General features: G+C 37.3%; 3 protein-coding genes and 1 pseudogene across 3 annotated transcripts; 1 reads left to right on the top strand and 3 right to left on the bottom strand.

Moving 5' to 3' along the window:
• Positions 1–8,303: 8,303 nt before the first annotated feature.
• On the bottom strand, positions 8,304–9,230 carry LOC116554394 (annotated as a pseudogene).
• A 13,396-nt stretch (positions 9,231–22,626) lies between these two features.
• On the bottom strand, positions 22,627–35,408 carry LOC116554528 (olfactory receptor 5A1-like). The gene is made up of 2 exons (XM_032282458.1): positions 35,313–35,408; positions 22,627–23,589 (listed from the first exon to the last, which is right to left on the bottom strand). The coding sequence occupies exons 1-2, from the start codon at positions 35,406–35,408 to the stop codon at positions 22,627–22,629; spliced, it is 1,059 nt and encodes a 352-aa protein (XP_032138349.1).
• A 16,981-nt stretch (positions 35,409–52,389) lies between these two features.
• LOC116554393 (olfactory receptor 5A2) lies at positions 52,390–53,409 on the bottom strand. Its single transcript, XM_032282372.1, has one exon. The coding sequence runs from the start codon at positions 53,392–53,394 to the stop codon at positions 52,420–52,422; it is 975 nt and encodes a 324-aa protein (XP_032138263.1). The 5' UTR covers positions 53,395–53,409; the 3' UTR covers positions 52,390–52,419.
• A 15,270-nt stretch (positions 53,410–68,679) lies between these two features.
• LOC116554392 (olfactory receptor 5A1) lies at positions 68,680–69,974 on the top strand. The gene has a single exon (XM_032282371.1). It carries the CDS (start codon positions 68,690–68,692, stop codon positions 69,644–69,646), a length of 957 nt encoding a protein of 318 aa, XP_032138262.1. The 5' UTR covers positions 68,680–68,689; the 3' UTR covers positions 69,647–69,974.
• Positions 69,975–72,089: the final 2,115 nt, after the last annotated feature.

The following is a 72,089-nucleotide window of genomic DNA, read 5'->3' as shown; positions in this document are numbered from 1 at the left end:
CACCTCAACTAGCTTGCAGGAATGCAGTCACAAAGGGTGGCAGAAAGCGCCAGCCTGGTGTGAGAAGGAGTATTCATGCCCCTTTGTGTTTGAGTCAGAAAGCTTGAGTTACCCAGATAGGATCAAAAAGCAACTTCTAAAGAATTGATGAAATATATTATAGAAACTGGTATATAAATTTGCATTTGATGTCTTTGTCATGAAATCTTTGACCATTTTTATGTCCAAGATGGTATATCCTAGGTCATCTTCCAGGGATTTAATTCAAGGTATGTTCTGTCAATACATAGTTTATTGAAAGTTTTTAACATGAATGTATGTTGAATTTTATTAAAAGACTTTTCTGCATCTGTTGAGATAATCATATGGCTTTTTTTAGTTCTGTTCATGTGATGAATCACATTTATTGATTTGCAAATGTTGAATCAATCTTGCATCCCAGGGATGAAATCTACTTGATCATAGTGGATAAGCTTTTTGATGTGCTGCTGGATTTGGTTTGCTAGCATTTTGTTGGGGATTTTTGCAACAATATTCATGAATGTTATTGACCTGAAGTTTTTGTTGTTGTTGTTGTGTCTCTGCCAGGTTTTGGTATCAAGATGAAGGTCGCCTCATAGAATGAGTTGGGGAGAAGTACCTTCTCCTCAAATTTTTGGAATAGTATCCGTAGGAGAATGGTATCAGCTCTTCTTTCTACATCTGGTAGAATTTGGCTGTGAATCCATCAGATCCTTGACTTTTTTTGGTTGTTAAGGTGTTTTTTACTGATTTAATTTTGAAGCTCATTATTTGTTGGTATGGGAATCAATTTCTTCCTTGTTCAGTCTTGGGAGGGTGTATACTACCAGGAATTTATCTGTCTTTTCTAGGTTTTCTATTTGTGTGCATAGAGGTGCTTATAGTAGTTTCTGAATTTTTACCCCACCCTCATGGGGTCAAGACTAACATTCCCTTCATTTCTAATATTGTTTATTGAGACCTTCTCTCTTTTCTTCTTAATTAATTTAGCTAGCGGCCTATGTATTTTATTACCAAAAAAAAAAAAAAAACTCCTCAATTCATTGATCTTTCTGATTTTTTGGGGGGCGGTGTCTTGATTTCCTTCAGTGAAGCTATGATTTTTGTTATTTCCCATTTTCTGCCAGCTTTGGGATTGATTTGTTCCTGCTTCTCTAATTTCAGTTGTGAAGTTAGGTTGTTAATTTGAGATATATTTGACTTTTTGATGTGGGCACTTAGTGCTATGAATTTCCTGCTTTAGCTGTGTCCCAGATATTCTGGTACATTGTATCTTTTTCTCATTATTTTCAAAGAACTTCTTGATTTCTGCCTTAATGTCATTATTAAGACTCAAAAGTCATTGAGGAGCATGTTGTTTAATTTTCATGTAATTCTATGGTTTTGAGTTATTTCTTTAGTCTTGACATTCATTTTAATTTATTTTTAATTTATTTTATTTTTGAAATGGAGTCTTGCTCTGTTGCCCAGACTGGAGTAGAGTAGTGTGATCTTGGCTCACCATAACCTTCAGCTCTCGAGTTCAAGTGATTCTTCTGCCTCAGCCTCTTGAGTAGTTGGGATTACAGGTGCCCACCACCATGCCAGGCTGATTTTTGTATCTTTAGTAGAGACAGGGTTTCACCATGTTAGCCACGCTGGTCTCAAACTCCTGACTTGAAGTGATCCACTCACCTTGGCCTCCCAAAGTGCTGGGATTACAGGCATGAGCTGCTGCACCCAGACTTGACTTTCATTTTTATTGCACTGTTGTCCAAGAGTGTGTTTGGTATGATTTTCATTCTTTTGCATTTGTTGAAGATTGTTTTATGTCCAATTATGTATTAAATTTAAGACTATGTGTCATGTGGCAATGAGAAGAATGTATATTCTGTTGATTTTTAGGCGGCAACTTCTGTAAAGGTCTATCAGATTCATCTGGTCATGTGCTGAGTTTAGGTCTTGAATATCTTTGTAAATTTTCTGCCTCAATGATCTGTCTGAGACTGTCAGTGGACTGTTGGAAGACTTCCACTATTATTGTGTGGGCATATATATCTATTGGTATGTCTCTAAGAACTTGCTTTATGAATTTTGGGCGCTTCTGTGTTGAGTGGATATGTATTTAGAATAGTCTTCTTATTGAATTAAACTTTACCATGATGTAATGCCCTTCCTTGTCTTTTCTGATCGTTGTTAGTTTGAAATCTACTTTGTCTGAAGTTAGGAATAAAAACAAACTAAACTAAATTTGCAGGATTACTGTATTTTAATGCAGTTGGCTACTAGAGTTATTATCATTGGGCCAATTAAAAAACATGAGTACTTTGGTTAAAAAAGATGTATTTGTTTCTTTTCAGTATTTAAAGATATAACCATTCTCCACTGTGTATTTAAGGGTGACTTTGAATTAGTCCAACTAATAACTAAAAAAGCTAACTATATAAAATTGTGTATGCTAACAAAGCTTTGATTTTAAAAAATAGTCTTATAGTAAAATGTGAGATATTTACTGAATAGGTAATGAAATGAGTATCTGTAGTTGATACTTAAACAATTATGAGGACACTTGAGACCTGACAAGGTTATCCAAGGTCACCCAGTGTGCAGTAAAGCTGAGCTTCAATCCCAGGCCATCTAATGGCAGGTCTAGTTCTTTTTCCACTTCTAGGTGATGTTTCCGGTAATATATCTACTTATTCCCAACACCCAGTTATCCTTTATGATAATTAATGTAGAATCCCAAGACTTCAATTTGTTTTTCAATTAAAATCACTTAAAATCAGTGTCTTGGACTACTGTTTCTATATTGAATGGAGGATCCTGCTGTCACTACTCATTTCTAGAAGCCTTCATTTGTCCACTGTGTGACTTGTAGTAGCAATTTTTGTGATTGGATGTTGGCCAGCAAAGCAGGGGTCACCCTCATGGGTGGGACTGTAGCTCTCCTCCTGCTCCAGTGTTGACCACTGTGTTTGATCAGGTTTGTATATTAGATTTTCATTCTTTTGATAAAAGGGCCTATTGCTATGAAGTTTGAAAATCTTTGCTGTAGGGAACTCCCAACATTTTCTCTACCAGTCCTTAATGCTTCCTTCTGACAAAGGATCTGTTTTACTAGTTGTATGCGTATATATGTCTAGCTTTTCATCCTCCTCCGAGGAAAGAATGCCCTCTTTTCTAAAACACAACCTTTTACTGGTATCTTGATCCCAATCTCTTCCTGGTTTCTTATGGATGTGTCCTTATAGCAGTTTTCTTCTTCCAGTATGTCTCAAGCAAGTACCCTAGAGGCAAGTTTCTTCAGCTTAATCTTTGTTTAAAAATCAAGACATTTTACTTAGGCACGTAAATCTCAATTTATACTTTCTTTTAAAAATTGAAAGGATCTTTTAGCCGTGGGTTCAACATTCCTGCAAGATAATTGTCCACCGGTGATATAAGCCAGTTGTTCTTTAGATAGGATCTCTCCTGTAAAATTAGTTGCAGCCCCTCTCCAGTCACACAGTAGCCCATATGCCCTTTTACTAGGCCCTCTTCACTCACTTGGGTAACAGCCTTAACACCAGAGGACATTTGAATTTGCAAGCTCTATTAGCATTTTGGATGTCAGGTCCTTGCAGCATAATAAGAGATATATTCTACTTCATTGGCAAGGCATTGTAGAGCACTTCCAAGACACATAGGACATTTAATCACTTAGATTCCCCTCATATTCAGAAAAATATGTTTCTTCTAGTATGATATGTTTACACTTTGTAAACCTTCTTCATTGATTCTGCCTTTGCCTCAAAAGGAAACATATAAATATTAACACTAAAAACAGTACAAACTCAGGACGTAGAAAAACTGCAAAAATACACGTGCACAGTGAATTTTTCTTTGTCTTCTTTCCTTGTCTCCTGAAGTAACCATCCTCTTAGTTGCTAATATTATCATTTAATTTTTACTTCTCTGAAAAGAGCACTGTGAGATAAAGGGCATATTTAAGTCAGATATAGAAGAATATAGTTGCAAATTGTAAGAGGAACATTTGCAGCCCCAGTGCCCAGTGGCAGATTGCTGTGGACCAGGGGCTATTCTCCTTGACTGGCTTGCATGGATGCAGTCATAAGGGGTGCCAGAAAGCAACAACACAGTGTGAGAGGGAGTGTTCATGCCCCTTTGTGTTTGATTCAGAAAGCTTGAATTTCACAGACAGGATCAAAAAGCAAATCCTAAAGAATTGACAAAAATTTATTATAGAAACTGGCATAAAAATTTGCAGGCCCTGAGACCTGGTTTTTTCAGAATGCTCAGAGGGCATGGGCCTTTCTAGGGTGAACGTGCATGAAACCAAATTCCTGCCAATTCACAGGCTGATTAACAGCATTTAATGCCCACTTTTAGTTTCCATTTTTCAAATGTTGCTTTGCTTAGATCTGTAGTGCAGGTTTCTGTTGACAGATGATCATGGGAAGCCAAAATAAAACCCAAAGTTTCAGCCATGGGTATGCAATCTCTACCCAGAGGGTCTAAATGGTCAAATGCATCAACTGAAGAGAATCTAGAGCCTCCATTTCTATGACAGGAGCAGCCATGCTGGAAGACCTCACCATTTGGTATCTCTGGCTAACTTTCCCAGCCTGTGCATGGGGGAACATTCCCAGGAGTTGCCTCAGAGACTCATTTATTCCTACTTCCTGATGGCTACAGCACTCCTCTGTCTTTCATCAATACTCTGCTTCTTTATATATTTTACTACCTACATCCTGACTCTCTTTATAGCTCTTGTAGGCCTGGAAGTGACCAAAGGGAGTATTTTTTCTTTTACAATTACAAAAATACTACTTGCTTTCTGAAATTAATCAACGAATTAATTCAAACCTTACAGAACTGTAATAAGTAAAAGGTGATTTCCTTTGCTCCTGTACCCACTCTTTTAAACATACATACTCTTTTCTTACCTTTCTATTTCTAGAAATTTACCATGGAGAAACAGAGAACTGCACAAAGAGTTATATGCCGGATATTTACCACAGTACTCTTTACACTAGTGAGAAAGTGTGTAACTAAATGTCTGCCTGTGACTTTCTCTTCCATTACCCTCCTTGAGCAGAGACAGGGCATGGGCCCAACCCTCCATGGAGATAATAAGAGCTCCCAGATGCTCTGTGTCCTAGACCATCTTATACACAAGGCAGTGGTCAGATAGTCTTTCCTGACCAAGATACAGATGGTTAGACCTGTAGCTGCATGTTTTATCACCTGTCTTGACCATTGTCACTGGGATAAAATAGGTGACCATGGCCCACAAATACTCTTGAAGGCTTTGGCTCAGAATTGCTCTTTAATATACTGCTCAAATTATTTCCTTTATGACTTCATACCCTTATCTGTTGCCTATGGTATAGTTTTTTCCAAATTCGTCCCTGGACCTTTCCTCAATGTGGGCTTAACTAGACTACATGTGGCCTTGCCTTGTATTATGATTTATTTTACATCCTTTATTTGTGGGTTGTTGTTGCTGTTGTTACTGCTCTTTTATGATAATGTCTCTGGCATAGAGAGGAGTTCTGGAAGCTGGGGCATAGATGCAGGGTAGCCTTAGCTGCACCAGTAACTCCTCCTGCACAAATTGTGCTTTTAGCTTTGGTGGTAACAAACATAAACATTCTGTTGTTTTCCAATCCTTATTTTGTCTTTTTTTCCATAAAGTGGTCCACTGTAAAGGTTCCTCTGAATTCTCCACCTTCACATATTCTGTTTCTTCTACCTTGCCATAACACAATCTTTCTCTCCAAATCAGCAAATTCTTCCTTTGGTTTCTGCACTCACACTGTTTGTGAGTACTGATTAAATAAATATAACACAGCTACTCTAAGTAATATTAAGCAGAAACACTATGCAAACATTAAAAATGTTTATGTACTGACATGGAAAGTTATCTTTAGTGGAAAAAAACAAGTTGCAGAATAGTATATTCAGAGAAAGTCTAGTCTTACCTCTGTTTAAAAGAAAAAAAAGAATACTCCGCATACACACAAATATTAAAACAAAATAACAAAATTGTGTGTAGATAACACAAATATATGCATGGAAAAAAAAGCCTACAAGATAACAGCCTCGACCTATCACAATGGTTATCTCACAGTCCTTGTTGTGAATCCAAATGACGTAAAACATTCATCAAAAAATATGTATGTATACAGACTATTTTTCCAACAATTTTAAGGAGTTCATGAACTCCTCTATGTATCCACTTAGTTTTATTTCTCTGGAGAGCTCTAACACATTCATTCTCTTTTCTTCACTGTGTTGCTGCAGCTTCTTAACTGGACTCCACAGCCCTCCAGGAGCAATTTCCATTCACAGATAGCTGTCCAATTGTTTTCCATGGGTGATAAGGGCTGAGATATCTGTCTCCGCATCTTGCTTATGTCACTTATACAGCTTCTTAATACTTTGACATTTGTAAAGGCAAGAATATCTTGGATATACTTTGCTGTTTTTAGCATTAATTTTATAACCATCTTTTGGTTTCCACAAGCAAATATGTTGTGATTTTGATGGATAGTTCACATAATTCATACATTAATTGGTTAGAATAGAAATTTTTACAGTTTTGATACTTTCGATCTGTGGCATTTTGCAGCAACAATAACAAATCAGCCTTGGTAAATAAAAACTTGTGATGTTGGGCACATGAATAGCCTCCACCTCACCTGCCATGGTCTTTATTATCGTGAACCCATCATGTGGCCAATGACCAAGGCCGGCTGATGTCAACTAGTTGAGTCAGTCTGTCTGCTTGGTTGCTGAGTTTCTCTGCTGTGGCAAATCATCTTCATAGGCAGCAACATAAGACACAAAGATTTTTTCATGCTCATATCTACTTCCACATGTTTATCCACATTTCTCTGCCCCAGGCCTCCTTGTCTCCAATTTTCCAGTTTTTCTCTTTCCACATCCCTCACCAGCCATCCAGGCCAATCAATATTGCTCATGTGTCAGTACATATAGTTCAATCTTGGGCCACTTCTTTCACACAATGTGGATGACCAGGTCCACTGCTCCATGCTCCACCCATTGAGCAGGATTTCTTTCTTTAAAAATTAATTCTAGGATTAATTTGGCTTATTGGGCTAGCTGGATGGGTGTTTCCCTTACTCTCTAATATCTTTTTGTCTGTTTCTCAGAAAGGATAATATTCCTGGATAGAAAAACATTAAAGTTCAATCATTCTAGTTATTGTACAACCCATACAAACATAAAACTCTAGGACACAAACAAAAAAAAGAATGTATACTATTTTTCTATATTTGTTCTTAGTCTCTGATGATTGAACTTCCAGTGACTCTCTTATTGCAATTAATTCACACTGTCTTCTCATAGGAAACATGAACAGATGCTTGAAATATCTGAAAAACTTTGATAGGGTGAGTCCATTGACTATGTCAAACAAGCTGAATTATCTGAATATAATCTGAGAGAAAGAAAGATCTGAGTCCACAATAGCAGATATTGCTACTGGCTGTAATATGAACTTTGAACATCATCTCTCATCATAAATCTTCACTAGACCTTAGATGCAAAAAAAAAAAAAAAAAAAAAAAGTAAATCATCAGACTCCTAGGTAAATGGCACTGGAGGGACAATATCTTTCTTTCTATCCCTCTTTATGACTAACATCACCTCCTACTTCCTTAGGCTCCAGGTTGTGGAGGCAAGGAAATGACAAAAAACTTACTATCAGTACTAACTAGTTGATCAGAGAGGCTTTAGACAAACTTTAGCTATCTCAGGTCACTCTAAGAGGCCAATATGTTGTTTTTTTCTTTCCAATGGTAGATCCCCTCTCTCTGTTTATTCCCACATATCCAGAAACACAAAATAATCAATGGTCACCACTGTGTCTTTATTATGCTACATCAGAATATTTGAAAGGCAAGGTTTCTGTACTCCTTGGGGCCTCTGCCAGATATCTCTTCTCTAAGTGCAGAGCCCTAACACTGAGCAGTCATTGTTCTCAGATGCCAAAATTATCAAAAAGTTTTTATATCTTGCTGTTTCACTGACACCTGTAGATAGATTAACCAATAATGTGTCCACCTCTGATGTAGGGTGAAAATAATGAACTTTCAGGACGTAAAATTACTGTGTTTCTGTGTCATTGAATAAGCTATTAGTCCATGTTGGCATAGGGTCAAATTAAGGTTTGTCCACAAACAGTATAAATTTTTATAATCCATTTATGTGCTTATTATTATAGGTAAAGGTAATTCTGGCAGCCATATCTATCAGAAATCTGAGAATCTGTGACCTCAGCAGCACCTTCTCTTTTGCACCCTCTTCAGGGCATCTTTAGTTTCCTTGTTCCTCAAACTGTAAATTGAGAGAGTCAGCATGGGAATCACCACAGTGTAGAAAACTGATGCAAATCTGTTGAATCTGGAGGAGCCACTAGAACTGGAACTCAAGTAGACAAAAATACTTGATGTATACAAGACGGAAACAGTTGTCAGAGGAGAACCACGGGTGTTAGACGCCTTGGACTTGCCTTTACCTGAAGTGTTCTTCATGAGAAAGGTGCAAATATAGCCATAGGATAACATAATAATTAAAACATTTGCTATTCCAAAGATTATTGTTAATATAGCAGTCATATCTTGTACAAAGAAAGAGTCAGTGCAGGACAGGATTAACTGTTGGGGCATGTCACAGAAGAAACATCTGATGACATTAGGCCCACAGCAGGGGAGTTGAAGCAAAGCACACACTGGAATAAAGTGAACCTGCCCATGTAGGCTCCCAGCACAATGCAAACACAGAAAGTGGCTGACATAATGGATGAATAAACTAGTGGGTTACAAATGGCAGCATACCAGTCATAAGCCATGGCCATGATGAGACAAGACTCACTCAGCCCCATAGCTGAAAAGATAATGTGCTGAATAATACAAACAACAGGTAATAGTTTGCTGTTCCTGGAAGAAGTGGGAGAGCATCCTGGGGACTGTGGAGCTGACATAGCAAACATCAGTGAAGGAGAGATTACAATAAGGTAGAATTACATCAGTGTATGGAGGTGGGAATCCATCCTTATTAAAACAATGAGGAATAGGTTCCATCAGAGATGTAATGTAGATTACTTGGAATATAATGAAGAGTACTTATATGATTCTGGGAAAATCTGAGACTACCAACAGGATGAAATGGGTGATTTCTGTAATATTTCCTCCCCTAGTCATTGACTAGGTGCTCCTAGTATCAGAAAAGAGACAAGAGAATGGATTGCTAACTCAGTTGAAGTAATAACATTACCATTTTTATATGTCTACATCTTTTCCTCCAACAAGCACTGGAAAAAGAAAAATTCTTTACTGTCCTTCTGGTGAAAAGACTCGGCTTTTCTTCTTGAATTGTCAACATATGTTTGCTCAGTGCTTCAGATTTTCAATTAATTCATGGAGACTCATGAGAATTTTAAAAGGTACTTAAAAAGTTGACTGGCAACTCTTGCAAAGGTGCCATAGAAATGCTGAGATTATTATATATAAGGTAGGGATCATCAATTAAAATAATAGGTTTTAGAAATGGCTCTAATAAATAGTTATGTAACTTGCTTTAAATCATGAAAGCCTAAGTGGCATCTTTCCAAAATAAATTTGAAACAGTCCTTCTGGTCTCAATTGTCATCCAAACATAAAGTTTCTTCTTTTATTCTTAAGAAAAATGATTGATCCTACTTATAATCATTTTTAAATTATTTTTAAAATATATGCAATACAACTCCACACTGGCCTGGCAAATAATAACATAAATTCTAATAATATTTTGGTGGAGCAGGCGGAGCATGTGTGCCCAATAAAGTTATGGAATACATCTTCTTAGGGAAGCCTTTACACAAAGCATTCCAAAAGGAGACTAGTACGGCTCAATCTTGGCCTCAACTATTGTCACAATTTTAGGGTGTTTTTGATACTTTTGAAAGAGCAAAATAATGTGGCTAATGGTTCAGACTGTGGAATTTTGGTTCCAATATCCTCTTGATCTATTAACTTGTAATAGATACTCTTGATCTATTAACTTGCAGCAATGCCATAAACACATTAAACTTGATTTATTTATAACAAAGTGAAGACAATAAAAGCCCTGAACTATAAGGTTACTCAGAAGATTATGAATAGAAACTCATGCAAATTCTCAGCACACAATTAGATACATATTGTTATTGTGGATTGCTTAGAAATAACCATAAATGACAAGTATACTTGTGACTAGAAATATGAACTGTGCTAGATATTTATAGGGTGACTTGAGGAAACTTTTGAGACATTATTGGCCCTATAGACAGTCAAGCATCATTGCCTTTAGACAGGTGTAGATTCAGACCTAGTGTCCATGCAGGTCACACCACCTAGGGCCATGAAAATATAAGCCACATACACCATTTTTTCTTCAGTTTGCTTTGGATACAGAGTATCAGTGGAAAACCCACATCAAACTGTGATGGATCTCAATACAGGGAAAAATTCCAAGTAAATATTTCAATTCTCCAATACTACGGAAGTAAAATACTCTTTTTGTAAATACAATCAACAAGTTAGAGCTCACTAACAGATTCGTAGTAGATAATACATATAGGATACATTTTATACCTCAAATGTTCTTCCTTGAGAAGAGAGAGTAAACCAATGAAAGCAAACCAAAAAATATCTGAAAAAGATGAATAATTAAAAAAGACTTGAACTACAAGATAGTAAAAAGTATTATAGACATTCATTTTTATTGTAATAACAGACGTGTGTCAAAAGAACAAATAGAAATTTTCTTTAAAAATTTAACTATCCTGCTTAATAGGTACACAGTGGCAAGCTGGGTGAATAAAACAAGACCCATTGGTCTGCTATCTTCAAGAGACCCATCTCACATGTAACACCCATAGGCTCAAAGTAAAGGGTTGGAAAAAGATCTACCATGCAAACAGAAGACAAAAAGGAGGAGGAGTTGCTATCCTTATCATATAAAACAGAATTTAAACCAAAATGGTAAAAAAAAAAAAAAAAAAGATAAGGTTAGAAGGTCATTATATAATGACAAAGAGTTCAACAGGAAGACTTAACTCTCCTAAGTATATATACACCAAACATCAGGGCCCCCATATTCATAAAACAAGTACTTCTAGACCTATAGAAAGACTTAGACCACAGTACAATGATAGTGGGGGACTTCAACACCCTATTGACAGCATTTGAGAGATTATTGAGGCAGAAAATTAATAAAGAAGTTGTGGACTTAAACTCCATACTTGACCAGTTGGACCTGCTAGACATCTACAGAGTACTCCACCATCAACCAATATACATTCTTCTCATCTGCACACAGAACATACTCCAAGACTGAACACATGCTTAGCCATAAAATGTCTCAATAAATACAAAAAAAAATCAAAGTCATACCAACCATACTCTAGACCACAGTGAAATAAAAATAGAAATAAATATCAAGGTTTTCAAAACTACAAAATTACATGGAAATTAAACAATTTGCTCCTGAATGACTTTTGAGTAAAAAAAAATGGCAAAAATTTTAAAAATTATTTGAAATAAATAGAAACAGAAAAACAGAATACCAAAATCTCTTGGATGCAATAAAAGCAGTCTTATGAAGAAAGTTTATAATGTTAAATGCATACTTCAAACAGCTAGAAAGAGCTTAAATTAATAACCTAACATCATATCTAGAGAAACCAGAAATACAAAAACAAACCCCTAAGCTAACAGAAGAAAAGAAATGACTAAAATCTGAGTGAAATTGAAGCCCAAAAAACCATACACACAATAAAAATCAATGAAACCAAACGTTTCTTTTTTGAAAGGTTAAACAAGATTGATTAGACTGCTATCTAGATTAACAAAGAAAAAATATCCAAATAAGCACAATCAGAAATGACAATGGTGACATTACAACTCGTCCCACAGAAATACAAAACATCCTCAAAGACTATTATGAACGCCCCTATGCACACAAACTACAAAGTCTGGAAAAAGTGGATAAGTTCCTGGAAACACACAAACTCCCAAATTTGAATTAGGAAAAATTTCAAACCCTGAACAGATTAATACTGAGTTCTAAAATTGAATCAGAATAAAAAACCTACCAACCAAAAAAAGCCCCAGATCAGATGAAGTCACGGCAGAATTCTATCAGATAAACAAGGAAGAACTGGTACCAATTCTACTGAAACTATTACAAAGTACTGAAGGGGAGGGGCTCCTCCCTAATTCATTCTACAAAGCCAGAATCACCCTGATACCAAACCCTGGAAAACATGCAATTAGAAAACAGAACTATAGTCCAATATCCCTGATGAACATCAATGCAGGAATCTTCAACAAAATGCAAGTAAACTGAGTTCAACAGCATATCAAAAAGTTAACTCCCCATGATCAAGCATCAGTTCTGGAAAGAAAGGTTGGTTCAACAAATGCAAATCAATAAATGTGATTTGCCACATAAACAGAATTAAAAACAAAAACCATAAGGTTGTCTAAATAGATGCAGAAAACAGCTTTCAGTAAAATCCAACATTCCTTCATGATAAAAATTCTCAAGAAACTAGACATTGAAGGAACATATCTCAAAATAGTAAGCTCCATCTATGACAAACCCACAGCTAAAATAATACTAAGCAGACAAAAACTGAAAGAATTCTCCTTGATAACTGGAACAAAACAAGGTTGCCTACTCTTAGCATTCTTATTCAACATTATTGGAAGTGTTAGCCTGAGCAATCAGGCAAGAGAAAGAAAGAGAAGGCATCCAAACAGGAAAAAAATATAAGTCAAACTGTCTTTCTTCACAGATAATACAATCCTACACCTAGGAAAAATATGTAAAGGCTTCACCAAAAGTCTCCTGGAACTGATAAATGACTTCAGTAAGTTTCAGGATAAAAAATCAATGTCTAAAAATTAGTAGCATTTCTATACACCAATGATGCTTAAGCTGAGAGCCAAATCAGGAATGAAATTCTATTTACAATAACCACACACACACACACACACAAAATAAAATATCTAGGAGTACATAGAACCAAGGAAGTGAAAGATCTTTACAAGGAGAACTGAAAAACACTGCTAAAAGAAATCATAGGTGACACAAACAAATGGAGGAAACATTCCATGCTCATGGATTGAAAGAATCAATATTGTTAAAATGACCATGCTGCCCAAAGCAATCTATAGACTCAATGCTATTTCTATCAAACCACCAGCATCATTTTTCACAAAACTAGAAAGGACTACTCTTAGATTCAATGGAACCCAAAAAGAGCCAACTAGCCAAAGCAATTCTAACCAAAAAGAACTTCAAAGTATACTATGATGTTACAGTAACCAAAATGGCATAGTACTGGACAAAAATAGACATTTAGGCCAATGGAACGGAATAAAGAACCCCAATTAAAGAAGCATATCACAAGCAATTGATCTTCTACAAAGTCAACAAAAATAAGCAATGGGAAAAGGACTCCCTATTCAACAAATAGTGCTAGGATAGCTGGCTAACCATAGGCAGAAGAATGAAACTGGACACCTACATTTGACGATGTACAAAAATTAACATGATGAATTAAAGATTTGAATGTAAGACCTCAAACAATAAGAATCCTGGAAGAAAACCTAGGAAACACCATTCTGGACATTGGCTTTGGGAAATAACTTATGACTAAGTCCTCAAAAACAATTGCAACAAAAACAAAAATTAACAAGTGGAGTCTCGTTAAACTAAAGAGCTTCTGCACAACAAAAGAAATTATCAACAGAGTAAACAGGCAACCTACATGGGAGAAAATATTTACGAACCATGCATTGATAAAGATCTAATATCCAGAATCTATAAGGAACTTAAACAATTGCACAAGCAAAAAAGTATTTAAAAATAGACAAAAGACATGAGCAGACACTTCTCAAAAGAAGACACAGAAGTAGCCAACAGGCATAAAAAATAAAAAAAGCTCAACATAACTGATCAACAGAGCAAATTAAAACGACAATGAGATACCATCTTACAGAAATCTGAATGGCTACTAAAGAGTCAAAAAAACACAGATGCTAGCAAAGCTTCAAAGCAAATGGAATGCTTATACCCTGTTGGTGGGAATGTAAATGAGTTTAGCCACTGTGGAAAATTTGAAGATTTCTCAAAGAGCCTAAACCATTCAACCCAGCAATCTCATTACTGGGTATACATTCAGAAGAAAACAAATGGTTCTACAGAAAGAAATATTCACTTGTGTGTTCTTTGCAAGTTGCAAGACCTGACTCACTATGGGTAAAAAGTATTAGAAGGATAGACATGTGTTTATGTAATCTTGAGATGAGAAAGATATCTCTAAAATATAACACCAAATAGAAACTATAGGAAATATATATATATATAATGAAACAATGTAAACTTGGTTATGACAGAAAAATCCACTTGCATAAAACACATTTGAAATCCAACTAATGAACTGGGAAAAAATAATCAAAAAGTATTTTAAAAGACAATGTAGCAATGCTTTTATAATTTAAAAAAAAATTCTTAAAAATTAGCACTGATTCATGCACAAAATGTTTCTACCTTTCTGGAAAAAAAAATGCTTTATAAGATCTCTCTCACTTTCTTTCTTACACACACCTCCACCACTATATGAGCCAGCTATAATGCCGAATGTTAAAAGTAACGGGTTTTTTTATTTTCTTCTTTATCATTATCTGCATTTTCTCAATTTTCTACAACTCCTATATTTATAATTATTAAGATACAAAAATTATTAATATTTAGTAGGGGATGGAGGGAATAAGCAAGAGACTTTCCTAAATTTTACTTGCTATCTCTGTGATGTTTAGCAAGTTATTAACCTCTCTCCGTTGTCTCATTTACAAGGGAATCTGTTAATAGTTACTACCTCCTTCATAGTGTTGTTGCAAGTATTGTATGACATGAAGGGCTTAAAAGAGTGAAGGTTCAATACATGTTAGCAATGATCATTCCCATCACCACTTCTCTCTGCAAAATAGAAAAAGGGAGAAATTAATACCAAAGTGTCAAGAAGTTCTTAATAAAAGTACTTCTTAAATTAGACTGTCTCCAAGCCTCGACTCAAGAATATGATTAATAATGATTTTGTTTGTTTCTATCTTATATTATTGTGTTATCTCACACCCAGCTGGATTATAAATTCCTGATGCTTCTTTTGATGCTGCACCACCACCAAATACCCTTAAGCTGACAACACTAACTACATACAGCACATGGACTAGTGGAGATGTTTTACTACTTAATGCTAAGCACCATGGAAACTGATATTAACACATTCATAAATGTTTCTTTCACCCAAATTTAGATGTATATATAACAATATCTTATGTCTATTTTATTTTCATTGTGGTTTTATGAACTTGGAAATCGTTCTGTTTACTATTAAAGTGTTGCCAATATAATTTCTCAGATAGTTTATCCAAGATGAGTTATAGTTAATAAAAATAATTTGAAAATATAAGCTGTCATTGACATTCCCCAAACATAAATATAATTGGTCAGTTCAACGAAAAAGTCAAACTGTTGATCAACTTGTTGCCCTATAATTTTTCACATTTTAATTACATTCCAGTGATACAGGCCTTAATTAAATATATTCTATTTAATCCATCATTTCCAGAAAATAGCAAGGACTTATAGATTGTTTTTCTTATTTATTATAAAATTTGTCCTGAAAATTGATCTTTTTAAACTTCGATAAACTAAAGAAAAAGGATGAATGTGCTCATTCTCTTTCAGTACATTTTTTGCATGTGTTCACCATCTCCCTAGAAAATTTACAGAAGAAAAAGTGACTAATGTAAATATTGGTTGGGGATTTTGCTAGATGTATATAGGTAATTGAAATCCTTTCCAATTCTGATCTAGTAAGAAGATGGTCACTTTGTGGCATTGTGCAGAATACAGAATCGGATAAAGCCAGGAATGTTGTTGAATGGAAAACACTGTAAATAAAAGAAGGTTAAAAGGAATACTTAGACCAACACTACCTATGTTTAGAGTGGGTATTCCTGATTTCTACAATACATAGGCTAGTGTCTCCAGACAACCAGCGTGTCCAAAAACAACAATGGAGAGCTGTCTGAAGTATTTCAAAGAGTCTGATGGAATTGTACATGAGTACTTTCTCATATTATTTTGCAGCAATGCAATTTGGCTCCTACTAAGAAATTATGAATCAAAGCTGTGTATTTAAAGATTAAATAAATTATTATTTCAAAAACAGAATTCACATGAGCAAAAATTAAAAGGGTCTTTGAAATAGAAAAAATTGGGAAAAATAAGAAAAAACATGTTTTGATCTTAGAAAATTTTCCTGATACTCAGTAAATTATTATTTTTATTCAGCTCTCAATTATTTTTTATGCTCTTTCTTGTTTGACTCTCAATGATCCTATTATCCTCATTTTATAGGTTAAAAAAAAACACAGAAAGTAATACAGGTCAAGGTCATATCCTTAAGAAATTGCAGAACTGGAATTCAACAACTATTTCTCATCCCAGAGTAATAACTTGAAATTTTATGTTGAGGTTATTATTTTTGTTAAAGTCAGAAAATTTCTGTAAGGAGAAAGAGAACTCAAAGATAGTCCTAGGTGGAGGAAATGGAAACAAAGAAGAGAGAATAGTTGAATAATGGGAGAGACTGAGGACCATAGACCTTGCTTACTGAAAGAATCAGAGAGATAATGAGATATCAGAGAATCAACCATTCCCTCTAAGTCTTGCCCTGTGACCTTGATCCAGATCCCTCAAAAAGACACAATTCTTGCCAAAGGTTAAAATTAATTATTTTTTAAACAAATGAATTTTTCAGGTGGGCCCCATTGCACTCTAAGATGGGTGATTTGGGCCACAAAACTGGCTGTTCACTCACAGCAAAAGATCTTCTTAAATGTGTTGCTGAGAGCAGAGAATAAAGGAGAAAAGCCAATTCAAGGGAGAAAACATTCCAGGTACTTGCTCTCTGGTGTCGTGGTTGTCGTGGAGTTTTCGTCCCCACAGATTTCATGCCCCACTTTGCCATGTCCCCACTGGATTCATTCCCTACTTCCCCATGGTCTGTGATGATGGTCTCATGACTGTAGATTTTCTTTACTAACTGGAGTCATTTGAGCTGGAAAGGATATAGGAATCTGGGATATTCTGGTATAAACTCTTGGTTTCTAGGTGGAGAACCTGAGGCCAGAGAAGGTAAGGAATTGTCCCAAGATAGCACAGCTTGATGGTAATACAGCTTGATAACAGTAAGTTAAATACATTTACATATTTGTATTTCTGTGGTATCACTTATAATATCTCCTTTTTTGTTTCTGATTATCTTTATTTGGGTCTTCTCTCTTCTTTTCTTGGTTAGTCTCACTAATGATTTATCAATTTTTTTTATTTTTTTAAACCAAATTTTTGTTTCATTTATCTTTTATACTGTTTTGGTATTCTATTTAGTTCTGCTATAATCATTGTTATTACTTTATTTCTGATAATTGTGAATTTCATTTGATCTGGCTTTTCTAGTTCTTTATTTAGAATTGTTACTTTCTCTTGCTGAGTTGAGTTGATATTCTTATTTCATTTATTCTTTATATTGTTTTCAGTGTCTATTTCATCTAGTTCTGTTATAATCATTGTTATTTCATTATTTTCTGCTAATTGTGAATCTTGTTTGATCTTGCTTTTCTAGTTCCTTATTTACAATTGTTATTTTCTCTTGCTGAGTTGATACCTTTATCATTATAAAATGACCTTTATCATTTTATTGTTTTTAATTTAAAGTCTGTTTTACCTAATTATAGCGAATTCTGCTTGCTCTTGATTTCCATTAGTGTGAAATATCTTTTTCCAATGCTTTGCTTTCAGCCTGTACATGTCTTTACAGATAAGGTGAGTTTCTTGTAGACAGCTTATGGTTGAATCATGTTTTTTTTTTAACTCATCTTATCAATGCATGCCTTTTAAATGCAGTGTTTAATCCTTCTATGTTCAAGGTTAGTATTGATAGGTGAGGTTTTGTTCCTGTCATATTTATTATTAATTGTTGTCTAGTTGTTTTATACATTCTCTCTTCTTTATTTTTTTTCACTGTTCATTTTTGGTTTGGTGAAATTCTGTAGTGGTGTCATTTGATTCCTTTCTCCTCCTCCTTTGTATTATTGCATTAACAATGAATTTTATGTTTTTTGTGTTTTCATGATGGTGAATACCATTCTTTTGCTTCCAAGTTTAGAACTTTTTTGATCATTTCTTATATTTCCAATCTAGTGGTGGCAAATTCTATCACTATTTGCTTGTCTGGGAAAGACTATTTCTCCTGAAGCTTAATTCTTGCTGTATATAGAATTATTGGCTTGTAATTTGCTTGTTTTTTCTTTCAACACTTTGAATGTATCATTTCACTGCCTTCTTACCTGCAAGTTTTCTGCTGAGAAGTCTGCTGTTATTCTGAAGTAGTTTCTTTTGTAGATGACTAGATGTTTTCCTCTTGCCAACTTTAGAATTTGTTCATTTGCTTTGATTTTAGACAGTCTAATAATAATATGCCGTGGCAAACTCATTTTTGCATTGTATTTTTCTGAGGATCACTGAGCCTGTTTTATCCATATGTCTAAATTTTTTGATAGACTTGGGAGGTTGTTATACATTATTTCATTAATAGGTTTCCTAACCTTTTTTCCTTAGGAATACCAATAATTTATAATTTCAGTCATTTTAGGTAGTCTCAAAAGTCTTGAAGGCTTTGTTTATTCTTTTTTATTTTTGTCAGACTGGATTATATTTTAAAACCTATCTTCAAGTTCAGATTCTTCATTCCGCTAAATCTTGTCTATTGATGAAGCTTTCAAATATATTTTGTAATTCTTGCAATAAAATTTTTAGTTCCAGGATTACTGTTTTTTTTTTAAGATATCTATCTCATTGGCAAATTTCTTGTTCATATATTAAAATGATTTTCTGATTTGTTTGTATTGATTTTCAGATTTCTCTTGAATTTCATTGAGCTTCTTTAAAATCAATATTTTGAATTTTATCTGGAACTTGGAGGATTTATTTGTGTTTAGCACTTATTGCTGGAGAATTTTTGTGGTTTTTTGAGGGTGTGGTTTTGAGGGTGTGAGGGTTACCTAGCTTTTTCATGTATCCTGTGTCTTTAGGTTGTTTTCTGCATATCTGGTGTAACAGTTCTTTTCATTTTTGAATTTCCTTTAGTTAGGGGAGAAATTTTTCTTAAAGATGTGACAACTCTGTTGGTTGGGTGTAGCCTTCTGGTTTTACTCCTGGGTGTATGCAATAGTGAAAATGCTGTATGATTTATTTAGCTATCCTCAGTGTGTTAGGTAACAGTTATTCATGGGGGCACTGGTGAACTTGTGTTCCAGTTTCAGTGCCAGATGCATCCATCTTCAGATTAAGTGATGGTGAATTAAGCATGTCTATCTTTGTAATCTGGGGAAGCATATGCTGAAATCTGTGTTGGTGGATCCAAGAAAATCAGTTCTGTATCCTCTGAATGATGTACCAGGATGCTAATTGTAATAGCACTGTACTGGGTAAGTGAGTGGGTTATTTTGCTCCTGGGTTGCTTGGGAGTAGTGGATGATGGTGGTGGCAGTGGCAATAAGATGTCCTTCTAGTTTCCACACACTGTACTTTTGTGTTGGAAGTGGCTGAAATGGACTACTCAAGTCAGCCTCCAGGCCAATAGATGATACTTGCAGGTTGGAGCTAGCCAAGCTGGTAGCAGTATGCCAACCTTTGCACCCTGAAAGAAGTACTCAGGTGTCCCAGGTGGTGGATTGAACTGTGGAACATCCAGAAGCCTGACTCCTACAGTCTCATGGGGTTACTAAAGCTGGGTGGACCCAAACCAGGCAACAGGGTGGGCATGCACCAGCTGTGATTGGGGAGTGGAATGGTCCTCAGTCCCCTGGAGAAATGCTTGGGTGAAAAGTGACCACTGCTATGTTGATGTTCTGCCACTGGGGGGATGGTGCTTGTCCCTGTAGTTACTGCTTTGACCAGTGAGTTGGGGGCTGTGCTCCTCTTATGCCCCAGTCCCAAAAGGTGTTTAGTCAGTCCCAGCAGTTCTCACCCAGCCTGTAATTCAGCCCCAAGCCACAGGAGCCATTGTCAAGCTCAGTACCAAGTATCTAGAACAATTATTATCCTGCTCATGTCTGGGATAGTTGCCCAGTTCCAGAACCAGCAGCTGGAGTTCTTGCCATGTTTGCTTCTCAGTTCTGGTTGTGGCAGCACTTTCCCACTCAAGCCCTGGTTCTGCAAGCCACAACCCAAGTCTCCCTAATGCCTAAGACTGCTGTTGTTGGTTCCCAGGATCATGCACAGTTTTATAAGAGCTAGGATAAAAAATGGCGCCTTACTGTAGCTGCATAAGTCTGAGGAAGAGAGTAAGACACTCCCTGGAGTAGTTCCTTCTCACAATATCCCAGCTACTCCCTAAGTTAGATTCAAGGATTGGGAGGGCCTAGGTGTTTGCCCACATCCTAGATTGTATAATTTCATCAGTGGGAAAATGGACCCACAGAAAAGACATTCACATACCCTTTCTTATACTGGGGATTCACTCCCAGTTTTTTACCATTCCTGGCCATGCAGGCTGCCTGTTTTACTTCTTCTTTTGAACTCCCATGTTCCTTCTTGGATAATATATTTAAAGCGTCATTGTTGTTTTGGTTCTTCAAGGTAGGTGAGGCATGCTGAAAGTGCTTCTAATCAGCCATCATTTGACCCAATAATTTCTCTTCTGACACTTTATATGAAGATGATTACACATGTACATAAGGAAGCACACATAGGTATTTTCATTGTGTTAATAACTTTTAGAAGTCTCTCAAATAATCTTATTGCTTCACTTAAATTCAAAAATCAAGTTTAGATTCTGTGGAGCTGAAATGCTCACTAGCTGCCTCATCATTGGCTCTATGGTTATCTAATTTTTTACAAGGGCACCAAAAGACACAGTGAGGAAAGGATAGTCTCTTAATAAATAGTGCTGGAAAAAGTAGATTTTATCATGCAAAAAATGAATTTGAGCCCTTATCTTATAACATACCCAAAAATCAACACAAAATGGATTAAAGACCTAAATGTAAGACCTGAAACTCCTACAGGAAAACATAGGGGAAAAGCTCTTTCACACTGGCCTTTGTAATGATTTTTTGGATATCACACCAAAAGCTCAAAATACAAAAGCAAAAATAAATAAATGGAATTACATCTAAATAAAAATCTTCTGCAGAGCAAAAGAAGCTATCAGTAAAATTAAAAACAACCTATAAATTGGGGGGAAATGTTGCAAACTATGTATCAGATAAGAGTTAATACCTGACACTTTTTAAAGTCATAATATTTAATAGCAAAAAAATTAAAACCTTATTTTTAAAATGGACATAGGACCTGAGTGTACATTTATCCAAAAAGGAAATAAAAATGGCCAACAAGTATATGAAAAGGTGTTCATCATCACTGATCATCAGAGAAATGCAAATCAAAACCACAATGAGATACCATCTCATACCAGTCAGAATGGCTACTAGTAAAAAGTCAAAAAGTAACAGATGCTGGCAAGGTTGCAAATAAAACTGAATGCTTATGCACTGTTGATGGGAGTATAAGTTAGTTTAACCATTGTGGAAAGCAGTATGGTGATTCCCTAAAGAACTGAAAACAGGACTACCATTTGACCCAGCAATCCCATTACTGAATATATCCCGAGGAACAGAAATCATTCTACCATAAAGATGCATGTACATGAATGTTCATTGCAGCACTACTTAAAAGAGCAAAGACATCAAATATAAATGCCCATCAAAGATAGACTGGATAAAGAAAATGTGGTACAGATACACCATGGAATACTATGTAACTATGAAAAAAGAATGAGATTATGGTTTTTGTGGGAACATGGATGAAGCTAGAGACCATTATACTTAGCAAAGTAACACAGAAAAAGAAAACCAAATACCACATGTTCTCACCTATAGGTGGGACCTAAATAATGAGAATTCATGAATACAAACAAGGGAGCAACAGACATTGGGGCCTAGTGAGTGTGCAGGGTGAGAGGAAGAAGAGGAACAGAAAAAATAACTATTGGGTACTAGGCTTAGTATCTGTACAACAAACCTGGGTGACACAACTTTACCTATATAACAAATCTGCACATGTATCCCTGAACCTAAAATAAAAGTTAAAGAAAATCAACATGAAAACACAGTATGGCATCCTAGGTTCTTGCCATTTTTCCACATATAATATTTACCAGTACCTCTCTTCTCAAAAACATAATCACCTTTTAGGGTTTAATCTACCTGGGTTCTAATCATGAAAACTGACTTTTTAAACTGTATTCAATGTCAGTGACACTGTCTCAAACAGATCACTTGGTGGTGGCTGACCACAATGGCACCAGACAGCCAGGAAGTAAAGATTATACTTCTTCTCTCTACCTAGCTATTCTTGTGACCTACAAAGAGTCACTTACATATTCTTGCTTCTATCTTCCTTACAACAATAGCAATATCTACCCAAATATTGTTCTTACTAATGTAAATGTGTTGCCCCATTTATCACCCTCTTGAGAGCCACTTTGATTTCCTTGTTCCTCAAACTATAGATCAGAGGGTTTAACATGGGGATAAGTTTAACATAGAATACTGAGAGCACCTTATCCTGCTTCATGGAGTGGCTAGAGCTTGGATGCATGTACACAGAAAGGGCTGTGCTGTAGAAGAGAGTCACAGCTACTAGGTGGGAGGCACAGGTATTGAAGGCCTTGGCACTACCTTTGGTTGATGACATTTTCAGTATTGAAGCTACAATAAAACCGTAGGACACAAGGATAACAAGCAAAGAGCCCAACCCAACAAAAATAGCTACCAGAAAAACAGCCATTTGGCTGATAAAGGGATTAGAGCAAGACAAGGAAATAATCTGAGGTATGTTACAGAAGAAATGTTGGATGATGTTTGGCCCACAGTAGTAGAGATTAAAGCAACGCACTGTTTGAACTAAGCTACTAACAAATCCACTCCCATAGGCTCCAGCCACCATCTTCCAACAGATAGCAGGGACCATGATGGCTGAGTACTGCAGAGGACTGCCGATGGCCACATATCTGTCACAGGCCATGACAGCCAAGAGGCAGCACTCAGCCAGACACATCCAGGACCCAACAAAATACTGAGTGGCACAGGCAAAGAAGGAAATTGTCCTCTCATCTTTTAAGAAGTCTGAAAGCATCCTTGGGCTGATGGTAGAAGAATAGCAGATGTCTATAAATGACAGGAAACTGAGAAAAAAGTACATGGGTATGTGCAGGTGAGAGTCCATCCTGATGAGGATGATAAGGCCCAGGTTCCACATCAGGGTCACAAGGTAGATTGCCAGGAAGACTAGAAAGAGGATGAGCTGAAGCTCTTTGTCATCTGAGAGTCCTAGGAGAACAAACATGGTCACAGAGGTGTGGTTTCCACTTACGTTCATGGATCTGCTTTGTGTCAACTGCTGAGAAAATGGAATGAGAAGAAAATGGGTTTATTCCACCCCCCAAAAAAAAGAAACACTATTTTTTTCAGTCATGAATCTGGCTAAATATAAAAACTTGAATCATCAATGTTGAGTTAATTTGTGTCTTTCATATATACAATCATGAAAATTCACTAAAAAATTTTTTGTTAGCTATTATGCTGAAGATAGTAAATAAGCATCATTAGTATGATACCACCTAAAAGGTCTTAGTTTCATGTGTTCCCATTTTATAACACATGAGACTTTGAAGATATGCTAAATTAAGAAAATTCTGTCATTTTTCTCTACAGTTGACTCTTGAACAACAGGAATTTAAACTATGCAGCTCTACTTATACACGAATTTCTTTTCAATAAGTACAGTGGAAAGTTTTTTAGAGATCCATAACAATTTGAAAAAAACTCACAAACTGCATAACCTAGAAATACCAAAAATATTAAGAAAAATGTACATCACAACTTCATAAAATATATACAGACATTAGGCTATTTTATCATTTATTATCATAAAATATACAAAGATCTATTATAAAAAGTTAATTTTTTAAAAAAAATTATGATGAACAGACCATTTATTGGCTCACAGTTCTGGAGGATGTGAATTCCAAGATCAATGGACTAACATCTGGCAAAGGCCTTCTTGCTGTGTCATACCATGACAGAAGAGCAAAGGGAGTGCAAGAGAAAGAGTAAAAGAGGGCCAAGTTCCCCCTTTTATAATGAACTATCTCCCTTGATAATGGCATTAATCCATTCTCTCCACCTTAATGGCCTAATCACATTTCACTGGGCCTCATCTCCTAACACTGTTGTAAAAGTTAAAATTTATCCAAAGTTACATACAGACACTTAAACACTCATGGTACCATTCACAAATGAAGAAATATAAGCAAACATAAAGATGCAGTATTAAATCATAACTATATAATTAACTGTAGTACATACTTTACTGCTATAATAATTTTGAAACTATCTCCTGTTGCTATTGCAGTGAGCTCAAGTGTTGAGAGTTCTGCTTAAAGTGCTTTGTGAGGCTAGTCATCCTCATGTGGGAAATTCATCTCTCCAAAAAATGCATAGAGCAGTAAAAAGTTCTCTTTCATGGCTCTCACATATTTTTCATTGTGCTTAGTACAGTATCATAAACCTTGAATAACACCATGGGACACATACAAAGTGCTACTAGTGACACTGGAAGTGCTCCCAAGAAGCAGAAAAAATTGTCATGATATGACAAGAAAAAGGTGAATTGTTTGGTATATATCACAGATTGAGGTCTGTAACTACAGTTGCCTGCCATTTTAAGATAAATGAAACCAGCACAAGGACCATTGTGAACAAAAGAGAAGGAAATTCATGAAGCTGTTACTGCAGCTACTCTAGCAGGTACAAAACTCTTACACTTTTTGTGAAATACGTTTTTATCTCATACTGAAAATGCAACTTTTATGTGGATGCAGGATTGCTATATGAAAGTCATACCTACAGACTCTAATATGATTCCAGAAAGAGTGAAGTCACTATATGCCAGCTTAAAGCAAAAGGAAGATGAAAGCTGGAGAATTTAATGCTAGTAATGGATGGTTGGATGATTTTCCAAAGAGGTTTGGCTTTAAAATATCAAGATAAAAGGAGAAGCAACTTCTGCTGATCAAGAGAAGCAGAGGAATTCCCAGACACCATTAAGAAAATGAAAATCATTAAACAGAAAATTTATCTGCCTGAAGAGGTTTTTAATGAAGGCAAATGTACTCTATTCTAGGGGGAAAAATGTCACAGTAGACATTTATTAATAAAGAAGAGAAGCAACATCAGGATAGACTAACTTGTTTTGTGCAAATGCAGCTGAGTTCACGATTTATTAATAAAGAAGTTTTATTAGTAAAGAAGAGAAGCAACATCAGGATAGACTAACTTGCTTTGTGCAAATGCAGTTGAGTTTATGATCGGGACTGCCCTTATCTATAAAGCTTGCAAAGAAAAGATAAACACCAGCTGCCCGTCTTTCAGTTGTACAATAATGAGGTGTAGATAATGAGAATGCTTTTTCTGGATTAGTTCCAGAATGGATGCTTTGTGAAGTCAGGAAGGTACTTCCTTTTTAAAAAAATATTTTGATATTGGACAATGCGCCTGACAACCCAGAACCCCATGAGTTCAACACCAAAGGCCAAAGTGGTCTACTTGCCATCAGAAACAATGTCTCTAATTTAGCCTCTAGATCAGGGGGTTACAATGACCCATAAGTCTCATTACACATGGTAAATTGTCAACACTTTGGAAAAGAATCCCAACAGAGAGGACATTAAGAAAGTCTGCAAGAATTACACCATTGAAGATGCCATTGTTGCTACAGAAAAAGCTGTGAAAGCCTTCAAGCCCCAAACAATACATTCCTACTTGTGAAAACGTTCTCCAGCCATTGTGCTTGACTTCACAGGATTATGACAGAGAAAACCAAGAAAATCATGAAAGATTGTGAGCATCTAATAGTGGTGAGGGGGGTATCAAGACATGGATCTCAGAGAAATTCAAAAGCTAGTGAACACCACGTCAGAGGAATTAACAGAAGACAGCTTGATGGAGAGGAGTGTTTTCAGACAAGTGCCAGATAATGAAGAGGAAGACATAGAAGAAGCGGTGCCAGAAGACATATTGATGTTAGACAATTGGGCAGAAGGGTTCCAATTACTCAAGACTGCTTTTGACTTCTTTTATGACATGGACACTTCTATGATACAAGTATTGAAACTAAAGCAAACGGTGTAAGGTTTGACAACATATAGAAACATTTTTAGAGAAATTAAAAGGCAAAAAAAGTCAGGCAGAAATTATGTTGTATTTTCATAAAGTTACACTGAGTGTGCCTGCCAATCCTGCCTCCCCCTCTATTTCCTCCACCTCTTCTCCTTCTGCCACCCCTGAGACAGCAAGACCAATCCATCCTCAGCCTACATAAGCCAGTTTTTCTAAAAACCCCTCTGCAATCTGAAGACAATGGGGATTAAGGTCATTATGATGACCTATTTCCACTTAATGAATAGTAAATACTTTCTTTTTCTTATAATTTTCTTAAGAACATTTTCCTCTAGCTTACTTTGTTGTAAAAATACAGTATAAAATACATGTAACATTTAAAAATGTGTTGAGTATTTAAATTATTGGTAAGGCTTCCAGTCAACAGTAGACTATTATAATACAAGCTTTGTGGGAATCAAAAGTCATATGTAAATTTTTTACTGCACAGGGAGTCAGTGCCCCTACCCTTGGATTCTTCAAAGGTGAACTGTATGGTGAAATAGGATGACTCTGCTCAAGCATGACTCCAGTATTCACTCAATGCTTCAAGAAGAACTTGGATCATCCTGGCCCTCTTACGTAGAATGAAGTGCTCTTTAAAATCTCCTTGAGGACTAACATCCAATCAATCTATAATAAGGGAGTATCGACAATTCTGTAACTGCTTTTAGGCTCTCATAAAGCCTGGAAAGATATAACAAAAATGTAGCAAGATGGTAGGAAGTCACACGCTAAGAAGCAGCTTGGAAATGGGTATTACTTAACCAATTTAATAACTCTGGGAAGGCTCCTGAGAAGTTAGATAACACAAGGTTGAAAGATTTGTTATATTCATTATATTCCCTTCCTAGCAGTTGCATTTCTTTCTCAAATCTGAAATATTTATAAGTTAAATTTTTTATGACAGTAATTCTTTAACTTATTTGGGTCAGTGATGCTTTTAAAAATCTTTTGGACACTCTGGACCCACTACCCAGTAAACTGCAACCACTTACAACCTTTGCATACAGTTTAAGTGAATTCTCAATCATCTTCAAGCCTATCCACGGTAGCCAAGTTAAGGACTTCTCCTATAAGGCAGAGTGACTCAAACTCATAAAAGGCTTAAGATGCTTAGGCAATTACATACGTATTACGAATTGAGGTAGAATTTTGAGGAGTCCTTTCTCATTTTCACTTTGGAGCCAGTTCAGGGAAAGCAAAATACTAAGTCTTCAGCCAAATGGTAACTAGCCAATCAAATATTTTTGCCTCAGGCACTATATGCTCTCTTCAAGATTCTATAGCTGTCATTCTTTTTAGATCATTAGAACATCCCCCAACCAAAACACATGTTTATTCAAATACCCTTACATTAAAAAGGAAGTCATGGGGGGCCTTGAAGGCAGAAAATAGCTGTCAAATATAGCCTGGGAGTTGTGTCCAAGGGTAGAAGTAGAAATCTCAAACATTTCCATTGCTGTGATATTAATGGAATAAACCATGTATGATCTACAAGTATTTGTCAACATTAGCCATCCAAAATATCTTCCTTCTCCCTAACCATTTCCCAGTCTCCCAGTTCCAAAAAGAAAAAGATCTCCATAGAAACATCAGGCTATTTATAGAGAAGCACACTCAAAGTGGTTCTTTTCTCAAAATCAGATCAGTCTGATTTCAGATCAGTCGTGGCTTCCTGTTGCACTGCATTGAAAAAAAAAATTTTAAGAAATAAGGTCTTTAATTGTAAAAGAACATTTAGATATTTGTCATGAATATGAAAGAGGAGATTTGTAGCAGATAGACAATGCATTTAGCATCCCAGACTTAGGAGTAGCTCTGTCCACAGTAAGACTGAATAGAAAAAGAATCTTGTGGGAAAAGAACAGAAAGTTGTATTTGTTACCATTTTCATCATCATCATCATCATCGACAGTCAGAAGGACAAAGATTTATTGAGTAGCTACATACATACTGACCTGCCCCTTATAATTATATATGCAGTTTTCTCTAATTTATGCTCATTCAATATAGGAAACTTAAATCTGATATACTATTTACTAAACACAATATTTGCATTCTGAAAATTGCCTCTATATTTCTATCATATGTCTCTGGGACCTCAGTTTGTTGGATCTTTTTGCTCTGTTCTCCACATCAATAAAACTTTCATTATTTATATTTCTCTACTGTGTTCTGTCTTCTTTTTACAGATGTTTCTTTCCATAAATTAATTTTATCATTAATTATGTTAATTGGTTGTTTGACATAGTCACTGGATTTTAAATTTTAATCATAATATTTTGTTTTGTTTTCTAGAACTTCCATTTTGATTTTTCCCAAATAGTCTATTTCTTGTTCTTTAATCATACTTTTAGTAGCATTCTTTAATTAAACATATTAAACATAATTATTAAATTATTACCAAATAACTTAAATACCTAGTTTGATGTTATTGCTGTCTCTCATTCAGGATATGAGCTATTTGCTTGAGTGTTTAGTGAATTTTAATCAGAAGTTCGTGTTACTTTGAATTTATCTGCAGGAAGCATTGAGGTTTAAGTATAATATGTGTCTCTCCAGAAATGATTTCTATTACTTCTGTCAGTACCTTGGGGATGATACTAACCCAGAATCCATGTAAGCAATAATTTTGACTTGGGGTTTTCTCAGGGCCACAATAGTCATAAAATTTAGGCTACATAGCTAAATATGTAGAAATCATCAGGGGAATCTTCTCTTCCTCCCAAACTAAGGCTGAGAGAATTATGCATATCATTGTTTTATTATGTGGGGTCAGATTTTTCTATTGTGCCCCCAGAGAATGTTACCCTTTGGGAACCCCTGTTTCAGTGTCATAAGAGTTTTCTATTATCCAGCCTCCTTCACTGTCTTTTTCTCCTACCTTTATACAGACCTATTAAACTCAGCCTTAGGGTTTAGTGGATCCCTCCTGGGAAAATGCTGGCTGCAGTCTACCGTATCTTAGGTTTGTGCTTTCTTATCATCTTTATACTTTCAGGAATTTATCTTCTTCCTCACTGGCTGAACCATGAAAAAAAATGTGTTTTAGAGTTTATCTAGCATTCTTAGTAGTTTCTGTGAATTTATAGCCCACCGTATTCCCAGAAGCATGTCTACAAACAATATTTTTATGAAAGTCCTGGTAACTTCAACTTATCACTGGCCACTTTTTCTCACTTCCTTGGCAAGCAGTCAGCATTATCACTTTTTTTCTTTTTTTTTTCGTAGCTTCTGTGGTGTCTTGAGATGGAGTTTCGCTCTTGTTACCCAGGCTGGAGTGCAATGGCGCGATCTCGGCTCACTGCAACCTCCGCCTCCTGGGTTCAGGCAATTCTCCTGCCTCAGCCTCCTGAGTAGCTGGGATTACAGGCACGCGCCACCATGCCCAGCTGATTTTTTGTATTTTTAGTAGAGATGGGGTTTCACCATGTTGACCAGGATGGTCTCGATCTCTTGACCTCGTGATCCACCCGCCTCGGCCTCCCAAAGTGCTAGGATTGTTTGATTTTCTTATGTTTTTGTTTCCAATATGGCTAAATTTTCCTTAAAATCAAGGCACAGTAGATAGCTAACATTATTGAGGGCATACGCTATCCCAGGTGCTATTATAAATCCTTCTATGCTTTGTCTCATTTTAATTTGTCCAACAGCACCATGAGATCTGTGCTCCTATCATTTTCATTTTGTAAATAAGGACACTGTGACAGGTCCAAAATGGAAATATAGCCACAAATCAGACAAACCAGAAATGAGATTCAACTCCAAGCACTCTAGCTCCAGAGCACCTTAAAAGACTGTGATCCACTGCCTCACTAAAACGTTAGTGTACTGATTGATTAAATGCAAGAATTAATACATTAATCTTATTTCTAACCACCATAGAGTGCAAAGCACTATACTTTGGAGGAGGCAAAAGATCCTATAGCCCAGCAAGATGAGAATTGTGTCCACAGAGGCATACTGCAAGCAAGAGATGATTTATGGCATGAAAAAGATAGAGATAAAATTCTGCAGGTAATCACCTATTGGATATAGGCAGGAAGTTAAGGGACTAGAGAAATCTCCTGCATATTCTTTGTGAGAATTTCTCATGGTCTCTACAATGGCCGAGCCTATTTCAGAGAAGTTATCGTACAAATGGACAGGGCAATGACAATGTAATTGCACATGCTATCAATAACACAATCACTATATCACTTCACATAGATACCCTTTCAGGAAATGAACTGAAAAGTGGTAATGCTGACTGCTTGCCAAGGAAGTGAGATAAACTGGAAAAGAATATATCTTCTTTCAGGAAGAAAAACTAATGAGGTATTAAAATGTTTTGGAAAATTTACTAGTATGAATGAGGAACAGGGAAGTATTGGGTTTCAGATGGTGACTACTGCAAAGCTTGTGTCTACAGTTACCTGAGAGATGAAATTATCACCTCTACAAAGATTTGCCGCATTGTTTTTCTCAGCCACCTTAGATTTTACTGCTTCTAATTAAACCTTATTTCTAGTTGCCTCTTATTTATCAAGGACCCATAAGCTTTCTTCTTTTGTTTTAGATGAAGTCTATTTTAGATAAAATTTATCTCTGCTCTCCTTCTTTACTTTTTTCTCATATCATTCCTCACATAATTTATTCCTCCTCCCCATGCTTACCTCCATTTAGCATTGCTTAGCAAATTGAAAGAAAAAATAGAAAGATAACATTAAAGTGTACCTTCTTTGACATGCTGCTTTTCTTTGAGACATTTCATCAACAGCTATTTCTAACATTTACTTAATTGACTTTGAAAAAGTTCAACATGTCTGCTGCCTGGAAAATAAAATCTGAAGATCTTTGTCTCTACCAGAAACAGTGTGGACAGGATTGGCCTCAGAAGACTAAGTATTACATTTATTCTTGACTAATGTTCTCCAGAGTCTCCAAACTAATGACAAAGTTTCTCCAGAACCTTCCATCTTCATCAGAGCCATGTTGAATCCACTCCATTTAGTAATAATACCTTCCTTAGTCTTCTACAGTCTGCTCAAATTTAACTTTTGAAATGGAATGAATCAGGTAGTATAGGCCTTTCAAAAATAGTCATAACTTTTTGTGGGCCTATGTTCTCTCATTTTTAGTACCAATCAAATGAGTCAAAGGTTTTATAGCCTCTCCCTTATCCCCCTACTTTGTACTAAAGTGTATTGACACAGCCTACATATTTAAATCATTCTTCTATAGATTTATTTCTCAGACTAAAAGAGATGCCATGAAAGAGGACTTCTGGTGAAACTTCAAGGACTTAATGAGACTTCAAGGACTTTGACAACAAGCTATTTGTACATCTAAAATTCTACCTGGATCCTATCCCTTGACAGTCCTTAGGGAAGAGTCTCTATGTGACTCACCTAAGAGTTCTAAGAAAGATTTCCTCTCTTGTGATCCATCTCCTTTTACTTTGTGGTGTAGCCAGATATTCAGAAATGGCCAACAGATGTTTTGATTTCCAGCTTCTGAGAGTATCACATTCCATCAGTACTCTGAGACGAGCACATAGTCTATTGCTAGCAATGTTTCATTCACTCATCCTCCTTCAAAAATGATCCAGCTGTGGAAGAAGCCCTTAAATGCTTATGAGGTTTCTTCAACATATCTAAGAGAGGATCTGAGAGCACAATTCATTAACAAAGATGGAGCAATTTAAAAAGGTGGAAGCTGTAAACAACCTCCCTCCTGGGGGATAGAAGGGAGCCCAACTCTGTTAATTGGTTCCTTGCTTAGACTCCAAGATCTCCCTTGAGGTTGTTAATTTTTTTAGACATTTTAACATCAAGCATCCCCCCTTTCACCTTGAAAGAATCATGTGGCTGATTTACAGGTCATTTCCAAACTTGTCATCCATAGAATAACTATGTCACCCTAGCATAAGAACAATCATCAGAGACCTCTGTCTGGGAAAAACACCAGGAAGTTGCAAGCAAACTCTGTTATTCTGAGTCAGAGTCTCTGCAGCAGATGGGTTCTCAATTCTTTACTTTCTTATTCTGGACCAATTTTTTAATTTTTACATTGGACTCCATGGATGGAGCATATTCGAAAAGGCCTTACAGTGATTTGGAGTAGGGAAGAAGAAACATAAACAGGTTCATTTTTCTCCCTCATAGCTCCAAAGCTTGGTTCAACTTCCCACACAGAGATGTCCAATCTTTTGGCTTCCCTGAGCCACACTGAAAGAAGAATTGTCTTGGGCCACACATAAACTACACTAACAATATCTGATGAGCTAAAAATAATTCTTAAAAAACTCATAATGTTTTAAGAAAGTTTATGAACTTGAATTGGGCCACATTCAAAGCCATCCTGGGCTGCATGCAGCCCATGGGCCATGACAAGCTTAGAAGGAATAAAAGAGTAGGAGAGGAAGAAGGGGAGGGAAGAATGATTATAACAACAAGGGCAGAGAGGAGGAGTGTTAAATCAAGTTTAGCCTAAAGCTGCCTCCTTGCATAGTTTAAGTTTGGTCTAAAGGGTTTTCTGTACATCATGAACTATAACAAGTGGAAGTGTAAATAGACTGTAGCCCCCACTTCTGCTAATCACAGAGTCTTAGCCAATCAAATATAGCCAGCTTTTCTAACCATGTTCAAATAAAGCAAATGCTGAACTGTAACTAATCTAGCTGTTTCTGTACCTCACTTCTGTTTTCTGTATGTCACTTTCCTTTTTCTGTCCATAAATATTTTTCCGCCATGAGGCTGTGCTGAAGTCTCTGAGCCTACTCTGGCTCAAGAGGCTGCCCAATTTGTGCTCAATTAAACTCCTTCAAATTTAATGTGGCTAAAGTTTTCTTTTATTAGATGGTTTCAGAAGTGGGATCTGAAGTAGAGCTTCTAACTATCCCCAGAAGCACTGAGTGACTAAGCGAGTCACCTCCCAGACCCAAATCTCTCAGAGCAGCTGGATATTGTGATAAGTTCTCTCTGGAATTCCAAAGCTCCACAGATTTGTGTTTTAAGCTCTCTAAGTTTCTTTGAGAAAATTTCTGATTCAAACTGGGTTTGGAAGTTGTGACAGAAACTAGACTTAGTCCAGGATAGGATTGGCTCTGGAAATTATCTGGCTTGGATCCAGTCAGAGTCCTCTTACAACTGACTGGGTCAGAAAGAAACTGGTAGCAAATGGCAGCATTACAAGGGGTGTAAAATTTGGCTTTTGGAAATTTGAAGTCAATTAAAAAACTTAGGCAAGTAACTAAAAACAAAAAAATTAAATCTGCCTTACACTCTATGCTGATACCTATAGGTGACAGGATTAGGCATGTGCAGGATCATGGGGCATGGGGAAACTTTTTCTTTCTAAAGAAGGAAAATTAAAAGCTGATGGGAGTGCTGGAAAAGATCACTTCATAACCTACAAGTGGCCGCCTGAACTGTTGATTCAGTATTGCAACAATGGGTGGGTCTTTCTCTGGCTTCTCTGAGCTCTTCATCTTCCCCACCCTGCTGTGGGCAATGCTTTTCTCCCTCTCTCTCTCAGTCTCACTCTGTGAAAACTGATTGTAGGAATGGTAAAAATCACTACCTGTTACAAATTTTAATTAACAAGAAAAAATTTTTTGTGAGGCTAGTCTTTAGCTGTAGCAAATCTGGTGTACTTTGTGCTATGACTTTGTTTCTATGTGAATTTGTCTTTCTGCATTGTTCTGTCATAAAGAGGGATACCATAGGATGGAAAGTGGGTCTAGGACTCCATAAGCTCACTGTTCAAGACAGCCCAGCAAACTGGTCAGTAACAAACTTTACTGCGGCATCTCCCTGAAACAAACAAAAAGTGAATGAGGTCTCCATCTTGTTTTAAGTCCTTGAGATCTTGAGCTTATAACCACATGGTGGAACTTTCTCTTTATTTCTACCATCTAGGAAATAGAAATTTGGGGGTTTACGTCATAGTTGGCTCTAAAAATTACATTGAGCAGTTAAAAGACTTGGCAAGCTCAAAATTGGCTGCTCTAGACTCCTTCTAGAAGAGCAATGGAAAGTACCCAGGGCTTTAGCTTAGCAGCTTCTCTAGACTCCTTCTAGAAGAGCAATGAAAAGTACTCAAGGCTGTAGATTAGCAGCTAAGGCTTTGCCATTTTACAGTGGCAGCCCAAGTTCAATCCTGGCTTAGGGAAAGAGTTCTTTCTGGTTTGACATCTGTGTGACATTTACCATTTGTTGATTCTCTTCATCTCCATGAAAAACTCCTGGTATCCCTTCTTAAATTTTACTTTTTCTGAGCGCCTTTGGAGAGCCTAGGTCTTGTAGAAACTGCTAACTACTTCTTTGAAAATACCTCATACATTCATGTTTAAGTCATAACCTTTGTTGAGGCTTGTTGGTTTCACCTGTGAGGTTACTTTTGGTAAAGTTTAGGAGCCAGAAATATTAGCCATTTGGCCTGGCTAAAGTAAGGTAACAAGAAATGTGTAAAAGGACTTTTATTTTTAAGAGTGCTATGGTTATCAGCCATTAAAAACGATGAGTTTGTGTCCTTTGTAGGGACATGGATGAACCTGGAAACCATCATTCTCAGCAAACTGACAGAAGAGCAGAAGATCAAACACCGCATGTTCTCACTCATAGGCGGGTGTTGAACAATGAGAACACATGGACACAGGGAGGGAAGCACTACACACTGGGGTCAGTTGGGAGGAAATAGGGGAGGGAGGGTGGGGGGTGGGGAGCTGGGGAGAGATAGCAAGGGGAGAGATGCCAGATGTAGGTGATGGGGAGGAAGGCAGCAAATCACACTGCCACATGTGTACCTATGCAACAATCTTGCCTGTTCTTCACATGTACCCCAAAACCTAACATGCAATAAAATAAATAAATGGGGGAAAAAAACCCCAAGTTTGAAAAAGCTGATCCATATCCCTACTCTTTGCCCATCTTCCAAATTCTCCTTTGTCTGACTCATCTTGGGGCCTGTGAACAGGGGCGCCTTTTTGTAGGAGCGCTCACCACTGGCACACATCATTCCTACATGCTTTGGGGTGTGCAGGTGACTTCTTTTCCTCCTTCTCAGATCTGGCCCATGTTTGCCTTCATTATGGACCACGTGATGGACTTTCTGATTTAAAAGGCAATGATTAATAACAAAAAGGAAAAAAGAAAATGTGGCACATGTACACCATGGAATACTATGCATCCATAAAAACAATGAGTTTGTGTCCTTTGTAGTGACAGGGATCAACCTGGAAACCATCATTCTCAGCAAACTGACACAAGAACAGAAAATCAAACACCACATGTTCTCACTCATAGGCGGGTGTTGAACAATGAGAACACTTGGACACAAAGAGGGGAGCATCACACACTGGGTCCATTGAGTGGGGGGCTACAGGAGGGATAGTGGGAGGGAGGGTGGGGGAGGGCTAACATGGGGAGAAATGTCAGGTATAGGTGATGAGGGGATGGGGTCAACTAACCACCTTGCCATGAATATACTTATGCAACAATCTTCCATGATCTGCACATGCACTCCATAATCTAAAGTAATGTATATATATATAGAGAGAGAAAGCATCAATCTTTCCCAATAAACCAAAGGGGAAATTTCAGTGCAGGGGAAAGAAATAAACATGTATTGAACCCCCCAAAAATAGATTGCCCTTCCCATCCACACTGCAGCAAACTTTGAAACCTTGAGTCTTGGGTTAATATCATAGCTGAAAAGGGTCCCTCCACACTCTTGAAACTTCACACACATTGGAACCCTTAAGGTAAAGCTAACCAGGGAAGCTTCGCCTCAGAAGAAGATGGTATCCTTGACGTGGACAGCTTTTCCTAAGATAATGGATCAAGACTTCTGTACTATAATGAGACTTATTTTTAAATATTTTTCCTTGCTTATGCCTCAATGAACAATAGAAGTGAAAATGGGGTCTGTTGTGTGCATTCATGGGGAACACTTTTATTTGTGAAGGATTTTGCAACCAGCCTTATACATGGATAATCTTATATCTTGACAGATAAAAGATAAAGGCCCCAATATAGGTGAGAAATGTTAATGGTACATACTTTGCCTCATAATCAGTCAGAAATGGAACATTGGTTCACTCCTCTTAACCTACATCATGGATTAAAGAGGACTTTGCCAGGAGGCCTTCACTCTTCTAGAAGGGCATCATTTGTTAAGTCCTTTTTCCCATGATTTGGAGTAAAAAAGGCAATGATTTAAAAAGTATCCCTCATGATAGGCTCTATAGAAGATTCTACTGTAAAGGGTGTCATTATACAACATACTTTACATTAAAGTTGTGCTACATAATAGGATTGCTCTAGATTCCTTACTAGATAAACAGAAGTATCTGTGCAGCTTCCGGCACTTGTGACCTATGGAGAAATACATCAAATGTAGATTATAGTGATTTAGTTGTAGGGGATTAATGAAGAGACCACTTACTTGAGTAAACTCTATCTAGCTCATTCTTTGATCTATTTGATTTCAGGTAGTTTGTTTTATGGGGACCCTGGGTAAGGAGCATACTCCAAACTCTTGGTATTATCCTCCTGATAGTCCTAATAGCAGTCTCTCGGTGTGCTATATTCTCTCAAAAGTTTTAAATGTTTGCATGCAGCCATCTCTGGAATGTCTCTTTAACTGGAATGATAAGAACTGACAGAAATGTGTGACCATGAGGACACTGTAACCTATGAATGACACACTGAGACCAGAAACCCAAAATGACAGTAACTGAGAGTGGAGCTAAGACCCTAAGTTTTGTCACACTCTCACCTAAATGAAAACCTGACCAAAAAGGGAGAATTTTTAAACAAAATTATGGGAGGCCATTGTTTTGGACTGAGCTCATGCAGTAGGTGCCTAGAAACCAGACCAAACCAAAATGGAGTCACTTATGCTAAATGTGACATAAACTAAGACTTTAAGGAAACACAGATTCTCGAACAGACAAGGTTTTGTTTTTTTCATATAAACAGGACATTCCAGCATAAGGAGGAACCCTCTACTGAATCCTTGTTCCTCCTTCGTAAAACCCACTCTTCTACTGTTTTCCAGTGGGTTTCAATACCAAATAAATACATTTACAATGGTGACAGTGACATCAATGACTCAAGTTTCAAGCTCTCAAAACTGAGAAGATAACAAAAAGAGGGGAATTGTTAAATCAAGTTTAGCCTAAAGCTGCCTCTTGACTTATTTTAAGTTCAGCCTAAAGGTTTTTCCATGCATTGTGAACTATAAAGAGTAGAGGGGTAAATAGACCATTGCCTACACTTGTGCCAGTCACTGAGTTTTGGCCAATCAAGTATAAATAACTGTTTGAACCGTGTTCAAGTAAGGTAAATGCCAAGCTGTAACCAATCTAGTTGTTTCTGTACCTCAGTTTTGTTTTCTGTACGTCACTTTCCTTTCTCTGCTCATAAATCTTCTTCCACCACCTGACTGTGCTGGAGCCCACTCTGGCTCAAGAAGCAACTCAATTCATGAATCTTTCATTGCTCAATTAAACTGCTTTAGATTTAATTCAGCTGAAGTTTTTATTTTATCAGGAGGCAAAGAGGAAGAACTGAGTAAATTGTGCAGGAAAGATTGAAAAGATAAATCATATTCAGCCACACCAGCCTGCCAAGCATGAGCCCTTTCACCTCCTTCCATCCGGCCTTCCTAGCTCTTTATCTTCTCTCTCCAGATTGAATAGGAAGAGAAGCAATTCTTGTTTTTCAGCACAAGATACTAACAGGGATTAAGCCTATTTTGTTTGCTCCTGAAGGTTTGGTTTTCCTTTCAGAAATACACTGGACATTATATGGGAAGAACACTTAAGAGACTGGGCTGTGGAGAAGACCAAAGAGTCTGTTGCAATATGTTAGCAAATAAGTTCTCCTCATACTTCTAACATGAATTTAATGTTTTATCTGCATCCAACCTTCTTGTTAGAAATTTTCCTTAGCTGTATATAATGAGATAATATTTTTGAAATGTTGTCTAGCTTTTTACCTAATATTCTCTTCCCATATTTCTAACCATTTCTTTCTTCCAGGCAGGTAGGTTGTTAGATTCTCAAACCTCAGAGAAAAAATGTGACAGCAAAAGGAAGTTGAAGCAGAAGTGATAAGACCACAATCATAAGTGAGTCTTCAGAATGGCTTACAGACAAAGCCCGAGATACATCACAATTTTCACCCAGGTTAGGAGACACCAAAAGCAGAGAACTTCTAACCATCTTTTGTTCAAGATCTTGGTTGGCAGGCAGAAACTTAAGGAAATAGGGTCATGGGGGCTTCCAGATAGACATTTGAGTGCTGCAGCTTCCTATGCAATATTGAGGATGGGAGCAACAGAACAATCTTCATCTAACCAAGGGTGGCTTATCAGAATCATCAGACCTAATAGATCTTGAAGATAGAAATAAACAGAAATCAGCAGCAACTCATTTGTGATTTGACAACTGGGGATCTGATGAAACAATAGATATTTTCAGAGTTGCTAGTATGGTGAAATCAAGGATCAGATGTCCCCAGTGCTCTGACATCAGTCAAGTTCTGTAGAACTTAGACAAAAATCTGGGGGTAGGGGAAGAAAAGGAACTTGAATTGATTTTTTTTTCCCTCAGTGGAGAAAAAAAGAGAGTATAAAGTAAAAATAGAGTTATGGAATGATGATGAAAATTGTGTTTCTTGAACACCAGAATTTGTAGATTGTCAAAATCCCTTGAGTGCATTATATAAGTATTATCATCTTCTATCTTAATAGACCAGTTGACTATACCTTAATTTATTTAATCATTTTTTTCTATTTTTGTTTCAAGCCACAACATTTTATAGTAATTCCTTGTATGGTAATAGACAATTAACATCCTTCTGAGAATTAAGACAACTTATTCAAAATGAGTCATATTTTCGTGATTCTTGGTATGTATTGCAAGATTAAATTTAGACTGAGGAATCTTTTATTTTAATGGCAGAAAAAATAATTTAAACCGGATGAAGCATTAAAGTGAATCTTTTAGCTCATCAAACCAAGGTATTCAGAGAAAATTTGATCCACTGGCCCAAACAATATTATCAAATAGCCAGTTTCTTTTACTCAGTTTAGTGTGCCTTATGCAGTAATTGTGCCATCCTGTGGCAAATTTTCCTAGTAGTAGCATAATTCTTGTACAAGTTCCAGATATCACAGTCCCTCCTCACATCATCCTAAGGAAGAGAGTGTCCCTTCTGGTAGATACCACAGATGAAAAGTTTCTTCCCAGATGCCTAGCAAGCATCTCCTTGTATTTTTCTGGCTTTGATTGGGCTATATTACCCACTCCTACTCCAAGCTAGTTATTACAGCAGTTGGATGATATTTGCTGATTGCTGATTGACTTAAACCAATCAGGATTTATCTCTGAACCCAGAGTTGGAACCAAAGTTATTCAAACAATGACAGCTGAGAACAGAAAAGAACATCTTTCCCCACTGTAAGAAAAAATAAAAAAATTTAAGATACTCCTCTGAGAAAGAATGATTATGAATGCTAAGCAGTATATGAATAAATAAATAATCACTGATTTTTGTAACTCTCAATATAATAAATGTAAATTATACATAGTTTTAAAAGTCAAGTTAATTTTAATACTTAAAATGGAAAACAGTTCTGGTTCTATCCTCATTCTTGTTCCTGATATAGCACCCTGTTCTTGTTTTAAGGACACAATACCTTCTTCAATCTGACTGTATTAATTTTTGAATTTTATTTCCTATTTTAAAGTTCCTAGATTGTCTTTTTGTCATTGGATTCCTTTTTTTCTGTTTGTTTTAGGGCTCTGTCTGGTGGTCCTTGAGTATGCTTTCAAATTGCAGAATGAGCATTGAAAAACAAGTTCTGAAGCTTGGTGTTCATGGTCAGAGATAGTCTTCTGGCAAACTTTCTGCTAGGTGATCTGGCAGGAACTTCACAATTTCTGAGATGGACTCATCCTGTAAGCATCAGTAGTTATGTTCCCTTGAGCCGGAAATTCAGGAGTGTTCCAAGGGTTGAATGAGTGAACGGAGTAGGTCCATGGTGGACAGAGGAGCTCAAACTGAGGAAATCTACCTTTTCTCGATGTAGATATTATTGTAGTGCCTCTGTTTTTAGCATTCCTCCTTAGCTATGTGTAACAGCCCCAAGCCCACAGTGCCTGGTTCAGTTCTCCAGAGAATAAACTTTTGGTCTTCTGACAGAGTTGGGGAGGGACAGTGGGGGAAAGGTTGCCAGACCCAAGAGGAAGGGAGGGGCTGGTCCATATTGGGGCTGGCCCAGGAATCCAGCTGTTTCTTAATAGATTTTCAACGAAAATCAGTTCTAAGCCTTACCCACCCTGTGCAGGTTCCTAGGGCTTTCCATTTCTGATCCTTTCTGAGGTCGTGCAATCAAATGGCTTCTTCCCTACTCTTCCACCCTACCCCATCCAGAACTCATAGTTTCCTGATTTATTTATTCTGAGTCGGTGGCCCCTTAAACATCTGCTTTCCACCTACCAACTCTTGTCAACACTTCTCCTATTCGCCACATCCTGGTGGTTTTATAATTTAAAAAACAAAAACTTTTATTGTCATTTTAGGTAGGCTCCAGGAGGAAGTAAAGACAAAGTTGTGGATTTAGCCCAAATATTTAATCAAATATCACAACTATATTTTTTAAATGTTTCAACCATTTTATATTTTCCCTAGAAATAAGTGACTATATACTAGCACTCACTGTATTTTCCCCCACATTCAAATAATGTAATTTCTAAATTATTTTAATATTTGTTTTTGACTGATATTTTATTAGGTAGAAGAATTGCTTTAATTTTCCTTTATTACCTTTGAAATAGAACTTTTTATTCATATGTTTATGTTTTTAAGCAGATTAATTCTAATTTCTATTGCCTTTGCTTATTAAAATGTAATTAGCTTACACTGTTATAATACCAATTTCCATAGCCTACTGATTGCTCTTAAAAACATGTTTTAATATTCCTAAGGCCTTATTCCTGAGTAATAAGCATACATACATATATGTGTGTAGATTAAAGATATGAGGAAACCACATTTTGCTTTCATTCCAAAAGTATAATTAAATCATAGTTTTAAAAATTAAATTTCCATCTGTCATATTTGACTGAGAAACTGAGAAATTCTGTATCTTCAACATAGAATCCAAAATAAATAACTTTATTAACATACTATAATTGATCTAAAAACCAAGGCCTATCAATACGTAATTTTGATTTTCACTATAAAAAGCTAATGCTTTCTAAAACAAAAAAGAATATATGTTGTTACAATATAATATAGCATAAAAATTGTATAGTCTTGATAACCATATTTCCCCCAGAAGAGATCTACTGAGAACTTACCTGCCACATAAATTGTTTTATTTTTTATCAAGTACTTTTAGGAATTTTGCTGAATGTAAGTGATAGTATAATTTTGGCTCAGAAGGAACTCAAATACTAAGATTTGCTCTAAAATACTAATGTTTATTCATTCATTCAACAAATATTGATCAAATGCATACCTAATGTGCCAGGCACTGTTCAGATGCAGTCCTGTTATCAATGACAGAAGCCTAGGTGACTGTGAGTGTACACAGTACAGTGCATCTTCCCTTTCTCTTTAGAATCCAAAAAAGACAGGTAGGTAATAATGTCACAGGAAGTGAATGATACAGTTTGGCTGTATACCCATCTTAAATTGTACCCAACTCATCTTAAATTGTAGCTCCCATAATTACCTCATTTTGTGGGAGGGACCCTGTGGGAGTTAATTGAATCATGGGAGTGGTTTCCTCCATACTGTTCTCATGGTAATGAATATGTGTCACTAGATCTGATGGCTTTTTTTTTGGGTTGGGGAGAGGGTTGGGATCACCTTCCCCTGAGGTCCCCCTACCCTTGACTTTGGCTTTTCTGCTGAGGACAGACTTGTCAGTGTGGTGGGGGCTGGGTTGAGGGAAGCTGGATGGGGACACTGAAGCCTTCAATCCTTCTCATCTCTGGCATTAAAGCCTTCAATCCTTCTCATCTCTGATGCTTCCTCAAGGGATTCAGAACTTGTTTTAAAATCACAGGTTCTGCTGCAAATGACAGGCAGGGGAGAAGCAACCCAGGGGCTGGGTAGAGCAGCAGCTATTTTCTAGCAATTGCATTGATGTGTATAGTTCTTTATGGAATTGTGTCTTCCTATTCTGTTATTTTTTTCACTTTTAGTAAAAATTAATCATTTGTTTGACCACAAACACAGACCAAGGGAAGGGAGAAAGGGAAAAGGGCAAGTAGCAGGGTTTGCCAAAGGAGTAGTCTTCAGGGTCTCACAGAACCAGGATGGGATCTGAAGCCCAGCTTCTCAGTGGGCTCCAGTGCTGTGTGAGCACAGGCAAGTTACCTCCCCTCTCTGATCTGCAGCTTCTCACACATCCACCTGGGATGATAATCCACACATCACAATGTTCTCAGGAAGATTACAGAAAAAGTTTCCCCTTTTGCTTGGCTCTCATTCTTCTCTTGTCTGCTGCCACGTAAGACATGCCTTGCACTTTCCACCATGATTGTGAGGACTTCCCCAGCCACATGGAATTGTAAGTCCATTAAACCTCTTTCTTTTGTAAATTTCCCAATCTTGGATATGTCTTTATCGGCAGTTTGGAAGCAGACCAATATAGTTGGACTTCTTCCCATCCTACTCTGATTCCACGAAGAACTGCTCCAAGACAAAAGCTACCTTTTGAGGATAGAGAAAGGATATCATCAAACTCAGCTTTAGGGACACATGCCGAATACCAAAAAGAAGAAAAAAAGGTTAAGAATAATTATTTTAATTAGCTTGACTTTATCATTCTACATTGTTGACACATATCAAAACATCAGGTTGTACCCCATAAATGCATGTAATTATGATCTGTCAATTAAAGTAATATAGTTTTTTAAGTATAATGGTGAGTTGCAGCTCATTGTAAAAGTAAATCAAATGTCAGCCATACAAAGGAACAAAATCATGTCTTTTACAAGGACCTGGATGGAGTTGGAAGCCATTATCCTCAACAAACTAATGCAGGAACAGAAAACCAAACACTGCATGTTCTCACTTACAAATGACAGCTGAATGGTGAGAACACATGAACACATGGAGGGAAATGACATACACTGGGGCCTGTCAGGGTTGGGGAGGGACAGCATCAGGAAAATAACTAATGGATGTTGGGCTTAATACCTAGGGGATGGGATGATCTGTGCAGCAAACCACCATCACACATGTTTAACTATGTAACAAACATGCACATGTATCCTGGAACTTAAAAGCTGGAAAAAAAGTGATAAGAAGGACTTTCTAGGTAGGTAAATCTTTCCAGGTAGGACCCAATGGGAGAGAGTTCTTGGGAGCCTTCAGGCTATTCCTACTATTCGGGGGTGGAAGGTGGAGGAGAAGCTGAAGGGATAGATCTGAAATCAACAATAAAAATAAAAATATACGTGAAGTTTTAAAAAAAAAACATAAAACCACATGATAAAGTTATTTGTTTTTGAAATGTTATTACATATAGTTTATAATGTTAAAACATAGAAAGACGTAAAATTAAAAAAAAAAAGTAAATCAAATGGAAAAAAAAGGCCAAAGTCCTAAAAAAAAGAAGGCTAACTTGCTAAAGCAAAAAGTCTCATGCAAATCTCCAACCTTCTGTTGGAAAACTACCAGGGATGGCATGTATCAAAACAATTCCACAACCTTCCAAGATCTAAAGCCACTGACATTGAAGGTGTTAAACAGAGAAGAAATACCTGCTTTGCCTTCTGCTTTTCAAGAAGAAAAAATGTCATTTATACATGTAGTACAGACAACACAGGCAATTGTCAGTACTATCAGTCACAGGGCACATGAAATGTGGAGAAAGAAGACTGGACTGGTGCAAGACTTCTCAGAACCCACATCTTCTTGATGAGTCCCCCAGAACACCTCCCGCTGCAGTTCAGCCCCAGATAGAGTCTTACTGCTAATTGTTTTGTAGTCTAAGAGTCAAATTGAGGGGTGAAATAACCCCTGCCAGGCTACATACACAGCTTTCAGTTGTTAGGAAATGAGCTATGAGTTTCAGTGTTGTGTCTGACTTACAGTCTTTTCTCCTTCTAAACCATGCAGAGCAATTTTGCTTCTTAAGAATTTCTTCAGATCAAAGCAACTCAGCCTCTTTTTGAATAAGAAAGACATTTTATTAGAACAAACAAGCATATATCATACAATATCAAAGTCATACTTTATGCCTGCCAATTTTTCTGTGTATGCTGACATTTAAGCCTAGTTTGACATCATAGTTCTATTTCAGAAGAACTTGGCTTTGGGCACAAGATGAATTCTCTGTTTTTCTGTGAGGTCTCGCTGGGTCCCAGCTGCTGGTTTATTTATAGAATGTGGTCCCACCCAAAGTGTGTGGTTACTCTTTTCAACTAGATAGTGCCAGCCATTTGGTCTGGCAACTCTGAAGAGAGATGCTGCTATACCTAGTTTGTAAAAGTTCCAAGCAATGAATAAAGAAGAGACTTGCGTGGCTATTTCTTTGCTTATAGGAAAGAGGGAACTCTCATCCCTGGCCAGGCCCATAAGCAGTATTGCATATAGGAGATCTTGACCAGCATAAGGGGAGAGAGAAGCACAAGATGAGAGAGGGTGGAATAAAGGCAGCAAAGGTCAACACAAACAGCTGGCTTATCTTCCTCAGTGGATTTGAAAATGTTACAGACATGAGGACAAGTCACCAGGAAATCAGGGAAGTAGTCACGGATCAAGCTGATGGGATATTGTGCCTGTATACAAAGCATATCTGTTTACATGCAAGATAGTCAGGTTTCCCCTGCTTGCTTTTATGTCAGGGAGATCTAGATTCATTACTGAACACAAGCAAGTGAAATGTAAATGATTTCTCATTTCCATGGATGATCACAGAATAGGCAAGCTCTAAGTTTGTCAATATTTAAGACTAGAAATAGAAGACTTTTCATCTTTAGAAAAATGTTAAACATCTTATCAGAGCTCCTTTAATGCATCACTCATTAATTCATGAGTGTGCTTAATTATATGTACCTACAAAGAAAAAAAGTAGGTGAATGTTGATGGCGCATAGGACAACAAGGTGTCTACAAAACACTAAAACTTAAACCATAAAATCAGCCCATGGTTTCACTACACACTCTCTGTGTGTAAGCTGTGTAACAGAAGCATTTTAGAGAAAATATATATATTTCTTAAACCAAAAGCAGGAAAAGCTGTACATTCATCGGTCTATAAATATTGATTAGGAGGAAGGACAGTCATCTTGGAAGAGAGGAAAAGGAACGCTTGGGTAGAAAAATTGGTAGTGTCCTTGCCCAGGGCTTCAGCCGGTCTGGACCATAGAGCTGGTATATCCTGATACACCTAGAGTTGGGTGTATGAGGAACTGATCTGCTTTATCCACTTTTCTGTGATCCCTTTCTCTCCAAATAGACTTTTCATTGTAATTTATCTTTCTATATGGCTTCCTGGCAGATGGTGAATTGTACCACTGGCACAAGTACAAGCTTGGCAGCTTTGTTCTTCACTGAAAATTAAATCTGTCATTCTGGCATATGCATCTAGCTATTCTGAGTTTGGTTAGCTTCAGTCCATCTGGAAAAGATTTTTGGAAGTTGCAAACATGAGTGCCACACCCTGGATGATGATAATTTTACTAAAGTGAATTCTATCTCCAGCTAGCTAGTCCTCCCAGGAAAGTTTTACTTCCTCCTACTTCAGATGGCTATAAAATGCCTGATTCCTTTAGGGCCCAAAATATTCCATTTAATGTATGTCTGATTGTATGCCCCATAATAAATATACTTATTTAGAAAACATTTAACATGCGCCTTCCTCTAAACCCCAAAACATTCAAGTCTCACAACCAATCTCCATCTTATGCATTAGAATTAATCACTATTAATAAGACTTACATTCTTATTGGTAGTTGGGCAAACTGCAAAAGTACCTTATATCTTCTTAGTGCAATGAGAAAATTTCCATTACTGGTAGATATATATGTGGTTGCACAAGAAAAATTTTCATGAAGATTTTGTATTTAGAATCTCCGTTCATCAAAAAGTTTAAAGATGAATAAGACTGAGAATAGCTCCACGTAAATCCAAACCATGAGACAGTTTCATTAGTTAGTTGTGTTGTTTCAATGACTTTTGACATTAGGAGGACTTAAGATTAGCTACAATTTTGAAAATTGGTAAACTGAAGGATAGTGAGTTGGAGTACAGGTCAAAAAAGGTGTAGGACAAAAAAAAGCTATAAGGAAAATGGGGAGAGGCATCCAGATAGCTGATAGAGTTGGCAAAATAGCCACATCTGTGAAGCTGAGCTTACTCTAATTCCCTAAGAACTGCTTCTGAGAGAAATCACAGAGATAAAAAGTATGGGTGTGCTTCTTTGCTGAGTCTCAGTTGGAGTGGATACCCTAACCCTATTTCTTTGGTCTCTTTTTAACACATTACCCTGAATTTTTCTTGATTTGTATAAGTTTAGTAAAAATATTGACTAATAATATAAGTTAACATGTACTAAGTATTACCATATGCCAGGCACTGGACTAAGCCCTCTTTATGCATATTCTCACTTAATTGTTGTACCAATTTTATGGGGTACGTTGACGAAAAGAGTCAAACTCTGTAAAATATTTCAAGAGATTTATTCTGAGCCAAATATGAGTGACCATGGCCCCTGACACACCCCTCAGGAGGTCATGAGAACACGTTCCGAAGGTGGCCGGGTTACAGCCTGGTTTTATATATTTTAGGGATGCATGAGACATTAATCAAATGCATCTAAGAAGTACATTGGTTTCATTCAGAAAGGTGGGACAACTGAAAGTTGGGGCTTCCAGGCTACAGGTAAATTTAAACATTTTCTGGCAGACAATTGGTTGAGTTTGTCTGAAGTCCTGGGATTAATGGAAAGGAATGTTCAGGTTATGGTAAAAGACTGTAGAGACCAAGTGTGACTGTGCAGAGGAACCCCTCAGATAGCAGACAACAGAGAGAGCAGGTTGTAAATTGTTTCTTATCAGACTTAATAAAAGGGTGCCTAGTTCTTAGTTGATTATTTCCTGGATCTGGGAAGAAAGAAAGGAAAACAAAGGGGAAAGGGGATTCTCTATAGAATGTGGATTTTTCCCACAAGAGACTTTGCAGGGCAATTTCCAGGTATGGCAAGGAAATGTATTTTAGGGTAAAACATTTTTATTTTCTTCCTTGTTATGCCAGAGTCAGATTGGAAAATAAGTCACTATATATGGGGTTAAATAAAACCCATCTGAGAAGAATTTATGGTTTGCAGGGCATGATGCCCCAGACTCCTTAGAAAGGAATTTCAGCAAGATTAAAAAAAAAAAATCAGAACTTAGTCCTCAGGTAGCTACATGAAATTACCCTTATTTCACGGATGAGGAAAATAGAGTTTGTAAATAACGTGGATCAGGTTATGTACCTACAAAATGGCAGAGATGAAACTAATAATATCAGGTGTGATTACTTAAAAATGAATATTCTTAACCTTCTTTGCAAAAGTCACTCCAGATCCTTTTTATTGCAATAAACCCATTGCAAAGATTACATTTCTAATCAAACTAAGGAAATCTCTACTATTGTTTTATTTGGATAATGATTAAGCATTATATAATAATAATAGTAATAGCACCTCTTGGACATTTTCTATTCACAATAGAGTATTCTAAGTATTTACATGTACTGACTCGTTTAATTCCTCACAATAATCCTAGGAGTAAATTACTATTGTACTTTGTATTTTATGATGAGGATCTGAGGCATCTAGAGTCAAAGCAACTTGCCTAAAGACACAGGCGCAGGGATAAATTCCTGGGCACTTACACACTCCCAAGACTAAACCAGGAAGAAGTTGAATTACTGAATAGACCAATAACAAGGTCTCAAGTTAAAGCAGCAATTAATAGCCTACCAACCAAAAAAATTCCAGGACCAGACAAGTTCACAGCCGAATTCTGCCAGAGGTACAAAGAGGAGCTGGTACCATTCCTTCTGAAACTATTCCAAACAATATAAAAAGAGGGAATCCTCCCTAACATCATCCTGATACCAAAATCTGGCAGAGACGCAACTAAGAAAGAAAATTTCAGGCTAATATCCATGATGAACATTGATGCAAAAATCTCCAATAAAATACTGGCAAACAAAATCCAACAAAACATAAAAAAGCTTATCCATCACGATCAAGTTGGCTTCATCCAGGGATGCAGGGTTGGTTCAACATCTGCAAATCCATAAACACAATCCATCACATAAACAGAACCAAAGACAAAAAACAAATGATTATCTCAATAGACGTAGAGAAGGACTTTGACAAAATTTAACAGCCCTTTATGCTAAAAACTCTCAATAAACTAAGTATAGATGGATTGTATCTCAAAATAATAAGAGCTATTTATGACAAACCCACAGCCAATATATACTGAATGGGTATAAACTGGAAGCATTCCCTTTGAAAACTGGCACAAGACAAGGATGTCCTCTCTCACCACTCCTATTCAACATATTATTGGAAGTTCTGGCTAGGGCCATCTGGCAAGTGAAAGAAATAAAGGGTATTCAAATACGAAGAGAGGACATCAAGTTGTCCCTGTTTGCAGATGATATGATTGTATATTTAGATGATATGATTGTATATTTAGAAGACCCCATTGTCTCGGCCCAAAATCCCCTTAAGCTGATAAGGAATTTTAGCAAAGCCTAAGGATACAAAATCAGTGTGCAAAAATCACAAGCATTCCTATATACCAATAACAGACAAACAGAGAGCCAAATTATGAGTAAACTCCCATTCACAATTGCTACAAAGAGAATAAAATACCTAGGAATACAACTAACGAGATTTGTGAAGGACCTCTTCAAGAACTACAAACCACTGCTCAAGGAAATAAGACAGGACACAAACAGATGGAAAAACATTCGATGCTCATGGTTAGGAAGAATCAATGTCATAAAAATGGCCATACTGACCAAAGTAATTTACAGATTCAATGCTATCCCCATCAAGCTACCAATGACCTTCCTTGCAGAACTGGAAAAAACCGCCTTAAACTTCATATGGAACCAAAAAAGAGCCCACATAGCCAAGACAATCCTAAGCAAAAAAAAAAAAACAAAGCTAGAGGAATCATGCTACCTGACTTCAAGCTATATTACAAGGCTACTGTAATCAAAACAGTATGGTACCAAAACAGATATATAGACCAATGGAACAGAACAGAGGCCTCAGAAAGAATGCTACACAACTACAACCATCTGATCTTTGACAAACCTGACAAAAACAAAGCAATGGGGAAAGGATTCCATATTTAATAAATGGTGTTGGGAAAACTGGCTAGCCATATGCAAAACGCTGAAACTGGATCCCTTCCTTACACCTTATACGAAAATTAATTCCAGATGGATTAAAGATATAAACATGATGCCTAACACCATAAAAACTCTAGAAGAAAACCTAGGCAACACCATTCAGGACATAGGCATGGATAAGGACTTCATGACTAAAACACCAAAAGCAATGGCAACAAAAGCCAAAATAGATAAATGGGATCTAATTAAACTTCAGAGCTTCTGCACAGCAAAAGAAACTATCAATAGAGTAAGCCAGCAACCAACAAAATGGGAAAAAAATTTTGCAATCTACCCATTTGACAAAGGGCTACTATCTAGAATCTATGGACAACTTAAACAAATTTACAAGAAAAAACAAACAACCCTATCAAAAAGTGGGCAAAGAATATGAACAGATGCTTTTTAAAAGAAGACATTTATGCAGCCCACAAACATATGAAAAAAAGCTTATCATCACTTGTCATTAGAGAAATGCAAATGAAAACCACATTGGGATACCACCTCATGCCAGTTAGAATGGCGATCAATAAAAAATCATGAGACAACAGATGCTGGAGAGGATGTGGAGAAATAGGAACAATTTTGCACAGTTCCTGGGAGCATAAATTAGTTAAATAGAAATTCCATTTGACCCAGAAATCCCATTACTGGGTATATAACCAAAGGATTATTAATCATTCCATTATAAAGACACATGAACACGTATGTTTATTGCAGCACTGTTCACAATAGCAAAGACTTGGAACCAATCCAAATGTCCATCAATGATAGACTGAATTAAGAAAATGTGGCACATATACACTGTGGAATACCATACAGCCATAAAAAGGGATGAGTTCCTGTCCTTTGCAGAGATATGGATGAAACTGGAAACCATCATTCTCAGCAAACTGACACAAGAACAGAATAGGAAAAGAGGATGTCAAATTGTCCCTGTTCGACGTCCTCACTCATAAGTGGGTGTTGAACAATGAGAACACACAGGCACAGGGAAGGGAATATCACACACTGGAGCCTGGGGGATGGGGGCTTAGGGGAGGAATAGCAGGGGGTGGGAGGATTGAGGAGGGATAGCATTAGGAGAAATACCTAATGTAGATGACAAGGTGATAGATGCAGCAAACCACCACCATGGCACGTATATACCTATGTAACAAACCTGCATGATCTGTACATGTACCCCAGAACTCAAAGTATAATGATAAAAAATTTTTAAAAGACACAGAGGCAGATATTATTTACTCACTTATTTATGGCCTACCCAAGAAAGGCCACAGTTGAATGAATTTATTCCAGTTCTTTACTGCCAGCTCAAGGACACATAACAAGTTCTGAGAAAATGTAGAGGAGAAAAATCATTTTCTTCAATGCCTTAGCTAAGTTCTCTTCTAGAATTTATCATAACCCTGGCAAAAGTAGAGAACTTTTCATTCCAAATGAGTGTATGCTTCCCTTTAGATTCCTAAGAAACATTAATTGTTGGTTAGAAAGCTGTCACTTTGGGCTTAAGCAATAAATTCCTTGGTTTTTTTTAAAGCTTTTTAGTGACCTCTTTTTGTAGTTGATTGAATTGGCCAAGAGTTGTTTGTTCATTCATTAAGGCCTATACTAGTCTGTTCTTGCACTGCTATAAAAATATTCCTTAGGCTAGGTAATTGACAAAGAGGCTTAATTGGCTCACAGCTCTTCAGGCTTTACAGGAAGCATGGTGCTGGCATCAGCTCAGCTTCTAGGGAGTCCTCAGGAAGCTTACAATCATGACAGAAGGCAAAGGGGGAGCAGGCACATCACATGGCAAAAGAGAGAGACAGACAAAGAGAGTGACAGAGTGAGAGGAGAGAGAGAGTGGCGGGGGCAGGGAGGAGTGCTACACACTTTTAAATGACCAGCTCTCTCAAGAACTCACTATCATGAATATAGCACCAAGCCATGAGGGATCCACCCCCCAGGATTCAAACACCCCCCACCAGGCCCCACCTCCAGCACTGAAGATTCCAATTTGACATGAGATATGGGTGGGGACAAATAGCCAAATTACATCAAGGCCCAAATCAGAATTCCTGCCTTCATGCCGCTACAGAGTATTAAAACTCTCCCATCAGTCACAGGGGCTCATGCAGCCATGATTCTGAAACATGGGAAGGTGTCTGCCTGTGGTTTTCATGAGCTCTAATGAAAGCGTTTGGGAATCTCAGAAGAAGGAAAACTGTTTAGAAAAAGCATCATCCTCTTCAGGTGATTATACCATGTCATACCCTAAAGATCACCACACTAAATGCTGGACTAACATTGTTTCAATGATTCTCCTGCTATACAAACAAACTCTGTTTTGATATTCCAGGATGTTTTTTGTCATGGTGAAGTTTTCTGCTAAACAGAGCATTTAAAACCTCAAACTGTACAATGCTATTCATTTTACAATGCAACAATGGCCAAATTGTTTTTTAATAGCCAACAGGCAAACTATTAGTGAAATCTTAGGAAGTGGGGAAAAACCCCAATTCACAATAACTCCTTCTATAGATCAACTAGTTCAAAATTACGTAAATGTCTGCACAATTGACCCATCTCACAGCTTCACTGCAAACATTAGCCCAAGGTCATAAAAATGAATGGTCGACTGTGAGAAATCATGGGGTTCTTTTCCATGGCTTTCCTCATGGCATTTTTAATCTCCTTATTCCTAAAACTGTAGATGATGGGATTCACCACAGGGATCACCAAGGCATAGAATATGGACACCACCTTGTCCCTGTTTAGGGAGTAGCTAGAACTGGGTCGCATGTACATGAAGAATCCAGAACCATAGAAGAGGATCACAGCAGTCAGGTGAGAGGCACAAGTGCTGAAGGCCTTGGTCCTACCTGTAGCTGAGCTGATCTTCAGAACAGCAGCAACAATGTAACCGTAGGAGATGAGGACCACTAGCACAGACACTATTCCAACGACAACACCCACTACGAAGGTCACCACCTGGCTGGTGAAGGTATCAGAGCAGGACAGAGCAAGGACTGGAGGGAGGTCACAGAAAAAGTGGTTGATCATATTGGGCCCACAGAAATCATGCCGATAGACAGAGTATGTTTCGATGAAAGAACTAAGGAATCCACCCACATAGGCACCCACCACCATCTTTAAACAAAGTGTATGGGTTATGAGGACTGTGTAAAGCAAGGGGTTGCAGATTGCAGCATACCGGTCATAAGCCATAGCTGCCAGGAGAAAGCACTCAGTCAGCCCCATCCCACAGAACACAAAGTACTGAGTGGCACAGCCAACAAAGGAAATGGTTTTCTGCTCTGTGATGATGTCAGAGAGCATCTTAAGGGCAGTGGAGGACACATAGCAGATGTCCAGGAAGGACAGGTTACTGAGGAAGAAGTACATGGGTGTGTGCAGGTGAGAGTCCATCCTGATGAGGGTGATGAGGCTTAGGTTCCAGGCCAACGTCAGGAGGTAGAGCCCCAGAAATAACACGAAAAGGAAAATCTTCATTTGAGGATGGTCTGAAAGTCCCAGGAGGATGAATTTTGTCAAAATTGTGTTGTTCCTTCCTACAGCCATAGGCCTGCTTCCTGCGTAAAGGAAAGAAGAATCTTGTGGTTAAATTTTGTTTGTCATTTTAAGAGTGGGTATTTCCTGGAAGATCATGCAAACAGTCAGCACCCAGTAAAACAACACCCAGTTAAAGCCCAGCCACCTGCTAGGCCAAGACTTTTCAGAGGAAGTCTATGCTTGTTGACCAAAAGAGAATGCGTCTAACAATAAAGTAGAAACTGATGGGAAGTTGGAAGCCTGAGTTTTGTCTTCAGCTCCATTCATAAACCTGCTGGGGCTTTGAAAAGGTCACTTCTCCAGATTCTCATTTTCCCAAATGGGAAATGAGAGGGTTGAATCAGATGAGTTTGAAGTGCCGCTTTGAACTTGGGCTCCTTGTGCCTTTTTTCGTCTTTCTGACTTGAAAATAAAGTATAAATAAATAAAGTAAAATAAAGTTAGGCATTTTATGTGTTATAGATCTTTAGTATAATAACTCAAAAGAAGGGAACTAAATACAATGGGCTATAATTTTTGACATGTTCCATTTTGGGAGAGGAAATCCATGCAACAGTCTAACAATCTATTCTTCTAGGTAGTAAAACTAAGTGGGGAAAAAAAGTGTGTGTGTGTGTGTGTACATATTTGTGTGTATATGTATATTTGTGTATGTATGTTATATGTATGTACGCAGGGATAATTGTATATATGTATATCTTTGTGCATACATATATACACACACACTTAGTATGCTTAAGACCAGAAAATTTATTCTAATTATGTAATGTTTTTAATACAAGTCATTGCACAAAATTCAAAGAATGGTCAAAATTTGGACTAGCACAGTCAGCGCAATTATAGGGAAGAAGGGATATGAACATGTCTCCATGAAAGGGAAGAGGGAGCAGTACCTAAGCTGACTGAGATGGGCTGAGCATGCTGGTCAAGAACCAACAGCAATCAATATTTCCTGGGCAAGAAAAGCAGCAGGGAGGAGAAGTTTCATTCAGTATTTAAAGACAGTGATAAGCAAGGGACAACTTTGATATGATCAGGCCAAATCAGATGATCACTACGAAGACAAGAGATAAGCCCATGTATATCTGGTAGTTAAGAAACACAGACTGGCACTGATGTAAGATCAAAATGAAGAAAACAGGCTGGGTGCAGTGGCTCACTCATGTAATCCCAGGACGTTGGGAGGTGGAGGTAGCCCAATTGCTTTAGCTTAGGAATTTGAAACCAGTCTGGGCAACATGGCGAAACCCCGTCTCTACTAAAAATACAAAAAATAGCTGGGTTTGGTGGCATGGCAGTCCCAACTACTTGGGAGGCTGAGGCAGGAGAATCACTTGAACCTGGGAGGTGGAGATTGCCGTGAGCCAAGATCGCACCACTGCACTCCAGCCTGGTGACAGAGGGATAGTCCACGTAAAAAAAAAAAAAAAAAAAAATTAGCGGCGTGTGGTGCCACGTGCCTCTAGTCCCAGCTACTTGGGAGGCTGAAGTGGGGGGATCGTTTGAACCCAGGAGGTCTAGGCTTCAGTGAGCTGTCATGGCACCACTGCACTCAAGCCTGGATGACAGAATGAGACCCTGTCTCAAAAAAAAGAAAATTGTTTTAAAAAAATTAGGAAATACAAATGAGTATGAAGAGGCAGAAGTGCCCAGAGAAACACTCAGTGGTCAAATTAAGGTTGCCGTATTTTATCATTTTTATGGAATTTGTTTGCCCATGCATGTTTGCACCCAATGGTAACCGTGGTTCTCTGTCATTAGTCATATTAAAAACTGCCCCTAGTTTTGTGTTTTTTACAAATTTCTAATCTCGCAAGTCACTGGTCAAGCAGTCAAAACCAAGAAGAGCCTAGCTTGCTCTTCACTAAACCATCAATCTATTTAGCCCTATCAAAAAGGAAGAATGATGAATTTGGTATCTCTTAGCTTGGTGAAATCTTCCCTACCAAAATGTCAGTTACTCAAAGGCAGGCAGGGAGTTTTGTCCATTTGGTTTACTGATCTATCCTTGTAACTATCCAATAAGCTCACCTTGCCCGCTCCCTAGACAGAGCTCATTTATCAAGACAGGGGAATTGCAATGGAGAAAGAGTAATTCATATAGAGCCGGTTGTGCAAGAGACTGGAGTTTCATTATTACTCTAATTAGTCTTCCCAAGCATTCAGGGATCAGAGTTTTTAAAGATAATTTGGCGAGTAGGGGCTTGGAAGTAGAGAGTGCTGGTTGGTCAAGTTGGAGATGGAATCACAGCGGGTCCAGGTGAGTTTTTCTTGCTGTCTTCTCTTCCTGGGTGGGATGGCAGAACTGGTTGAGCCAGTTCACTGGTCTGGGTGGTGTCAGCTGATCTTTCCAGTGCAGGGGCTGCAAACTATCTCAAGCACTGATATCAGCTTTTACAATAGTGATGTTATCCCCAGGAGCAATTCAGGAAGGTTCAGACTCTTGGAGTCACAGGCTGCATGACCCCTAAAGTGTAATTTCAGAACTTGCAGCTAATTTGTTAGTCTTGCAAAGGCAGGCTGGTCCCCAGGCAAAAAGAGGGTCTCTTCAGGAAAGGGCTGCTATTAATTTCGTTTCAGAGTCAAATCATAAACTGAATTTCTTTCCAAAGTTACTTCAGCCTATGCCCAAGAATGGAAAAAGATAGCTTAATGGTTAGAAGCAAGATGGAGTCAATTAGGTATAATTTCTCTGACTGTCATAATTTCCTCAGTTATAATTTTGCAAAGGCGGTTTCATCATGAGTACCAAGAATAGGGCTTGGGAAGGACATAGGCACTCAGTAAATATTTTGTTGAATAAATAGATGTATTCCACCACTTATCCTCAGAGTTTGGCAGAAGTGTTTGGCCTATGACTTACTATATTTGGCCTGTTATTATTATAATAGCAAAACATGTAATATATGATATAATCACAAAAAATAATATAATAACAATCATAATATAATAATATAGTCAAACACTTATTTAGTACTTACTGTGTGCCAGGTACTGGTTCTAAAGTCTTGATTTCTATAAACCCATTTAATTATCCTAATAGACTCAAGAAGTGGCAGTGTTACTCTGCCCCTTTTACAAATAAAAGGTAGAATAGGCTGTAAATTTAGTTGTGATTTGCTGCTGGATGGATGAAGTGGGAGAGAATGAGCTGGACTTACTGCATTGCATTGGGCAGAAGGATCCTACAATCTTGTGCTACAGCAGAAGAAACGCTGGTTGCTTTGCTGCCATAACATCTTTTGCAAACCAGGTCGTCTGCATTTCCCACTGCTCCATGCCTGGTTTCTGGTTCCGTCAATTTCTTATGCTTTGGCCTCATGTAAATAGTAAAACATGCTTCTGGAATCCCTGCTCCTTTGTTAACAAGTCTTCCAAATAAATGGCCTGTGGGAGTTCATTATTTTAATGGGCAGGGGTAGCCACATTCTTTCTCCAAGAGGCTGCCCTCTGCCACTCACTCCAGGGTCCAACGTAAAAAGCCCAGCAATCATTAGAGCTAAACATTTCTGAGCACTAATTGTTCCCTGGAGTGGTGGTGAAAGGGGCCAACCACTCATCCTGGGAGCCTCTTTCCATCCCCCTACCTATTCTTCACTGAGCTTTCGCTGATTTGAGTCCAGGAAGATTCCCTGCTGGGTTAGTAGAGGGCCTTTTGCTTAAGAGAAATTTCATCAGAAGAAAACCACACATAAACATACCAAGCCTTATACTGAAATATACTGGTTAAAAACACAGGTTTCCAACTCAGAGAATTGGGTTCAAATTCTGACTCTGCCCTTTTATCAATATGTTTAATCTCTTAAACTTGTCAACTCCCTCATTTGTAAAACTGGTGTAACAAGAATACCTACCTCAAAAGAGTTGTGATAATTAAATAAACTGTGAATAAGAAAGGGTTAACACAGTGCCTAACAAACAGAAATCACTCAACAAATGTAAACTAATGATGTCATTAGCTGTTTCTTGGGTCCGGGCCAAAAATGTGTCTTTTCTTTCTATCTTTTTCTGTGACTTATTTGCATTATGATGAAAATATTTCTTTTCTTTCTTCTTCTTCTTCTTCTTTTTTTTTTTTTTTAATGAGGCGGGATGGGATGAACGGCTTGATGAGGCTCTTCTTTTCTCTTTTTAATATTTTGGATGTTACTCCCAGCAATGCCACTACTGTGCGCAAGTCAATTAACCCCTTCAGCCTGAGCGAATTAGGCTCACTCTCAAAGAACTCATCCAGCCCTGAAAGTCTAATGTTTTAAAACGTTGGTTTCCTGTTTTTTGAAATGTTTTCTTCAAGAATAAAGTTTGGAAAAAAGGAGTTAATGTATTTCATGGAGATCAAGTTAGCAATCCTCTGTCTCAAAAGAAAAAAAAAATTAACTGAGAGAAATGTCTCTATATGAAGGAATAATTACTGAGACCCTTGACATACAAGGTAATAGGCTTAATTTAAGGAAGAAATTTAGCAACTAAGATTGTTGAAAGAAAAGGAGATAAATGGCTTCAAGAATCAACTGTGAACCTGAAATGGCAAGGAAGCTCTTCGTCAAGAGAAACATTCTTATCTAGGGTTGGAGACAAACTGTCCTAGGAAATTCTGATACTGGGAGAGTAAACCCCAACTATGAAAGAGTTTTGATACTGAGTTAAGATCTGGTGAATTTAAAAGGTTAATCTCATAGTCATGATCTATATATTTTTCTAGGATTAGAAAAGGCTGATAAGATTGGGTAGTGATAGATTTCATAGTGATAATGACTACCTACAAAGTAAGATTGAGGATCTTAAGAATAAAGAGCAGTAATGTCTTTTGCAACAATTTGGATGGAGCTGGAGGCCATTATTGTAAGTGAAGTAAGTCAGGAATGGAAAACCAAATACTGTATATTCTTACTTATAAGTAGGAACTAAGCTATGAGAACACAGAGACATACAGAGTGATATGGACTTTGGGATGTCAAGGGGAAGGGTGGAAGTGGGGCGAGGAATAAAATACTATGTATTGGGTACAGCGTACACTGTTTGGGTGACAGGTGTACTAAAATCTCAGAATTCATCACTAACAGAATTCATCCATGTAATCAAAAACCACTTGTACCCCAAAAGCTATTGAAATTTTTTTTAAAAAAGAACAAATTAAGGGGAGGAAGGCAGCAAATCATACTGCCATGTATGTACCTAGGCAACAATCTTGCATGTTCTCCACATGTACCCCAAAACCTAAAATGCAATTTAATAAAATTAAAATAATTAAAAAATAAAAAAAATAATAATAGTAATTCCCTAGATGCTGGAAAAAAAAAAGAACAAATTATAAATTAACAATATCTGCATTGGACAGAAAAATGCAGAATGAGGACTCATAATGTATTTATTAACCTAATCTATAAGAAATCTGAGAGTGAGGAAGAAAGTCATCCTATTAAATCCATCTGGGTAAAATTCGTTAACTCTTCATGCCCTTACTTTAAAAAATCTTCATGCCCTTACTTTAAAAAAATCAAATTTGATCAAAATAGCAGAAGTTCAAGTAAACATCAGAAAGTATCAAAACAAATATGTTACAGAACAATATGAATATATTTAACATTACTCAAGTGTACACTTAAAAAATAATTAAGGCCAGGTGTAGTGGCTCACGGCTGTAATCCCAGTACTTTGGGAGGCCAAGGCAGGCAGATCGCGAGTTCAAGAGATCAAGACCATCCTGGCCAACATGGTGAAACCCTGTCTCTACTAAAAATACAAAAATTAGCTGGGCTTGGTGGCGTACGCCTGTAGTCTCAGATACTCGGGAGGCTGAGGCAGGAGAATCGCTTGAACCCGGGAGGCAGAGATTGCAGTGAGCCGAGATCACGCCACTGCACTCCAGCCTGGAGACAAAGTGAGATGCCATCTCAAAAATAATAATATAATTAAGATGACGTGATGGTTAATTTTAGGTGTCAACCAGACTGGATTAAGAGATATTCAGATAGCTGGTAAAGCACTATTTCTGGGTATGTCTGTAAGACAGAAGATGTTTTGAATCAGTGGACTGAGTAAGGAATATCCGTCCTAATTCAATGTTGGTGGGTACCTCCCAGTCAATTGAGGGCCTGGAAAGAGCAAAAAAGCAGTGGAAAAGTAAATTCCCCCTCCGTCCTCTGTAACTGAGACACCTTTCTCCCATCTTTTGACATCATATCTCCAGATCTCCTTTGGAGTCTTCGATTTGCATCAGTAACCCCTTAGGTTATCAGGCATTTGGCCTCATATTGAGAGTTACACCATTGGCTTTCTTGGTTTTTGGGGCCTTTGGACTTAGACTGAACCACGCTCAGGAAGAAAGGATTCTGTGATTCTTCAACTTGCAGATGTCACATTATGGAACTTCTCAGCCTCCATAATCTCATGAGCCAGTTCTCCTGATAAACCCACTCTCATCTATCCATCTGATAATATCTATCCATCTATTAAGCTGTCTGTCTGTCTATTAATACATCCTGTTGATTCTATCTCTCTAGAGATCCCAAACTAATAAAGATGGTAAATTTAATGTCATATGCTTTTTACCACAATAAAAAAAATATGAAAGCAAATAGCATATAAAGGCAAATAAACTCCACATATAATTATAAATGTTTAGAATTGGAAATGCTTTTAGGTTCAACTCAAAATTTATGTTCCTAGGATTCTATGCATCTTAGAGTTTGTTTTCTGACAGCGTTTCCTAAAATTTGATTTACTTTTGTTTTAGCTTAACATTTTAGCATAGCTATTTTAATGAGTTTACTTGAATTATTTCAAAGAAAACCCAGAAAAAATCCAAACATGGTTAGTAATAAAATATTTTAATTCTCAAATTGGAGTTTGAAAAGTTATCTCAGTGACCATTTCTTTCACTAACGATTAGTAAAAATTTCAACCTTATATAGATCCAAAGTCTTTTTGCCAGGCATCCCTAACAAACCCACAGTGAAGGCACATTTAAAGATTTTAGAAGTCATTAACAATTTATACCTGAAGGAAAGCACAAAGACATCATAGGACCTGAATTCTCATTCCCATTCCACTGTGGCAGATTGGGCTGTTGATCTCTCTTGACTCCTCGCTTGACCTTAATTTTTTTATTCTGAAATCAAAGAGCTAAAATAAAAAATCTCTAAAAACTCAAATAGCATGATTACAACTAAGATAACTATGTTACTATACCGTTATCTGTCAAAACCAAGCACCTATTGGTTTTGATCCCTATGGAATGTTGCTGCCACCTACTGGAAGTATGCCTAAATTGTAGGGTCAGTTACAACAGTGATTGATCATCCTCAAACACATTACATGCCCACTGTGTGTGCTCCTAGCACTGTACCATGTGCTTCTCAAGAGCCTGAACTCAATATTATCATCAAGTTCAATTCTTAGAAATAAAGCAGATCAGAGAGAGGGCAACATACTGATAATAATAATATAAATGGTGAATAACAATAACAAGCAAATATAGATAAAGGTAATGTAACTGATAATAGCTAAGTCATAAGTTTACATTCATAGTATCATTTTTTAATCAGATTTGTAAATATTTAAAAATAGAAGCAATAACATAACAAGAGAGCAAATGAGAAGAGTAGACACCAAAAGTAAAAATAATTGGTAGTGGGGCCACATGTAATGGGTTGAAATCCATCCTGTTGCCAGTGTGTGGTTTGGATGCCTCAGCTGATCTTACATAAGCTTTTCCTTTATCTGTGAAATTGCACGAAATGTATCAACACTGCATGTTTGTGTGAAGAGCATATAATATACAATCTATATGAAAAACATTATATAATCTATTCAAACATGAGGGGTTATCATTTTGATTTTTAAATTGCCCATTTGTCTCAGAAGAAACACCTCCAGCTGTAATATTCTGCTAATTATTTTATTAGAAATAGCATGATAATCTATATTATTATTGTCCCTGGCTAAAAATATGTTTTTATTAAATACCAGCTTGCTATGTTTTCATTAAAATGTCATCTAAGTTGGATATGACTTCTAAAAACCTTCATTTTTAGCCAATCTTGACACAGTATTTTTTAATATGCAATTACCCTAGCTATCAGGGTCACTTTTATTATTCATGTACTTCATATTATAATGGCCCTAATTATTTGTAAATAATGTAAATTTTATGTTCCTGAATAACAATTGAAAATATTAAACTCTCTTGAAATTCCCAGGTAAGACTTAAACTAAAAAATTAATCATTAGGAAATTTTAAGTGTTAATTCCAAATGAAATGCAAATATGCTTAATCATTGACATAATGAGAGTTGCAGTGAAGATTTAAAATAATGTTAATGCAAAATACAAAGCACAATTTTTTCTATTTATCAAGGTATCTGAGGACCCATATAAACTGACATCGTGAGTGTAAATTTTCCAAGAAAGCTTTGAACATTGCTCTGACCAAACATCCATTGAAATGAATTTCCCTCAGGAACTCTCAAAGGAAGCATCCCAAAAGAAAAGAATCACAAGGTACTCATCTAGTTTCAGAACAATAACCTGACCTCAGAAGAGAAAGGAGATTCTAGAAAGAACCAGTTGTCTATCACTTAAATTATCCTTCAGCCCAGCCCAAAGACACATTCCTGAGCCCTGGCCCAAAGGGACGGGAAAAAGAATGCTTGTAAAAAGAAACTGAAAGAGTATTGAAGTGCAAGTAGTATTGATGCCAGCAGTTTTGGGCATCAGGGTATGATGCTCTCAATGCAGATATCTGTCTTGAATGCCAGGATCTCAGCATCTCAGCCATGAGACACTGTTGTGCACTAGAGCTAGTGACATGGTAGGTACCTGCAGGAAGTACCATCCTGATCCATAACAGAAAAAAGGGAAAACAATAGATAACACAACAGTAGATTACTGTACGAAGAGTACGTGAGACGCTCCTGATGGCTTCCAGAACTAGGAGGAATTTTGAGGACTATGTGGATATAGTAGGAATTCAAAGGAATCTGGGGTAGTAAGACACCCTGGAAACTTTGTCTTGATAACTGTTTTTGTGATCATGTTTTAGTCTCACAGCTGATATGGGCAAGAACAGTGGTTATACATAGCATTATTAATTTAAACTCTAAGATAAGAGGAAATAGCCTAGGTAAAATGTGTAGAGGATGAAAAATAGACCCAGATAAGATTTCAAGGAATATTCCCGCATGTAAGGGTATAAAGGGAGAGATAGTCTTTGAATATTATAATTAACCTACCATCTCTCATGTCCATTCTGTTGCCCCAACACATACACACACACACACACACACACACACACACACACACAAAACCATATTTTCACCTAGAGTTATGAGAGCTGAAGGCAAAACATAATCAGCAAATGCAGTTGGTGACTCCTCCTTGGTACCAGAATAACTCCTGGCTATATCTTTATTGAACTGCCTCCCATGGCTACCTTGGCTTTTAGAATTGAAAATTCCATCTTCTCCTGCTTTAGGATTACACTCCTGAAGATAGACGGTGTAGCTCTTGTTCTGTTCTCTCTCTTAGAATTCGGTTGTTTGGGAATTACCTTCTCTCAAATCCAACTACCTGGTTAGGGATATACTTTATATGCATATTTCCAAGTTGGATTTATCCCCAAAAATATGTAAGTATGGTTTGACATTTTAAAATCAGTCAATGAATCCCTCTTTATCAATGAAGTGAAAATCAAGAAGAAAAAGTATAAAAATCAATCAATTCAATATATATCTTTTACAAAATGCAACATTCATTTATAATAAAGACTCTTGGCAAACTAGGACTAGAAAGAACATCTGCAACCTGATATAGTTCATAGGTCAATAACAAAAATACCCTACAACTATTATTATACTTAGTAATAAAATACTAAATGTCTTTCTCCTAAGATCAGGAAAAAAGCAATGATGTTTGTTCTCACCATTCATTTTAGACATTCTACTGGAGTTCCTATCAATAAAGCAGGAAAAATAAGTAACAATTATATAGATTGCAAAGGAAAATATAAAGCTCCCTATATACACTGTAATAGTCTGTTTTCATACAGCTATAAAGAACTGCCTGATGCTGGGTAATTTATAAAGAAAAAAGGTTTGACTCACAGTTCTACATGGCTGGGGGGGGGGGGCTTGTAGGAAACTTACAATCATGGTGGAAGCTGAAGGGGAAGCAAGGACCTTCTTCACATGGCAGCAGGAGAGAGAAGAGTGAGACAGTGCAGCAGGAAGAACCCCTCATAAAACCATCAGATCTCATAAGGGCTCACTCACTATCACGAGAACAGAATGGGAAAACTGACCCAATGATTCAGTGACCTCCAACAGGTCTCTCCCTCAACACTTGGGGATACAATTCAAGATGAGATTTGGGTGGGGACACAAAGCCTAACCATATCATAAACAAAGAATATGATGGTAGAAAATCCCAAAGAATCTACAGAATAAGTTCAAGAACTAATAAGTAAGTTAAACAGTGCCCCAATAAACAAATTATAAAAATTAACTGTAGTGAACAATCGGTAATTGAACTAGTAATGAACAATTAGTAATTGAACACTATTCTTAAATATTTGGTAACTGAAATCAAATATATCATTTACAATACATTTTAAAAGAACATGAAATACTTAGGTATAAGCCTAATGAAATAAGAACAAGATCTGTGTGCAGCAAACTATAAAACACTGGTGGAAGAAATCAAATATCCAAATATATGGAGATATATGCCATGTGTATGGATTAGAAGACTCAGTGTAGTGCCATAATAAATATCAATTGCCCCGAAAGAGATCTCTTTATTCAATACATTTAAAAGCAAATATCAACAGGAATTTCTGTAGATATTTTCAAATTGATTCTAAAATTTGTATGTTGATGTTGATCACTTTGAAAAAATAAAAATAATAAAATAAAATATTTATGGAAAGGTAAAGTAACTAGAAGAGCCAAAATAATTTTGATATAGAAGAACGAAGTCGAGTGACTCACATACTTCTTTGAAAACTTACCTATACAGCTACAATAACTTAGAAAGTATAATACTGGAGAAAGAAAAGAATACATAAATCAGTGAAACAGAATAGACAGTTCTGTTCTGAAGAATAGAAATAGACCTACATACTTAAAATCAAATGACTTTCATCAATGATACAAAAATAGCTCAAATGAGAAAGAATATACTTTTCCACAAATAGTACTGGGACAATTAGATGTTATTGTGCCAAAATATGAAATAGTTCCTACTTCATACCATACACAAGTAATTAACAAGTAAATCATACAAATAAATGTAAAATATAAATTATAAAATGTCTAGAGGAAAACATAGAAAAAAATCATTATGACATTGCATTATGCAAAGATTTCCTAGATGTTACACCAAAAGCACAACAGACATCGCAAAAAGTGAGGATGTCTTCTCTCAAAAAATATTATTAATGGAATGAAAAGACAAGCTACAGATTAGAAGAAAATATTTTCAAATCACGTATTTGATAAAGGAATTGTATGTAGCACATATAAAGAACTTTCAAAACTAAGTATTACATTTTAGAAATTTTTTAAATAGGCAAAATTCTTCAACATATTATTCAGCAAAATAGATATATGGATGGACATATGATAATGCCACTATTCATTAATAAAATGGAAATTAAAATCAAAACTAAACCCCATTTATATCTATTAGAATTTTTAAAAATAAAAAAAAATAAGTAGCATATAGTAAACGTAGCCATTATCTAGAAAACTATAGATATTCCTCAAAAAACTAAACACAGAACAACCGTATGACCCAGCAATCTCACTACTGGGTATATATCCAAGGATAATGAAATCAATATGTCAAAAAGATCACTGCACTCTCATATTTACTGCAGCACCATTCACCATAGCCATGATATGGGATCAAGCTAAGTGTCCATCAATGGATGAATAAGTAAAGAAAATATAGTATACATACACCATTCTGCCTTAAAAGAGAAGAAAATCTTGTCATTTGCAACAACATGGATAAACCTGGAGGACATCATGGTAAGTGAAATAAGCCTAGCACAGAAAGACAAATATTGTATTCCCTCAATTATGTGAAACCTAAAATTGAATTCATAGAAACAGAGAGTAGAAGATGGTTACCAGGGGCAGGGGTGGGAGGAGCAGAGAGATATCACTTAAAAGGTGACATCTTTAAGTGACATCTTTAAAAGGTGACAACAAACTTTCAGTTAGGAGAAATAAATTTTGGAGATTTGTTGTACAGCATGGCAACTTTAATGATAATGTGTAGTATACTTGAAAATCACTGAAAAAGTAGATTTTAAAATGTTCTCATCAGAAAGGTGAGCTGATGGATATAATTTGCTCGATTTAATCATTCTATGTATACATATATCAAAACATTATGTTACATACTATAAATGTATACAATTTGTCATTTGTCAATTTAAATAAATAAATAAAGAGACCTAACTCTCAATAAGTAAATACATACATACTTACGGAATTCATGAATGAATAATTTCTCCCTTATCTATATTTTTCCTTTGAATTCTACTTAGTCTATCCTGGAGGTCTCTCCATCCTTTTTTTCTCTGCCTGGTTGGATAACTTTCTCTCCCTAAATTAGCCATGGAATTGAGATCAATCATCTACTGTTTATTGTAGCTACTTTGAAAAGACTGAAGTTCAATGTTGTCAGCTTAAGGAACAAAAGAATCAAATATTTTACTTTTTCCCCTCCACCTGCAAGCACACGTATTAATTAATGGCTTGCTTTTGTTAAATGTGTGGCCCAATATTACTTTTTATTTGTATGTAGCTCTCCACAGAATAGAAGTCCTACATCTTTATATTACACCCTTATATTCCATAGCAGAATAAGTTTTTAAAAATCTTTTAAGAAAAAAAAATGCCTCCTTTCTAATATCTCTTTCCTGGAGGAAAATAGTAGGTCTCTGAGGAAAGAAAATGGATTTATGAATTGAGGGATAGGATTGGCCATATTAACACATTTATGTGAGTTCCAAAATAAATGCATGTGCCACACATTCATATGCAATGTTTGGTATCACACAGGGTTCAAATATCAGATCAATCCCTTGCTAGCATAAAATTTCAAGCAATTCATTTAGCTTCTCTGAATTTCAGTTTCCTCCTCTGCAAGGGGAATTTGGGGGGACTCAGTGAGTTAACACACATAAGGCACACAGTATAGTCCTTAGGACATGGTAGGAGCTCAGGAAGGTTAAGATCCCATTCTTTTAATATACTTCTGGCCAAATAGGTTCTATTAAGTAATGGGCAAGAGTTAACACATATATGTTTATAGACAGGCAATCTTGCCCTACTTTTATGGAGTGGTGTTTATCCTGTCCTTATGTTCCGCTGCTATCCTGAATTTTTTTGTCATGTACTACCAGAAAATACCTTGATTGGCCTTGGGAGAATGGAGGCCCTAGCCACTGGGAATTTAATAAGCATGAGTTTTGGAGCTTTTAGGATTTGTGTTCTAGACAACCCCAGAGAGCAATTAACCATAAAGCTGTGAAGTTCGGGTGATACATTCCTCTCTTTCAGAAAGACCCTCAGGGGCAAATGTAAGGAAACATTTCCAAGGAGAGAGGAAGAAAAACCTCTCCCCAATTCACCCCAAGCCCAGCTTTGAAATATTTTCCCAAAATGACCCTAAATGCAATCTTTTTCCTGTTACTCTGCCCCAAAACACACCTTCTATGCACCAAGAGGATATATTGATCCTTGACAAAAAAAAAAAAAAACAGCCCCAAGCTCTCTCTAAACTCATTAGCACTTTGGGAATTGGAAGCAGCCACTGAAACTCGATTAAACACCTTCCAAAGCAGAAGACAGGTATCAACTAAAGGGCAGACAGAGCAGGAGCAACAGGGTAAGTGCAGTCATTCATCTTTTACTCTTTGTCTTTATGCCAATATTAATCTCACATAACAGAATTCCCTATATCCACGAGCCCACACAGGTAACCAAGAAGTTCTCTGACTTTTAGTTTTTCTCCCTGCACCTCTCAATGCTATTTGCTTTTTCCCCAAATTCAGCCAAATCGTTTTCTGTACTTTTTAAAAACTAGACTTTTATTTTTTCCGGAGCTCACTGAGGTTTTATTTTGGACAAAAAAAAAAAAGCAATTGGATTGTTCTGTAGTTGGAGACATGGGCAAGGGGGGTCCCCAGGCAGTAAACTCCCCCGCGGGTGCGCTGAGGACGAGAGCTCAGCCTCAGGTGGGTCTCCTGTTCCTTGTGCTCCCCTGCACCTGCACGCGGCCTCCCTCTCTCCGTCCCAGGCTCTGAGGCAGCCGCAGGAGGAGCAGGCTGGGAGGGGCTGCCGCAGCTGTCCGTCTTGGCCAGGACGTCAGAGGAGTCGGACACCAGGTTCCCATCGCGGGTCTCGATCTTCTTCACAACTACGACCCTGGTGGAGCTGGTGCGGGGACATTTTTTAGAGCAGTTGTAGAGTCTGCTATATTGCGCTGAGATTTCCTATTTACCCTTTACTCCTACAAATGCACAGCCTCCTCCAATATCAACATCCCCCACCACAGCGGTACATTGTTACAATCGATGAACCTGCATTGGCACATTACTATCACCCAGAATCCATAGTTCACATTTGGGTTCATTCTTGGTGTTGTACATTCTGTGGGTTTGGACAAATGTATAAAGCCATGTATCCACTGTTATAGGATCACCCATAGCTTCACTGCCCTAAAAACCCTCTGTGCTCTGCCTGTTCATCCTTCCCTCTCCCTGATTCCCAGCAACTACTGATCTTTTTACTATCTCCATAGTTTTGCCTTTTCCAGGATGTCTTATATATAGGTGGTCTTATATATAGGCACTTAAATCGGTGAAGTAATTGCTATCATCCAGTTTTAAGGATAAAGAATTTGAAGCCAGAGATGTTAGCGATCTCACCCAAAGTGACACAACTAGTAAATGGTGGAGGCAAGAGATGGGGAGGCAGGTGATGCAGGTGTAAACTTTGGAGCCAAAATCCCTAGTTTAAACTATATCACCTGCCCCCTCAACTTTTGGATTTGGGATCCAAAGTTTAAACTCAGATCAGCTACACTATACTGCCTAAATATTTAAGATGATGACTGCAATTGCCCTCTTTGAGAGAGAGAGAGAGGCTGAGAAAAAGAGAATCTTTGCATAAAGCTATAACCTGTAATCCTCTGCCCTCCCTTTCAACATTTTATAATTATCTCCTAATACCACCTGTAATGTGGACTGTCATTACTATCTCAGGTCTGCATCTTGTCCTTGTGGTCCATGAGAAGCATGTCCATAACCAAGGCCTGGAACAGCTCATCAGTGACCATGTTTATCCTCCTGGGATTCACAGACCATCCAGAACTGCAGGCCTTCCTCTTTGTGACCTTCCTGGGCATCTATCTTAAGACCCTGGCCTGGAACCTGGCCCTCATACTTCTGATCAGAGGTAACACCCATCTGCACACACCCATGTACTTCTTTCTAAGCAATTTATCTTTCATTGACATCTGCTACTCTTCTGCTGTGGCTCCCAAGATGCTCACTGACTTCTTCTGGGAGCAGAAGACTATATCATTTGTGGGCTGTGCTGCTCAGTTTTTTTTGTTTGTTGGCATGGGTCTGACTGAGTGCCTTCTCTTGACTGCTATGGCATATGACCGATATGCAGCCATCTCCAGCCCCCTTCTCTACACCACCATCATGTCCCAGGGCCTCTGTACACTCATGGTGGTTGGGGCATATGTTGGTGGCTTCCTGAGCTCGCTGATCCAGGCCAGCTCCATCTTTAGGCTTCACTTTTGCGGACCCAAGGTCATCAACCACTTCTTCTGTGACCTCCCACCAATCCTGGCTCTGTCTTGCTCTGACACCTTCCTCAGTCAAGTGGTGAATTTCCTCGTGGTGGTCGCTGTTGGGGGGACATCATTCCTCCACCTCCTTATCTCCTATGGTTACATAGTGTCTGCCGTCCTGAAGATCCCTTCAGCAGAGGGCCAATGGAAAGCCTTCAGTACGTGTTCCTCACACCTGATGGTGGTGACTCTGCTGTTTGGGACGGCCCTTTTCATGTACCTGCGACCCAGCTCCAGCTACTCACCAGGCAGGGACAAAGTAGTGTCCGTGTTCTATTCATTGGTGATCCCCATGCTGAATCCTCTCATTTACAGTTTGAGGAACAAAGAGATCAAGAATGCCCTGTGGAAGGTGTTAGACAAAAAGAAAGTGTTTTCTTAGGTCATGTGTAGAAACTTATTTATCCAAACTGCTGGAGAATTAAACTATCCAAGGCTTTACCTCCAGGCCTGCCTTAGGCAAGGGAGACATTTGGTGCTCTTATTTGAAAGTGGAGACTGTTCGCTCCAGGTTCCTCTCACTCTTCCTCATGGTCACTTGTCTACTGACCATGCCATAGGCCATAGATAGCCAAAAAGGAGAAGGAATTTCTTCAGGAACAAAAACAAATCAAAAAATAAAAATAAAAAAATAAAAAACAATAACCTCCCCAGAATAGCCTATTTTCACAATAATCACAATAACTAGCCTTTATTAGGCAGTTAATATGCACCAGGCACAAAAGTGATTTACCTAAATACTCATTGTACTACTAAAATACACATTGCACTATCCCTATGTTACAAAATAAGGAAACAATGTGTCAGCAAGGAAGACTAACTTGCTCAGGGTCACCAGGGAGGGGGCAGTTCTCTGATTTCACACCAACGTCTTCCTGACTCAAGAGCCCACAGTCTGCCCAAATGCTGCACTCCGCATTCAACAAAAAGAGCCCAAAAGTAGTACAAGTATGTAACTCTTGTTACTGGCATATTGCAGAATCCGAAAAGATATACTGTGTGTAGTTAAGGTAAATTACAAGAACAAGATGCTTATCCGATCAAACACTCTCTCTAGAATCTCCCTGTTGAATTCCCATTATAGCTACTGAGTAATTTGCTAAGCAAATGCTGAAGGATATTCCCCTTGGCTGCCATTTCTCTCTATCTCAGCTATGTAAGAGCCAGGGAAATTTGAGTCCGATGGTGTCACACCACTTACTCTTCTTTTCTCAGTCTCAGTCCCCTAAACTGCCTATTTAATCAGTACCTCCTTGATTTTTCTTTAATATTTCACTAAATGGTATATTTTTTTCTTTTTAATTTTGTTTTATTTTGTTTTCAGTTCCAGGATACATATTCAGGATGTGCAGGTTTATTACATAGGTAAACATGTGCCATGGTGATTTGAGGCACCTATCAACCCATCACCTAGATGCTAAGCCGCACATGCATTAGCTACTTATCCTGATTCTCTCCCTCCTCCCTGCCCCCTTACAGTCCCCAGTATGTGTTGTTCCCTTCCCTGTGTCCATGTGTTCTCATTGTTTAGCTCTCACTTACAAGTGAGAACATGTGGTATTTGGTTTTCTGTTTCTGTGTTAGTTTGCTAAGGATAATGGTTTCCAGCTCTGTCCATGTCCCTGCAAAGAACACCAACTCCTTCCTTTTTATGGCTGCATAGTATTCCGTGGTGTACATGTACCATATTTTCTTTATCCAGTCTATCATTGATGGGCATTTGAGTTGATTCCATGTCTTTGCTATTATGAATAGTGCTGCGATGAACATACACATGCATGTATCTTTATAATAGAATTATTTATATTCCTTTGGGTATATATCCAGTAATGAGATTGCTGGGTCAAAAGATATTTCTGTTTTTAGGTCTTTGAGGACTCGCCACACTGTCTTCCACAATGGTTAAACTAGTTTACATTCCTACCAACAGTGTAAAAGCATTCCTATTTCTCCATAGCCTCACCAGCATCTGTTGTTTCTTGACATTTTAATAATTGCCATTCTGACTGGCATGAGATGGTATTTCATTGTAATTTTTGATTTGCATTTCTCTAATAATTAGTGATGTTAAGCTTTTTTTCATATGTGTGTTGGTCACATAAATGTCTTCTTTTGAGAAGTGTCTGTTCATGTCATTGCCCACTTTTAGATAGGGTTGCTTGGTTTTGTTTTGTTTTGTTTTTTCTTGTAAATTTGTTTAAGTTACCTTTGTCAGATGGATAGATTGCAAAAATTTTCTCCCTTTCTGTGGGTTGTCTGTTCATTCTGATGATAGCTTCTTTTGCAGAATCTCTTTAGTTTAATTAGATCCCATTTGCCAATTTTTGCTTTTGAGGCAATTGCTTTATTTAAATCTTAAATCCACCTTGAGTTAATTTTTGTATAAGGTTTAAGGAAGAGATCCATTTTCAATTTTCTGTATATGGCTAGCCAGTTTTCCCAGCACCATTTATCAAATAGGGAATCCTTTCCCAATGTTTGTTTTTGTCAGGTTTGTCCAAGATTAGATGGTTATAGATATACAGTCTTATTTCTGAGATCTCTATATTATTCTTTTGGTCTGTTTTAATACCAGTATCATGTTGTTTTGAATACTGCATATAGCTTTCCAATATAGTTTAAAGTTAGGGAGTGTGATGCCTCCAGCTTTGTTCTTTTTGCTTAGGATTGTCTTGGCTATGCTACCTCCTTGATTTTAACCATACCATTCCTTCACCAGTTCAGGACCTGCCTCCACAAAGTTTGGTGTCCTTTTTGATCACCACACCCTGAATTCCCCTTGCTATCTTCTATCTGAACCCATTGCTTCTGTAAAATCTTGAACA

Source organism: Sapajus apella, unplaced genomic scaffold (genome assembly GCF_009761245.1).
Source record: "Sapajus apella isolate SASKATOON/1434 unplaced genomic scaffold, GSC_monkey_1.0 scaffold14, whole genome shotgun sequence".
Classification (NCBI taxonomy): domain Eukaryota; kingdom Metazoa; phylum Chordata; class Mammalia; order Primates; family Cebidae; genus Sapajus; species Sapajus apella.
The sequence above is the reverse complement of the archived record's forward strand: the minus strand, read 5'-3'. Positions and strand labels throughout refer to the sequence as shown.

Excerpts from the sequence above, each read along its gene's own strand:
- LOC116554528 (XM_032282458.1), bottom strand. The coding sequence starts at position 35,408 with ATGTGTGCCAGTGGTGAGCGCTCCTACAAAAAGGCGCCCCTGTTCACA. Across the intron at positions 23,590-35,312 it reads ATTTGGAAGATGGGCAAAGA|CAGTTGACACAAAGCAGATC; the intron begins GTAGGGATATGG and ends CCATTTTCTCAG.
- LOC116554393 (XM_032282372.1), bottom strand. The coding sequence starts at position 53,394 with ATGGCTGTAGGAAGGAACAACACAATTTTGACAAAATTCATCCTCCTG.
- LOC116554392 (XM_032282371.1), top strand. The coding sequence starts at position 68,690 with ATGAGAAGCATGTCCATAACCAAGGCCTGGAACAGCTCATCAGTGACC.